At 38.1% G+C, this 72,089-nt stretch overlaps 5 protein-coding genes across 5 annotated transcripts; 3 read left to right on the top strand and 2 right to left on the bottom strand.

Annotated features, from left to right (window-relative positions):
* Nucleotides 1–12,163: 12,163 nt before the first annotated feature.
* On the top strand, nt 12,164–12,796 carry LOC104242128 (uncharacterized). Its single transcript, XM_070157816.1, has 2 exons — nt 12,164–12,254; nt 12,351–12,796. The coding sequence occupies exons 1-2, from the start codon at nt 12,164–12,166 to the stop codon at nt 12,794–12,796; spliced, it is 537 nt and encodes a 178-aa protein (XP_070013917.1).
* A 7,620-nt stretch (nt 12,797–20,416) lies between these two features.
* Nucleotides 20,417–21,645, bottom strand: LOC138878151 (uncharacterized). Its single transcript, XM_070157815.1, has 2 exons — nt 21,535–21,645; nt 20,417–21,097 (listed from the first exon to the last, which is right to left on the bottom strand). Exons 1-2 carry the CDS (start codon nt 21,643–21,645, stop codon nt 20,417–20,419), a joined length of 792 nt encoding a protein of 263 aa, XP_070013916.1.
* Nucleotides 21,646–24,639: 2,994 nt separating this feature from the next.
* Nucleotides 24,640–47,468, top strand: LOC104242124 (DNA-directed RNA polymerase I subunit 2). Its single transcript, XM_009797127.2, has 27 exons — nt 24,640–24,956; nt 25,604–25,686; nt 25,777–25,896; nt 26,229–26,308; nt 26,474–26,537; nt 26,673–26,743; nt 27,622–27,699; nt 27,778–27,823; nt 34,134–34,314; nt 34,396–34,448; nt 34,568–34,641; nt 34,749–34,866; nt 36,383–36,470; nt 37,204–37,319; nt 38,784–38,911; nt 39,013–39,092; nt 39,692–39,930; nt 40,005–40,169; nt 40,304–40,468; nt 40,601–40,675; nt 40,889–40,992; nt 41,065–41,140; nt 41,290–41,418; nt 41,505–41,645; nt 45,346–45,558; nt 45,722–45,964; nt 46,567–47,468. The coding sequence occupies exons 1-27, from the start codon at nt 24,755–24,757 to the stop codon at nt 46,990–46,992; spliced, it is 3,558 nt and encodes a 1,185-aa protein (XP_009795429.1). The 5' UTR covers nt 24,640–24,754; the 3' UTR covers nt 46,993–47,468.
* Nucleotides 47,469–47,634: 166 nt separating this feature from the next.
* On the bottom strand, nt 47,635–51,305 carry LOC104242125 (FT-interacting protein 1-like). The gene has a single exon (XM_009797128.2). The coding sequence runs from the start codon at nt 51,057–51,059 to the stop codon at nt 47,769–47,771; it is 3,291 nt and encodes a 1,096-aa protein (XP_009795430.1). The 5' UTR covers nt 51,060–51,305; the 3' UTR covers nt 47,635–47,768.
* A 4,877-nt stretch (nt 51,306–56,182) lies between these two features.
* Nucleotides 56,183–57,712, top strand: LOC104242126 (probable magnesium transporter NIPA8). The gene has a single exon (XM_009797129.2). It carries the CDS (start codon nt 56,255–56,257, stop codon nt 57,266–57,268), a length of 1,014 nt encoding a protein of 337 aa, XP_009795431.1. The 5' UTR covers nt 56,183–56,254; the 3' UTR covers nt 57,269–57,712.
* The last annotated feature ends 14,377 nt before the right edge of the window (nt 57,713–72,089 follow it).

Here is a 72,089-nt window from a genome sequence, read left to right as displayed (position 1 = left end):
GTAAGGTGCTTGTTTACGGGTCGAGGCAGTGAATGACTCGAAAGGAGGATTTCTCAGTGCATGGTTTAGAGGTAAAGCATTTAATTCCAATGAAGGAAAGGCAATCAGACTACGGATATTTAGGATTTGGTTGATGGAGTAACTAGACTCGATATTCTTTAGCGTGGTAGAATTCTCATTTGTGATGTGGTGTCGTCGTCCTTGTTTGAACGCATTAAGGTTTTCCGATGTTATGGTCTTCTTTGATTTTCCTTTGGGGCAGTGTGTTGTGAAATGGTGTCTGTGAAGCAGTTGTTAGAGATGGCAGTGTGTAGCGGTTTCAAAATTGAATCGGTGTTTCTAATGCTAATGGCTCGAGAAAGATGATCTTTAAGGAGGTTTAGAGTTGGTAGCAATTTATCAGTTCAGGTGCTACAGAGATGAATTTTTATTTGAGGCAACAATTGGGTAGTGAAGGATGAGGAAGGACATAGTGGGATATGTCTCGCGATGATTGAATTGCTAGCAGGTCAAGTATGAAAAGCAGAAGTCGAGAAGTTGCTTAAAGGAGATGGTTTAATTGAAGTGGGAGTGGCAGAGTAGAATATGGATTCTGTGGTAGGGTAGCCACATGCCTTGAGAAAGGTTTAAACCGATTTGGGAATCATGGTGGAAAGTGATTAGGTCTACGGATTTTATTTGGGATGATGGCTACTGTACTGAGGAAGAATGAATATGGCAGAGACGAGTTTTCTTGAAATGAAGAGGGGTGTGAAAACTTGATTATCGACTTTAGATTCAATGTGACTTTAAGTTGGAATGTATTGTCAGACTTTCAGTTGATGTCAATAGGGAATGAATAGGCTTGTACAGCCGGTGGATGAGCACAGGCTCAAGAGGGTTTACTGATTTCGTGGTGGTTGTACCCAATGTTGCATTGTTGGAAGATGTCAGTATGGAATTCCATATGTGGGTTATCTTCTGTGAGTAGGTTAGCGGTTGCGTGATTTTGATTAAGTTTCTACGAAGAGTTCTACTTACTACCTGACAGAAAGTCGAATGTGCAATTATGGCTGATAATTCAGAATGTTCATGAAAAGTTTAACAAGAGACTACAAGAAATTTGGCGGGTTGACGGTGCGATATCATGGTAATTGAGAAGGAGGAATCTTTGTGGGTTCTACATTATGTGATGGTAGCTTAAAGCTATGGGGGGCCACCGTCTACGATTGGATCGCATGGTTGCCTACTGGTGCGATTTCTGATTATCGGTGCATTAGTGGATCAATTATGACTAAGAAAAAAAAACATCAGGGGTAATTCGAGCAAAGAACTTGATGAACATGTGTTATATTTGGCTTAACGATTTAAGTGAAGTATTTGGGAAAACTCGGAGTTATGATTCTTGTGGATGTGATGTACGAGGAAAAGAATTCATCCAGTTGCTTCTTTGAGAGGGTGTTCATGTGCTAGCAGAGCGTTGGAGTTTGGTTATATTTAGGACCAGGCCAGAGTCGGTGACTCTCAACAATGGTTCTAGTGGGTTCAAGAATTTAAGTGCAGTGCCTAAGGATTTTGGGTCCGTTGTGTGGTTAAGGATCAAGTTTTTGCAGTGGATTATGAAAGGGACTTGGAGTGTTGTATGTTATTGTGAGAAAGCACGGGAGAAAATATTATGATATTATTAACACATGTTAAACACGATACAATGAGCCCTATATATATATATATATATATATATATATATATATATATATATATATACATAACATGTCCTACTCCTAATACATATGGGATTAGGATTATTTTTCCTATTTACATAACTATATTCTAACACTACCCCTCAAGTTGGTGCATATAAATCATATGTACCGAGCTTATTACATATGTAGTTAATACGAGGACCAGTGAGGGACTTGGTGAAAATATCTGTAAGCTGATCATTCAACTTCACAAACTTTGTAGCAATATCTCCCGAGAATACTCTGACAAAGTGACAGTCAATCTCAATGTGTTTAGTTCTCTCATGGAACACTGGATTTGACGCAATATAAAGAGCAGCTTGATTATCACACACAAGTCCCATCTGACTAATCTCGCCAAATTTCAACTCCTTGAGCAACTATTTGATCCAAATTAGCTCACATGTCGCCATAGACATCGCTCAATATTCTACTTCTGCACTAGACCGAGCAACCACATTATGTTTCTTGCTCTTCCAGGACACCAAATTTTCTCCTACTAAGACACAATATCCAAACATAGAACGTCTATCAGAAGGTGATCCTGCCCAATCAGCATCTGAGTATCCAACGATCTACTCATGGACTCGATCCTCAAACAATAAACCTTTGCCTGAAGCTGATTTTATATACCGAAGAATGTGAACAACTGCATCCCAATGACAATCACATAGAGAATCCATAAACTGACTCATAACACTCACAGAAAAGGAAATGTCAGGTCTTGTCACTGTAAGGTAATTTAATTTACCAACCAACTGTCTATATCTTGCAGGATCGCTAAAAGGTTCCCCCTGTCCTGGCAGAAGTTTAGAATTCGAATTCATCGGAATATCAACAGGTCTACAACCTGTCATTCCAATCTCCTCAAGAATATCTAAGGCATACTTTCGTTGTGAGATCACAATATCTGAGCGAGACTGAGCGACCTCAATACCTAGAAAATACTTTAGTTTGCCCAGATCCTTAGTCTGAAAGTGTTGAAAGAGATGTTGCTTCAATTTAGTAATATCATCCTGGTCATTGCCGGTAATAACAATGTCGTCAACATAGACCACCAGATAAATACAGAGACTCGAAAGTAGAATGCCGATAGAATACATAGTGATTAGTTTCACTCCGAATCATGCCAAATTCCTAGATAACTGTGTTGAACTTACCAAACTAGGCTCGAGGAGACTGCTTTAGACCATAAAGTGACCGGCGCAAGCGACATACAAGGCCACGAGACTCACCCTGAGCAACAAACCTAGGTGGTTGCTACATATAAACTTCATCCTTAAGGTCACCGTGTAAAAAAGCATTCTTAATGTCCAGTTGGTAGAGGGGCCAATGGCGAACAACAGCCATGGATAGAAAAAGGCGGACTGATGCTATCTTAGCCACGAGAGAGAAGGTATCACTGTAATCGAGCCCAAATATCTGAGTATATCCCTTGGCAATAAGACGAGCCTTAAGACGATCAACCTTACCATCCGGACCAACCTTGACTGCATACACCCAACGACAACCAAAAGTAGATTTACCTGAAGGAAGAGGGACGAGCTCCCAAGTACCACTCGTATGTAAAGCAGACATCTCATCAATCATAGCATGTCGCCATCCCGGATGAGACAATGCTTCACCTGTAGACTTAGGGATGGAAACAGAGGACAAAGAAGATAGAAAAACATATTATGGTGATGACAAACGATGATAACTCAAACCGACATAATAGGGATTAGGATTAAGGGTGGTCCGTATACCTTTCCGAAGTGCAATCGGTGTACTAGGAAGAGACAAGTCGGCAGTAGGAGCAGGGTCATGTGCAGGACGTGAATCAGCTGGGCCTGATGCTGGGTGCGGACGACGATGATATGTCAAGAGTGGTGTTCTTATGGCAGAGAGTCTAAGAGGGGCCACACTAGACTCCTCAACGGTTGGAATGGGTAAAACTTCTGTAGCGAAAGGTGAAGGAGGAGCTATAGTAGACTCGGGTAAGATTTCTGTGGCGGAAGGTGAAGGAGGAGCTATCGTAGACTCCTTAAAGGTCGGTATAGGTAAGACCTCAGATATATCAAGGTGGTCAGAATGGTCATAAGAGGTAAAGAAAGGTTTAGACTCAAAAAATGTGACGTCAGAGGACATAAGTACCTACAACGATCAGGTGAGTAACAACGATATCCCTTCTGAACATGAGAATAACCAAGGAAGACACACTTGAGAGCACGAGGAGCTAACTTATCTTTCCCAGGGGCTAAGTTATGAATGAAACAAGTGCTCTCAAAAATATGAGGGGGAACAGAGTATAAGGGTGATTGGGGAAATAATACTGCATATGGTATCTAATTCTGGATGGGAGAAGAAGGCATCCGATTAACTAAATAACAAGATGCCAGAACTGCATTGCCCCAAAAATGCAACGGAACATGAGATTCAATGAGAAGTGTGCGAGCAGTCTCAATGATGTGCCTATTCTTTATCTCTGCAACCCCATTTTGTTGAGGGGTATAAGGATAAGAGGTCTAATGAATAATTCCTTGAGAAGTCATAAACTGCTGAAATTGAGAGGATAAATATTCTAAGGCATTATCTCTGCGAAAAGTGCGAATAGAAATACCAAATTGATTTTTAATTTCAGCACAAAAATTCTGGAATATAGAAAACAATTCAGAACATTATTTCATTAAGAAAATCCAAGTACATCTTGAATGATCTTCAATGAAAATAACAAAATAATGAAATCCCAAGGTTGAACTGACTCTACTAGGACCCCATATATTAGAATGAACTAAAGAAAAAACAGACTCTGTATGACTCTCAATACTACGAGGAAAGGAGACTCGGGTATGTTTCCCGAGTTGACATAACTCACACGCTAATGTAGATAAACTAGACAAACTAGGCACCATCTTCTGAAACTTGGATAAGCTTGGATGTCCTAAATGTCTGAATTAGGTCCGGAGGATCTGTAACTAGACATGCCTTGGAGGAATTGAGTGAGTTAAGGTTGTAAAGGCTTTCTAATTCAAGTCCTATTCCAATCGTTTGCCCTGTACTGCGGTCCTGCATAATAAAGGAATAATCAATAAAATATATACCACAATAGAGGGCACGAGTCAAATGACTAACAGATGCAAGATTAAAAGGACAGTCAGGGACATAGAGAACGGAATCTAGAGTGATAGAGGGTAGGGGATTCGCTTGTCCAACTCCTTTTGGTTTGGTTTGAGACCCATTGGCTAAAGTAACAGTGGGAAGAGACTGTGAATACACAATATTTGACAAAAGTGATTTATTACCAGAGATATAATCAGAAGCGGCGGAGTCCACAACCCATTGTCCAAGAGTACTAGACTGGGAAACACAAGCAAAAGAATTACCAGCAACAGAAGTATCAATCTGAGCAACAGAGGCTACTTATGGAGATGTCTGCTTACTTGCTCGATACTGAAGGAACTCATTATACTCCCCTTCAGATAAAGAAAATCCCTGGTTACTTGTAGTCTCAGTCTGAGCAACATAAGCATTTTTGGTTGGGCGACCATGTAAAGAATAGCACACATCATGAGTGTGTCTAATTTTATGACAATAAGAGCACTTGGGTCTAGATCTTCCAAAACGACCTCCTCCCCGTCTATTCTCCATAGTATGAGATGCCCGATTGTCCACTAACTGGGATACGAGGACAGATGAGTCAAGTGTTTGTGATAAGCTCACTCGGTGACTTGGTGCTGCAGCAAGGAGAAGTAATCGATAGAATAATTCATCAACTGTGGGAACAGTCAGACTAGCCAAAATCTGGTCACGTACTGAATCAAGGTCATTAGGGAGTCCAACGAGTGTAAGAACTAGAAACATCTTCTGTCGTTGCTCTTGTTGCTTTTCAAAACTAGCAGAAACTGGCATCAATGTCTCAAATTCTTCCATGACTGCCTGTACTTGTCCCAAGTAAGTAGACATATCCAATTCCTATTTCTTCAAGCTTGTCATTCGCGATATTACATCATAAAAACGAGATATGTCATTAGTGTATAAATTACGAGCCTTTTCCCAAACTAAATAACATGTCTGGAATGGACGGAACAAGGGTATCAACTTGGAATCAATAGATCGCCACTGGATACTACATAACTGAGCATCGACCTTCTCCCACAGTGTTTTGGCCTTTTCATCACCTTCGCTAGCTTTTTTTTGTTAAATGATCTTGAACTCCTTGACCTTTATACCACAACTCGACAGACGAAGCCCAAGCTAAGTAGTTTGAACCTCCCATTAAAGGTTATAAGGTAATCATAACACCGGAACTGCAAGAACCCGAGTTTTTAGACCCGAAAGCATTGACTCCCAAAGACATCATTGGATTATCACCAAATAACAGAAAGAATCAACTGACAACTCGCTGAAATAGATGAAGGAAACACTGTTTTTGCCTGAAAATTACTGTAGCTGCCGAAAAGAATCAATGTAGTCGCAGGAAAAACTCAAAGTGGTCGGAATTAAAAAATAAAAATATGGATAGGGTCAAAATTTGAGGGCAATCCAACTTCTCTGAAGGAACGAAGTCAAAAACTGCTCGGAAAGTGCTCCACGTGCCGGCGCGTGGAATAGATCTCACCGGGAAAAAAAACCTTTTGATCGGTGCGTGGAGGCACGTGAGACGGCTGCCGGTGGAGGTATTTGTTAGGGTTTGGTCGCCAGGGGTTGGGGGACCTTGTGGTGGTGTTGGTCTTTGCACAACACCGATGTAAATTGGTTTGACGAAAAACAGCCCTAAAAAGGTTGCCGGAATTGAAGCACAGCGACTTTCCCGGATATTTTCTCACTGCTGCTTTGATACCATATGAGAAATCACGGGAGAAAATATTATGATATTATTGACACGTGTTAAACATGATACAATGAGCCCTATATATATATATATATATACATAACATGTCCTACTCCTAATACATATGGGATTAGGGTTATTTTTTCTATTTACATAACTATATTCTAACAGTTATCATCGGGTCTACGGTGTAGTATTGGAGGAAAGGGAGAAATAGCTTTGAATTCGCGGAAGGTCTTATAGAATGGGTGTACCAGTTGAAGATGCTATTGTGCGCTTGAGGAGGGTATGAGATGGTTCATGGGTATTGAGACGATGTGGTCTCGTGATTCGGGTCACTTAGGATGAGTACGGATTGAGTTCTTGATGTTTTTGAATGGAGCTATTATTATTTCTAAGGCAGGTCAAGAGGAAATTGGAAGAATTTGGTTCGGTTAGTAATGGTTGAATCAGCATGATTGTGGAAATGATCATTTCCTTCGGCGTGTAAAGTTATACATGAGGTTTGTGGTTGTACGTGCGGGCCTGACAGCCAGCATGATTGATTTGGGAGGTATTTGATTCAAATGGTTTTTTATTTAAATGGATTCCGGAAGAGTTATGGCGGTCTAGATCACGACTTAAGGTTTGTATTTTCTATGGTTTGGTAATTAAGTTACATGTTGCGATGGTTTTTCCAAAATGAGTTAAGTGAAAGGTTTCTAGCCAATGAAGTGTTTATTCAACTAATAGTTCAGGGGTCATGATGAATTCTTGTACTCTTGCATAGCGGCATGATAGGTGTAGTGAGCGGCATGGGATTTGGGAGTTGAGGATCAAGGTTGTGACTCGGTGGTGATAAGAATGTCACGAGCTCGAATGAGCGGGAAGAATTTAGATGTTTAGAGTAAGCTGGCATTATCTTAATGTCACCTAAGTATGGTGTTCTATGGAAGAGACATTGTATATTGATTTGCGGATCGTGATTTGCTTTATATAATTAGTTCGGTTGGTGGTATGGGGGTGCAGACTTTGCTACATGGTGCGGAAGGTCGTGGAAGTGTATCCCACGAGGAAATTCGTATAAGTGTGACATGTTAGTCACTTGAGTGTTAAGGATTGAAACCAAGCATGGAGATTCGGGTACTATCAGTAACGTGAGAGTTTATGCCTGAAAGGCGCTTTAGTCATTTGGTTGTAGATCGTGGGAGTTTGGTCTGAATGGACGTCTGCTCGTATGTGCATGAATAGGGCTATTGTGGATCCTTGAAAGGTCGTTGGCCAAGTATGGGATGATCGAAATCGACTTGAGGTCTGTTGATGGGTCTAATGTGAATGTGCGCTCTACATCATGTCGGATGAGTTTATTCGGTATAGCGTTATTTATGGGAGTTTTCGAGCGTTGGATGTTATTCATGTTGTCAGTTATTCCATGTAATACTATATTGTGCCATTTGGGTTGTGAGACGGCTTGATTATTCGCACGTGTGTTGTGATCCCATATGGCTTATGGTGTTAAATGAGCAAGATGGCTCTCAAGATGCAGGTCATTTATTGCACCTTAGTCGTGCTTGGGTTTTGTAGCATATGGCGCTATCTATCTCCCCAGGGTTGCATTTTTGCAATTGGCATACTTATGGTCGATATTCTGGTATCTCGTAGGTATAAGCATTATGGCTTGATGGATACTTCGTTATTTATTATTATGTGTAGAATGGGTGGCACGCTGCCACGGGTATATTGCTTGGATCGGGTTGCATGGCACAATGGTATTATATGTGGATAGGGTTGCACGTCGTAATAATGAGATGTTGAGTATGGTTCCCTATATCTATTATTGTGTATTTTGTTTCTCATCTTTGAGAAGGGTTCATAGCGTATGTTCGACCTTTTTGTTCGTTACGCGGGTTGGGTAGTTCTTTTTCAGAGTTCGTTCTTCCTTATGTGTCATATTTAAGTTGTAGCATATTTGCGCATTGATGGTGTCATATGAGATCTTGGTTAGTGTTTGAAGTGGCTTATTACCTGAGAAGCTTGTACTGGGTGAGACAAGGTTATTGGACCTAAAATCAGTACGATCGAATTTGTGTAAGGTATATTAAAAGTAAAATGTCACTATTCAGTTCAGAATGAGGTAATGGTTCTTATCGAGCAGAGGAACTCCATGAGTTATTGATTTAACGGGTGGTTATGAGTTCCTACGCATCTCTTTCATCATTGCGGTATTGCGAGGGTTGAGATTGGGCTTATATGAGTTATGAGGTATACTATGGGCATCTGGTTTGTGAAGTTGCAGCTATTGTAATCGGAGGATGTTATTATTGACATACGAATTGTGCGATGCATTGTGTGATCTCAGCACGGGTGCATGATCATATTTGGTACAGTGGGTTGAGATTATTACGGTGTTCGTATGTTGGAATCAAGTCTCGTGGTGAATTTCTAATGTTGGAATTTGGCACTAAGGCTTGTTGGCTAAGGCAAAAAAGAGACTTTAGTCTGGCTTAAGCTAATGTGCTCACGTGGGTTGTGGTGGCATGGGTAGGTGCACGAGGTGTTAAATAGTGATTTTGGACAACTCAGAAACAATTCTTGCCACATACAAGGACGAACGTATATTTATGTATGGGAGAATGTAACGACTCAACCGGTCGTTTTAAGCTCTAGCGCATCGTTCGGCGGTTTGAGGCCTCGGGTAGCTTCACTTCATGTTTTATGACTTGTACGTGTGGTCAGAACTAAATTTCGGGAAGTTCAAAGTTGATTCGGATGGAAAATTCTAAATACGGAAGCTTTAAGTTGGAAGAGTTGACTAAGGTTTGACTTTTGAGTAAAGGACCTTGGAATCGGGATTTGAAGGTTCCAATAGGTTCGTATGATAATTTCGGACTTGGTTGTATGTTCGGGTGGTCGGCAAGCATTTCGGCACTTATTATGGAAAGTTGGCATTTTGAAAGTTTTAGAATTTCATAAGTATTGTTTGAAGTGGATTTTGATGTTATCGATGTCCGTTTGAGTTTCCGAGCCTTGGAATAGGTTTGTATCGTGATTTATGACTTGTACGTAAAGTTTGGAGTCATTCCGGAATGTTTAAGTATGAATCGAATGCGTTCGTCGAAGTTTGAAAGTTTAAAAAAAAGTTTTCGATCGTCGATTCGTAGTTTTGATGTTGTTTGGTGTGATTTGAGGCCTCGAGCAGGTTCGTGTGATATTTTGGGACTTGTTGGTATGTTTGGACGGGGGCCTCGAGATGGCTTCAGACCATTTTTCTTTGTTTTGCGATTGCTGGATCCTGGTGTTTCTTGTAAGAAACGCGATCACAGTTGAAGGGACGCGATCGCGAAGAGAAGCTGGAGCTGGGGAGGATTTTGTGCACTGCGAATGCGACAAAGGAAACGCGAACGTGCAGGTAAGGTTGAGGTGCTCTACGCGAACGCGATGAAGGAGGGGGAAACTGGGGCCTGGAGGCGCTAAGCAATCGCGAACGCAACTCGAGGATCGCGAATGCGAAGCAATGAGACGTGGAGGCAATGGGAATGCGGCGAGGAAACCCCGAACGCAAACTAGGATTTTTGGGTAGCTAGCTCTTGGCCTTCACGATCGCGAGTGTGTTTCGGCGATGGCAAAGAAGGGAATTCTGGGCATTGTTGTTTTAAACCGTGGGTTGGCTCATTTTCACCTCATTTCTTCCATGGGAACCAACGTTGGGGCTACTTGGGGCGCTGCCTATCATCATCAAACTTGAGGTGAGTGACTTCTACACTTTTTGAGTTAAATACATGGTTTATATGTGGATTAAAACATGAATATTTATGAAAATTTTGGGATTTTAAGAGAACCTAGAAATTGGTATTTTTGAAATTTGACATGGAATTAGGGATAAATCATACATTTGAGTTCGTAATGTTATGGGCAAAGTTTATCGTCGAAAATTTTTGGAATCCGAGCATGTGAGCCCGGGGTTGACTTTATTGACTTTTCGAGCGGAGTTGGGAATTGTTATAAATTGATTAATTATGAGTATTAGAGTATATTTTTATTGGTTTTCACATTGTTACTAGTTTTGGAGCGACGTACATCAGTTTGAGGTATTAGAGTGGCGTTGGAGCCGGTTATGAAACTTCAGAGCGAGGTAAGTCTCTTGTCTAATCCTATGAGGGGGAATTTACCCCATAGGTGTTATGTTCTTATGTGCTACATGTTGTGGGAGCTACGCACGTATGAGGTGACAGGTGCCTGTGTGTATGCTAGAATTCCTGGTTATGTCCAGGTAGAAACGCCATTTTATAATTGTACTATTTGAGTTATCTTTGCTCGTTTAATTCCTTTATTTCGCATTATGACTTGAGACTAGACTTGCATAGAGTGATAGACTCGCTATTGTAGAGTTGTGACGAACGACCTGATAATTCACAGAATAATTTGTGCTTTACTTGTGAATTTCTCCCGCATTGTGCGTATTCATTGCAAACTTTTCCTTAAAATTTCATAACTCATAAAATTTCATAACTCATACATATATTCGTGAGTGGGGTCAAGGACCCGTTAAAAGCCTCTTACTCTAATGGGAGTGGTTCATTTGCCTCGGCAGTATAATAGATGCATCTATGGTCTGTGTCGCTCAACCCACAACAATGTACATATTATTATGGGATTGGGCCGAACGCCTCGACAGTATCATATTCTTATGGGATCGGGCCGTTCACCTCGGCAGCTTCGTGTGTAATATTTGACAAGAAACCAGTGTATCTGTTTGTTTTCCTGGTTTGAGTTGTGATGACCTATCTGGTGAGGTCCATTTCATATATACTCTGGTTGAGGAAGTAACTAACATTGAGAGTTTGAGCTTACTGTTTAGAGGAGGATTGTGACACGTAACTAAATTTGTTTATAATGTTTATTACCATGTCGTATATTTGTTTACTTCCTACTGTATTTGATTTATTAGACCACTAGTAAGTGTCGATGTCAACCCCTCGTCACTACTTCTCTGGGGTTAGGCTAGATACTTATTGGGTACGCATTGATTTACGTACTTATGCTGCACTTCTACACTAAATGTGCAGGATCCAATAGGTTCATCGGGTGGTCATCTTGGCGCGTAGGCGCAGCTGCTGAGGAGACTTTATGGTGAGCTGCATTCCAGGCTACGCATCGTAGCCTATAGAGTCTTCATCATGCTATTTACTTTATTCTGTCTTATTTACATTCCGGACTGATGGGTATTATTATTGTACTCACTAGTAAATGCTCATGCACTTGTGACACCAGATTTTGGGATTTGTTAGTTGATGCTTACATATTTATATATATTGAAGCTTGGTATCCTGCATATGGAGAAGCTTTTCATAGGAGGAGATTTCAACTGCCACATTAGAGCGACGTCTAGCATTATGATGATGTGTATGGTGGCTTCGGTTTTGGAGATTGAAACGGAGGAGGAACGTCTCTATTGGACTTTGCTAGAGCATTTAATTTGGTGATAGCAAACTCGAGTTTCCTGAAGAACAGGGAGCACTTGGTCACCTTCCAGAGTTCGGTAGTCGAGACTCAGATTGATTATTTACTCTGCAGGAAGCCCGATACAAGTATTTTCATGGATTGAAAGGTCATCCCGAGTGAGAATCTCATGACCTTTCATAGGCTCCTGGTCATGGACCTTGAGATCACGAGGAAGAGAAGGAAGAGGGTGATGTATAACCATCATAAGATCAAGTGGAGAGCCTTGATGGAAGCTAAAGCGCGTGAATTGGGGGTCAAGTTGGTGACTATGGCAGTTTGGAGGAGAAATGGGGACGCAAACGCTATGTAAACCACAACTGCATAGTGAATTAATGAAGCCGCGAGAGAGGTATTAGGGGTCTCAAAGGGTTACTTTGGTGGTCACAAGGGAGACTGGTGGAGGAATAGAGAGGTGCAAGGAAAAGTGGAAACCAAGAAAGTAGCATATCTGAAACTAGTGGAAAGTGTAGACAATGAGGAGAAGAAAGCGAATAGGGGGCATTATAAGTTGTCTAAGAAAGAGGCAAAACTATCAGTTGCGGTGGCCGAGACTGCAACTTTTTGTCGTTTGTATAAGAAACTCGAGGGCCGAGGTGGGGATAAGAGGTTGCTCATGTTAGCCAAGGCGCGAGAAAGGAAGGCGCGTGACGTGGACCAAGTGAAGTGCATCAAGGACGAAAAAGGTAGAGTTTTGTTGGATGAGGGGCTTATCCGTCGGAGACGGCATATCTACTTCCATAGTTTCTTGAACGAGGAGGGGGGACATGAGCATTGTATTGGGTGATTTGGAACTCTCCGGGAGTCGTTGTGACTTTAGGTATTATAGGCGGATTAGAGTTTATGAAGTTGAGCGGGCTATGCGTAAGATGAGCAGGGGCAAAGCGACGGCTGGATGAAATCCCGATGGAGTTTTGGAAGAGTGCGGGTAAGGCAGGCTTGGAGTGGCTCACTAGGATATTTAACGTCATTTTAGAACGAAAAAGATGCCCGAAGAGTGGAGGTAGAGCACGATAGTTCCTGTATACAAGAACAAGGGTGATATCCAAAATTGCAATAACTATCAAGGTATCAAGATGCTTAGTCATACTATGAAAGTCTGGAAGAGAGTGATAGAGCTAAGGATAAGGAGGAGTGTGTCCATTTTCGAGAACCAGTTTGGGTTTATGCGGGAGCGTTCGGCTACAGAAGCCATCCACCTTGTTAGGAGATTGATGGAGAAGTATAAGGAGAGAAATAAGGACTTGCATATGGTGTTCATCGACTTATAAAAGGCGTACGATAAAGTTCTGAGAGAGGTCTTGTGGAGATGTTTGGAGGCTAGAGGTGTACCTGTTGCCTACATTAGGTTGATTAAGGACATATATGATGGAGTAAAGACCTGAGTGAGGACGGCGGGTAGGGACTCAAACCATTTTCCGGTTATGATGGGGTTGCATCAGGGGTCAGCACTCAACCCTTTTTGTTTGCTCTGGTGATGGACGTACTGACGCGCCATATCCAAGGGGAGGCGCCGTGGTGTATGCTATTTGCAGATGATATTGTATTGATTGACGAGACGCGAGACGGTGTGAAGGCGTAATTAGAGGTATGGAGGCAGACCCTGGAATCTAAAGGTTTCAAGTTGAGCAGGACCAAGACAGAATACTTGGAGTGTAAGTTCAATGGTGAGACTCAAAGAGGGGAAGGGGAGGTGAGGTTGGACTCGCAGGTCATCCCTAGGAGATATGGTTTTAAGTACTTTGGGTCTATTATTCAGGGGTATGGGGAGATTAATGAAGATGTCACACATCGTATTGGGGCGGGGTGGATGAAATAGAGACTCACTTTCGGTGTTTTGTGTGACAAGAAGGTGCCACCAAAACTTAAGGGTAAGTTTTACAAAGTGGTGGTCAGACCAACAATGTTGTAACGGGCTGAGTATTGGCCAATCAAGATCACTCATGTCCAGAAAATGAAGGTAGCAGAGATGAGGATGTTGAGATGGATATGTCGTCACACCAATTTAGATATGATCGGAAATGAGGTTATTCGCGACAAGATGGGTGTGGCTCTATTGAGGACAAGATGCAAGAAGCGCGGATTATGTGGTTTGGTCATGTGAGGAGGAGGATGAGGAGCACAGACGCCCCGATGAGGAGGTGTGAAAGGTTGACATTGGAGGGCTTACGGAGAGGTAGAGGTAGGCCAAAGAAGAGGTGGAGAGAGGTGATTAGGCAAGATATGGCGCAACTTCAGCTGACCGAGGACATGACCCATGATAGGAAGGTATGGAGGTCGAAGATTAGGATAGTAGAGTAGGTAGTCTAGAGTGTTCATGACAGCAGTATTGACACGCAACCTCGTTTTCTGTTGGTAGTAGGTTTTTGTTGTTTTCTTTCATTGTTGATCACATTACTATCTTGTTGTTTTTATTCTGCTTTAAAATGGCTTTTGGTATTGTCCCTTCTTGTCTATATTTTCATTAATGTGGTGCTTATACTTTCCTGAGCCGGAGGTCTATTGGAAACAACCTCTCTATTCTCACAAGATAGGGTAAGGGCTGCATACATTACCCTCCCCAGACCCCACAGTGTGGGATAATACTAAGTATGTTGTTGTTGTTGTTGTTGTTGTTGCTGTTTCATTTCTTTTACAAACTACTAATTATGTACGTTCCAAGTAGATTTAAGAGTGTAAATTCCCTTACTTGATAAAATGTATGATATCAAAAGTAATAAAATGAACAATTAAATTGATCAATCATCGTTGGATTGCCTGACGGCGGCGTTAGACGCCATCACGATTTATAGTTGATTTTGGGTTGTTACAGTTATAACCTATATTCACACCTTACACTTTTAGGTTGAATTTTAGTATTTCAGTTATTTGTTTAATTCTTAACATTTTGAAATTACATAACGTGAGTTGTATTATATAATTGTAAATTATTCATATAAGACCAAAAATTAATTTTCTGATTTACTAGATTTATCTGTAAGTTGATTATACTGCCCCCACCTCTCCCCCCACAACCAAATGCAATAATGGTAAGAGTAGTCTTTCAATAAGCAAGATTTAAAAATTGCATTCGAAAATGTTTCTTTATTTTTTACTTCTCGCGATCCACGCATGAAATTTTATTTTATGATGATTTATTTATCTTAGGACGTCATAGTTGATTTGTATGGCATGGTAATTTAAAATCGTTTACAATTTCCATAATTATACCATAATTTAGGATTATGTAGAAAGTCTCAATACTTTATTTGACTTATAAATGTTACTATGATTTTGTACTTTTTATAATTTTTTTAATATTACTTTTACACTATTTTTTGCAAATATGTAAACTGACAAAATCTAATGATCATGGGAGCCTTGCCCTCCGTAAGGTAAAATATCTTGTCATACACCCTAGTCGTTTAAGGCATGTTTTCAAGTAAATTCATAGCATATTTTAAAAGAAAAAATGATATGATTTTCAAAAATAATAAGTTACGAATTATTAATTGTTAAAAGTGTAGAAAAGAGGCATTCAAAATATGAGATCGAAAATGATTCTTTAGTTCAACGTTGGAGGGAGAAAATTGTATAGGGTAAAATTGATTAACAATAGGTGGATGTTTGACAAATTGATCATCAATGAGGGGCGGCTCAACAGAATTGGTGGCGTAAAACCAAAATATATTTTAAAGATCTGAAACTTTTTTTATAAAATCCATACAATATTGAGACACAAAAAAAATCTACACGACTTTGATCTAGCGGTGAGAGCATAACTCATGATGTATGGGTTAGAGGTACGTTACATGGTATTAAATTCTTCCCTTAATTGAAAATGGTAAATGGGTGAGCCCATTATTCCGTGTTTTGAACCTTGTGACATTTGTCTCACGGGTTTCTTAGTTAAAAAAATGAGACATAAAAGTGCTTACTTTCTGGTGTGTGAATTAATCACATGTGACAAAAAGAAATAGTTAATTTAAAGAATTTGAGTTGAAATAAGAAAGTAAAATCGCGAGAAACATGGAAAAAGACTGCATATAAAGGAAGAAAAATAGAATTGATGAGAAAGTAAATATATTATTTAATTTAGTGAAAGAAAAATTTATCCTTTCAACACACTCAATTCTACCTCGACCAAGTTATAAAAATTATTAAAATTTGAAATCTTTTATTGAATATTATATAAATATAAATTATGGAGTATATATCTTTGGGGGCTAAGGCAGGGGCTTCTCACTTGAAATAGCACTGGTGCCTTATTTGGTCTGTCACGATCCTAACCCCGAACCCGGTCGTGATGACGCTTCTCGTGAAGACAAGACCAGCCAACTAAACCCAATTCACTTGTTAAAGCAGTTAAACAACATAAAAGCAGTCTGAAACATGATTTAATGATAATAAGTAGCGGAAATACAACCCGACACAGCCCTAACCGGAGTGTCACAAGTCACGAGCATCTAACAACACTAAGTCCTCAAATGTAACTACAGATTTAAATACTGAACTAAGGACATAAAGGGAAGAGATGGGGAGGAGCTCCGGGCTGCGAAAGCCAACAACTACCTAAAGACTCCTCGAGATCCGCCTGAAGCTGGAATGAATCAGCACTCGGGGGCGGGACCAGCTACGCCTGAATCTGCATATAGGGTGCAGAGAGTAAAGTGAGTACTCCAACTCAGTGAGTAACAAATATAAATAACGACTGAAAGTAAGAAAACACGTAAGGCATACGACATTCTATAATGAAGCAGTAAAAATTATTTAAAAGAAGTAAACCAGTGAAAAATCAAGTAAAACTTCTTTCAACAAGTAAACAAGTAATTGACGGGTAATTAAGGTAAAGTAAACAAATAGAAGTTCACCCCTCGGGCACAATATCAGCAAATCCGCCCCTCGGGCAACATCTCAGAACAATACCAGCCCTTCGGGCTCAATCTCACATCACAATGGGTACCCGCGCTCACTGGGAGTGTGCAGACTCCTGGAGGGGCCCCTTACGGCCCAAGCGCAATAACAAGTCATCTCGTGGCATCAAACTAGGCCCTCGGCCTCATATCAATCAAGTCACCTCGTAGCGTATCTCAGGCCCTTGACCTCAAATCAGTATTAGCGTTTCCTCACAACATAGGCCTTCGGCCTTACTCAGTCAAAAATCCTCACAAGCCCCTCGGGCAATAGTAAAATAGTGTTTCTCAGCCTAAATATCATTTAAAATGTCATTTAAGTATTAAAACTGAGTAAACATGGTTGAGTAGTAAAACAGTGAAAAATAACATGCCTGAGTTCAAGTATAAAGTCAAAACAGTGAGGGAATATCAATAAAAATTTCCGAAGGGTTCAAATAGTTGGCACTAGGCCCAAATATGGCATTCAGCCCAAATAATGATGATAGTAAATAGTTTTCAATCAAATATGCAGTAAAATCATCAATCGGGACGGACCAAGTCATAATCCCCAATAGTGCACGACCCCACGCTCGTCATCAAGTGTGTGCCTCACCTCAATATAGCACTACGATGTGCAATCCGGGGTTTCAAACCCTCAAAACATCATTTACAATCATTACTCACCTCGAACCGGTCAAATCTCTAACTCGCGACGCCTTTGCCAATCGAATCGGCCTCCACACATGTCGAATCTATCCAAAATCAGAACGAGAACGTCAAAATATGTTAAGGGAACGAAGCCCAAGCGAAAACAATCAATAAATGGCACAAATTCCGAAATTACCAAAACCCGACCCTGGGGCCCACGTCTCGAAATTCAGAAATTCTCGCACTAATAGATTCCTTATCTCCCCACGAGTTCATACATATCTAGAGTTCTCAAATGAGACCCCAAATGGTCCTTCAAATCCTCAATTAAAGGCCTAAGTTCCCAAGCCCTAGTTTTCCCAAATTTAACCCTTGATTTTTCTTAATTTCTAGCTCTAATCCATGAAATAATAGCACACGAATGAGTTTTAAGTCCAAATCCCTTACCTCAACGAAGTCTCCTTGAATTCCCTCTTTCAAATCGCCCAAAAAGCTCCCAAGCTTAAGTTAAAATGGTGAAATAGCTCAATTTCGCGAAATGAAATAACTTTTATGTTATGCCCAGGCATTTCCGCATCTGCGGTACCGCATTTGCAGTCATTATTCCGCTTCTACGGAAATCACTTAACCATCCACATTCGCATTTGCGATCATCCTTCCACATCTGCGACTCCGCAGATGCGGTCCTCTTAGCCGCTTCTGCGGTCCCTGACAAATCCTCATAATCTGCTTTTGCGGACACTCTCTCGCACATGAGGCGCCGCACCTGCGGTCCCCAATCCGCAGGTGCGAAAATACCAGAAGCAGCAAATTCAGCTGCTGCAACAAAATTTCAACTTCTCCGTTAACCATCCGAAATCACCCCGAGGCCCCCGAGACCTCAACCAAAAGCACAAACGTATTCCAATACCTTATTCAAACTTGTTCCAATCATCAAAACACCTCAAAAAACATTAAATCACCCAAAACACATCGGATTCAAGCCAAACTTTCTAAAATCTTCCAATACACTTTCGATCAAAAACCCAACCAAACACGCCCGAATGACCTGAAATTTTACACACACATCCCAAATGACACAGCGGAACTACTGCAACTCTCAGAATTTCATTCCGACCCCTATATCAAAATCTCGCTTATCAACCGGAAATTGCCAAAATATCAAATTCGCCAATTCAAGCCTAAATTTACTACGAACTTCCAAAACTCATTCCGATCACACTCCTAAGTCATAAATCACCTCCCAAAACTAACCGAACCATCAGAACTCACATCCGAGCCCTCTAACACATAAGTCAACATTCGATTGACTTTTTCCAACTTAAACTTCCTTAAAAGAGACTAAGTGTCTCAAACCTTACCAAAATCATTCCGGATTCGATCCGACCAACCCGACACCACAAAACATGGATAACGAAGCATAAAGAAGCAGAAATGTGGGAAACGAAGCGGTAACTCATGAGACGACTGGCCGGGTCGTCACATGGTCGCACCCATTTAATATGTACCCACCTTTTAATTTTTTTTAACTTGTACCTACTTTTTAAATAACTTTAGCCTTTCCTCTTCTTCTTCTTCTTCTTCTTCTTCTTCTTAACAATGATTATATATAGTGTTTCTAAACATATTTTAAGGTAGTTTATGATATTTTATTGGTGAGCTATTATGGCGATTTATTTTTTACTATTGCTTAGGATTTCTTCTTCTTCTTCTTCTTTTTCTTAGTTGCAAAATGGGTTTGTTAGATTTATTATTGTTTTGATAAATTGATGATTGGGGTTTATTATTGATGATATTTGGAGGTTATGTTTCAAATTTGAGCTCATTTGGAGTATATTTAGGTATTAAATCATATATTAGAGTGTTAAAATTCGAAGAACAAATTTATGTTATTGGAAAATTTGCACTTCAGGCTTATTTGGCCTTAAGTGCATGAAAACATTGGTTGCACTTCAGACCTTTTGGCCTTAAGTGCATGCGAAGTGCAATTTTTCACTTCAGGCTTATTGGCCTTGAGTGCAGGGAAAACGTTTGTTGCACTTAAGACCTTTTGGTCTTAAGTGCATCTGAAGTGCAATTTTTCACTTCAGACTTATTGGTCTTAAGTATAGGAAAATGCTTGTTGTACTTCAGACCTTTTGGCCTTAAGTGCATGTGAAGTGCAATTTTTCACTTCAGACCTTTTGGCCTTAGGTGCATATGAAGTGCAATTTTTTACTTCTGATTTGTTGGCATTAAGTGTATGAAATCATTGGTTGCACTTCAGACCTATTTGGCTTTAAGTGCATCTGAAGTGCAATTTTTTTCACTTCAGACTTTTTTTTTTAACTTCAGACCCGATAAGTCTGAAGTTGATAGTAATGTAGATACGCTTGCAAATATTTTTGTAAAGTGGGTGTAGGTTCAATTGTGACCCTAAAAACGAGTATAGATGCAAAAGCCCCTCTTACCCTAGAGCTGCCCTTGGAAGAAGAAAAAGCAAAATTTGAAGGAAACAACAAGGCGATGTCACGACCGCATTTGTTTTGAGAGAAATATTATCCAGCCACCATATTGAGTACAACAACAACAACAACAACATACCTAATTTTATTTTACACTGTGGAGTTTGGGAAAGGTAGTATGTACACAGACTTTACACCTACCTTGTGAGGATAGAGAAGTTGTTTCCAATAGACCCTTGGCTCAGAAAAGCATAAGCACCGCATTAATAAAAATATAGACACGAAGGGACAATACTAAAAATCCATATAAAAGCATAATAAAAACAAATAGATAGTAACGTGATCAACAATGAAAGAAAATAATGGTTAGTCACAAAAACCTACTACCAACATAAAGCGAGGTTATGTGCCAATACTACTGTTATGAGCACTCTAGACTACCTACTCAATTACCCTAATCATCGACCTCCATAACTTCCTATCAAGGGTCATGTCCTCGGTCAGTTGAAGCTGCTTCGTGTCTTGCCTAATCACCTCTCCCCACCTCTTTTTTGGCCTACTTTTACCTCTTCGTAGATCCTCCAATGTCAACCTCTCACACCTCATCACCGGGGCGTCTGTGCTCCTCCTTCTCACATGACCAAACCACCTAAGCCACGCTTCCCGCATCTTGTCCTCAATAGGGGTCATACCCATATCTAACTTGGTGTACCCACGCATCCATCTTAACATCCTCACCTTTATTGCCTTCATCTTCTGGACATGAGCGATCTTGACTGGCCAACACTCAGCCCCATACAACATCGTTGGTATGACTACCATTCTGTAGAACTTAGCCTTAAGTTTCAGCGGCACCTTCTTGTCACACAAAACACCAGAAGCGAGTCTCCATTTCATCCATTCCGTCCCAATACGATGTGTGATATCTTCATCAATCTCCCCATCTCCATGAATAATAGACACAAGGTACTTAAAACTACCTCTCCAAGGGATGACCTGCGAGTCTAGCCTCACCTCCCCTTCCCCTCCTCGAGTCTCGCCACTGAACTTACACTCCAAGTATTCTGTCTTGGTCTTGCTCAACTTGAAACCTTCAGGGGTTGTTTGGTAGGGTGTATAAGACTAATGCTGAATAAAGTGTATTAGTAATGCATGAGTTAGTAATGCAAATATTAGTTATGCAGAGATTATTTCTTATCCACTATTTGGTGTGGTGCATTAAAAATTAAAATGCATTGCATAAAATTTAAGAAATTAGTTGTTTACAAAAATGTCCTCCATATTCTTTAGCTTTAAGGGGCTTTAAGGATAATATTGTCTTTAACAATGCTAATGCATGCATTAATAGCCTTGGTATTGCTAATACTATGGTTTGTTATGTACTAGTTATACATAGAATAATACTAAATAGGTTGTATAACTAATACTTGCATTAGTGATACATATGTTGAAAAGTGCATCAAACAAGGGGTTAGTAATACCAAAAGATAATGCATGCATTATTTTCTCTAATGCATCATACCAAATGGCCCCTTAGATTCCAGGGTCTACCTCCATACCTCTAATTGTGCGTTCACACCGTCTAACGTCTCGTCAATCAATACAATATCATCTGCAAATAGCATGCACCGCGACACCTTCCCTTGGATGTGGCGCATCAATACATCCATCGTCAGAGCAAACAAAAAGGGTTGAGTGCCGACCCCTGATGCAGCCCCATCATAACCGAAAAATAGTTCGAGTCCCTACCCGTCATCCTCACTCGGATCTTTACTCCATCATACATGTCCCTAATCAACCATATTGAGTCCTTTAATCATTTTTATCCGAACTAAAGTAACAAAACCAACTGAAATTGATGAATAGATTGTAAGCTTATTTTGTTTTCTATTAGCAAAATTCAAATTTAATATTATTACTAGTATTTTAATAATTTATTATGCTCGTTCTTTCATTATTATATTTGATTAATATTTTAAATAATTTTTTACTTTAAAAATAAGATTTGTTTTGTTTTCAAAGTAGGTCAAAAGTAAGAGCCCGTTTGGTCAAGCTGCCAAAATCTGCTTATTTTGAAAAGTGCTTTTTTTCAGAAGCACTTTTTCCAAAAGTACTTTTGGAAAAAACAGTTTGTATTTGGCCAATTCATTTAAGAAGTACTTTTTGCAACATTTGGTAAACAAATTGTGTTTGGTCAATCTTTCTAAAAGGTACATTTGAGTGTCAAATTACCAAAAAGGATAGTACCAAGGTCTTATAATTCTTTTAAAGAGAAAAATGAACTCAAATATTTATTGTAAAAGACTTTTATTATTTTTTATTTTATTTAATTAAAATATAAAACATAAATTAAACAAACATATTAAATATTTCAAACAATTTTACATATATAGTTATACCAAAACATATATTATTATCTAGTATAATTACTTATTGTTACATGATGATTTGACTCATCAAAATACATTATTCGGTATAAATTAGAAGTCTATTCCACAAATTACTATATATTGATAATCTACCATGAAATAATAAGTAAAGTCTCACACATGATAATATTTCTCAACAATTTCATCTCTACGTCTATCACACAACGCCTTCATATCAGTAGAAGACTTGCATTTGTATTTCTAAAGGAATATCAAAAGGCCCATCTCCTTTCTCAATCTCTGTAGTAATGTCTTCACTAGCATAATAATTGAATTTCTTATCGGTAGAAGAACGACATCGGATGAAATTAGGCATAGCCATGGTAATTGTAACAAGATGGTTATGAGTGTCAAACTTGAAAGATGACATTGAACGTAAAATAAAAATAATTTTAAATATATAAAAATAATTTTTTTGTAAAAAAATAGTTAAGTATGTTTAAATTTAAATTCAAAAAGAGTAACTAATTATTAACAACACATGATATATAATTTATTTATTTTTAAATTTAAATTAAAAAAGAAACTAATTAGTATTACCTAATCTTACTAACTTTATCCTAAATTGCCAAATGACCTATTTTCAGGCTGCCACTTGGCTTCATGTGTGATGCATTTTATTCTTCTCTTAATAATATATAGATAGATTATGCGATGGAATTATAAATTTATTATATATTTGTAGGTAATTTTCACAAATTATTTTGATAATTGTTTTAAAGATTCGGGAACTAATAGCATATAACAGAAGAAATTATAAATGATTATTTGTAGAAAGAGATTTGATAATCCAAAGAACGATGTAGATAATTTGCTTTAGTATGAAAAAAGAAGAAGATAATTTGGAAAGTTACAAGACATTACACAAAGAGCAAATCGAAAACAAAAAAAGTCAATAAAGAAGTTGGAAAGTTACAATATGATTCATGTATATGATATCTTTAATTTTAAAAGAATGATAAAACTAGAAAAAAAATATAATAAAAAACATACATTAGTAAGTGATAATTTGAAAAATATAAATTTATATTGAGGATAGTTTTGTCTTGAATATATTAATTTTCCACTTCTGCTTCTTGGAAGAAGCTAGAATTTTCTGCTTCTTCCCAAAAGCAAAAAAACTACTTCTGATGCTGGCCAAAAGTATTTTTTTGTATTGACCAAACAACTTAATTTTTTTTAAAATTACTTTTTAAAGGAAAAAAGTACTTTTAACCACTTAGAAGGTTGGCCAAACAGCCTCTAAGTCCATAGCATACGTTTTAGAAGAAAGAGAAAAATATTGCGACTTTCGAAAAATACAAAGAGATAGAAATATTGATAATCTAAAGGGTAAAATATGTATTCTTATAGAAAATGTATATTGTCTAAAGTTGCTCGGAGAATTTGATTTCTGAGACAAAATTGAGAGGAAAAAACAATTTTTAACCAAAGATAAATTACAAAATATAACAATCTATTTAGAAAATTTCCATAATTTTTGATTCATTGCACAATGCTTCTGAAGTTATTACAATTATGGCTAACTACTACAACCTCTTTAGAAAAAAAAGAAAAAGAAAAAAAGACGCCTCTTAAGTAAGGTTAGGGGTGTTCATGGTTCGGTTTGGATCAATTTTTCCCTAAAAAGAAACCAAACCAAGTAAGTAGGTTTTTCAAATATTAGAACCAAACCAAACCAATTAAGTCGGTTTTTTCTCGATTCGATTTATGTCGGTTTTTTGATTTTTTCGGTTATTTGTCAGTTTTTTCTTAAATATAAGACATATACTACCAAACACATATTTGGGCGACCACATTTTCAACGTAACACCATTAAATCAATTGTCTTTTGAGAAATCTATTATTTACCAATATATACTGATGATAATTGAATCAAATAGTGATGAATAATTTAAGAACTCAATTAAAAATATATTATTTTTAACATGAATAGATTCTTACACTTAACAAAAGAAAACTACCAATCAAACTAGAATGTAAAGGTAAAGAACTGTACTAAAAGTGCGAACGATTAACATTTACTATAAAAATTTTAAAACTTTGTATAAAAGTATACATATATATAGGTGTAATAATGAATTTAAAATAGCTACTCTTATATTTGGTTTGGTTCAATTTTTAAATTTCAAAACCAAAACCAAACCAAACCAGAAAGTATTGGTTTTTTTGGTCGGTTTAATTTGGTTTTCGGTTTGGTTTGGATTTTCCGATTTTTATGAACACGCTAACTAAGGTTTCTTCCCAAACGCCGTCCCACCCTTTAACAAATACTTGTTGTTTCTTCTTCAGTTTCTTAAACCCTAAACCCTAGCTGTCAGTCATACCGTCCAAGAAAGACAGCAGGAAGATGGAAGACCAAAACGAAGGAAAGAACAAGGCGATGTCACGGCCGCATTTGTTGCAAGAGAAAGATTACTCAGCACTGAAAGAGCTGTTCAGCCACCATATTGAGTCCTTTGATCATATGGTCGATAATGGTCTTGAAACCATGCTGCTCAGTATCAAGCCCGTTGAAGTCCTTGATTCCTTTTTCAAGCTCAAGCTAAGAAATATCCTTTTTTTCTTTTCAAAATTCCTTTCTTTTGTTGCGAATTCTTCTGATTGGATTTTTAGCTATAATAGAGCTAAAAAGAGACCGAGTCTTACTTATTTAGTCAAACAGGATAGTGAACAGCTTGAAAATATATGCCTTGTGTTAAAGATTGGATTTTTTAACTATCTTATTTTCCTTTTTCTACTGGTTAAATTGAAGACCCAGGGGTTGTGCATTGAATCACGGTGAAGTTAGGATTATAATATTCTGTCCTCAGTTTATTTGAAAAACAAAAGACCTTTTAATTTTAAGATTTATTTCAGAATTGGAGAAGAGGTAAGTGCATTATATAGTACTACTATCAATTTATAGTAGGAAAATAAATTTAGTGCAATTGGTAGTGAATATGAATTTTCACGATAAAATCTGAGGAAAGGTTCACGCTTTGCAGTCATTTACTAGTCAACATGTATTGAAAACAGTTTCACAGTGCTTCCGATATGGGTTAAAGATTCAAATATTTGAGTTTGGCTTAATTGTGTTTTTAATTTGTAAAACAGGGAGGTGAATCTTGTTTTTGCTTCTTTTGTTAGTTTCTTTTTTTCTTATAGTCAATCTTAAGTTCAATCGTTTATTTAATAGTTTTGCTTAACCTAAGACTACTCTGGTTTGGGAAACCTGAAATATTCCCACCTCAAAAGGAGCGAACTTCCAAGACCATGCATGATGCTTTGTATCCTTTTGAGGTAAGATTTTATGTTGATGTGTAGTTTTGTTAGTGGATATCCGTGACCGTGACTGCAGCTAATCTACGGTCTATTGTGTTCGTGAAACAGTGTCGACAAGCTAAACTTTCATATACGGGAAAGTTTTTGGTGGATATTTGCTTCCAGTATGGAGACGGAGCAGTAATCAGAGAGAAATTTAATTTTGGGCAGTTCCCTATCATGTTAAAGGTCGGTTTTTTTAAATCTATAATCCCTAGTTTGATGACTTAAATATTCATTTAATTTCAGCTGAAAATGTTGCAAGTTGAGAAAAAAAAAAAGACATTATGGGATAGTTATAGAAAAGAATCTGGCGGTGGATACCTTAAAAGTGGTTTTGATCATTTGTCCCAGTGTATACATGTGTTTTTACGCCAGCATCTGTCTGTTGCAGAGGTTTAAATTAAGCGCTTAATTGTAGAACCATCAAAAGGAAATGTGTTGCCTCCTTTTTCCTCTTTAATGACATACTATTGTTAACACCTGCATGACCTTTAGTTTGTTCATCTTACCTCTTTTAGTCAAAGCTATGTCATCTGAGAGCTGCTGATGACTCCAAAAAGTTAACTGCTCACAAGGAAGAGCCATCAGAAATGGGCGGGTGAGAGCTCAAATTTTAATTATCAATCACTTTATCCTCAGTCTATCCAGCTCCTTTTCTCCGCAGATTTAGAAGTCCTGCCTTTTCCATTGGGAATTGAAGAATTTTAAATAATCTATCATGTTTTTGTAACATAGACATATAAATTTTTGGGTGTATTCACAGATATTTCATTCTTAAAGGGCTTGAGAGAGTCATTCGCCTTCTAATTTTGCCAAAACGAAACTATGTGAGTCTTCCTATCTAGCTTTTTTGACACTTGCATGACATTTACACAGGTTTCTCTACATTATGCTTTATTCTGCTGGAATTTTCTTTTTCTTTCATGTGATTCATTGGTTTCATTTAACATTTTAACCTCCAGCCAATGAGTATGGTACGGAATTCATTTCGTGATAGGCGTGAAGGGTATTCCGATAAAGCTGTCGTTATAAGGTTCCTTCTCAACACTCTTACTGATGACTTGTTTATGTAGCAATTGTGTTCGGTTATGGCATTGATGCTTGTTTATAAGATGTTATCTTGCTTGTAACAGTTCCTAAAGATCATTGCTTACATGTCTGCAGAAATAAATATGCCTCTGCAAAAAACAAAAAAGATATTCTCTAAAACGTCATGTCTAGAAGTATTTAGTGGAGATTCTTGTGCTCATAAATGGTATAAAAAGAAAGTGACCGTTGTGTTATGCCTAACACCAGTAAGACATCTGAGAACAGATAACCCTTTCTTTTAGTTATTTAAAATCATCAATCAAAATAACCGGGAAGGATGAAGGAAAGGATGCAGGAAGGAAGAGGTTTGTTTGATCCTATTCTTTGATAGGGTTGGTTGTATGGTTAATCTTTGTCCTTCTGATAGAGTTCCAATGATAACTACATTATAAATCCATCTACAGTACTTCTTTTTGGTCTGAGACTGCAGAATTAATACTTGCAAAGGGCAAGTACTAAGCTATTGTTATACATTTATTGTGGAGCCAAGGAAAAGTTCCTCTAGTAGTTGTATAGTTTTGACAAATAACCAATATTTTAAATCAGTGAAAATGACAAAGCTGATTTGAGATGGCCTGATTGACCATATTGGTCTTTTATGGCTCACTGGAGAGAGAGTTTTGTATAACTTTGGTTCTTTCTGCTTTGCAGGAGTTGGACATATTAATAAGCGTCTTTGGCTTATTTACTCAGAGAATAAATTGGGATATAATAATTGTCAAATTTTTTTAGCGTCATTTATATGATACTGTTTTGGTTCTTCTTTATTTGTTGGGCTCACATGTATTTGGCACAATACTGATCCATCTATTTGGATTTCAGATGCGTTAGAGAAGATCAGTCTGCAGTCTCAGTTAAATTGTATTATCTAAATAATGGAAGTGCAAGACTTGGATTCTGGTGAGGAACTAGAGCTTAGTTGATTGGACTGTCGTCATGTATAATTTCAAAAGCATTCTTCTTGCTATCTCCTTGCAGGATACAAGGAAGGGAATACTTGCTTCCTGTTGGTATCATATTAAAGGTAGATTGGTATTCTCTAGTCTTGTTAGATTCCTCTTTGAGACTCTAGAATGTTTTATAATATACCTGGTTAAAATGTAGTATAGATTTAAAATTTCAAAATTAACCAGCTATATCATTCTATCAAAAGCTGTAATGCTGGCAAAGGATACTTACAAAATCAATTACATTATTGTTGGGGTAGCTTTAGGGGGCTCGCTTAAGAACTATTCAAATGTAGAAGTGAATAGTTGATGTTGCTGCATTGATTTGACAAAAGTTTTTCTTTTGAACTCTGGGCCTGGATCACACTTCATAGTAGATTATTGTGTATGTCTGAATAGGTTTGGTCTTGGTTGGATACCATCCTATCGGACTTGTATACCTGTTTTGATGTAAAACACCATTTTGGAGCACCAAGCTAGATGATGATATTAGTAAAAACCTGAAAACTTTGACATCTAGGAAAGTAAATTAAGAAAAAATAGTATTAGCACTTTGAAATAAATCTACCATGGTGTATTTCTTTGTGCTGCTTTAGTTGTGTGAAACAAGAGAGAAAAGAGATCGGGGAAAAAGCGTGTAGCCACTCTACTCATCTGTGTGTGTGTATATATATATATATATATATATATATATATATATATATATATAAGAGTATTTACACAAGGTAACAAAAAAAACATTATGTACATTTAGACCCCAAATATTTTTTTTTTCATATTTACCACTCCCCTTCAAGCTGGAGTATATATATATATATATATATATATTTGTATACCCATCTTGTTACAAATATAACCCATTTGAGGACTTCGAAGAGCCTCGATGAAAATGTCTGCCAGTTGATCGTTTGGGCTAACAATTGCGGTCACAATATCCCGAGTCTGCAACTTCTCTTGAACAAAATGACAGTCTACTTCAATGTGTTTAGTTCTCCCATGAAAAATTAGATTTTATGCAATATGTGGGGCTGCTTGATTATCACAACAAAGCTTCATGGGACGAGACTATGGTACTCCTAACTCCTCAAGTAATTGTTTCGACCTCATTAATCCCCAAGTGGTCAAGGCCATGACTCTGTACTCTGCTTCAACACTTGACCCAGCAACAACATTTTTTTTTGAGAAGGTAAAGTGTCCACTATATTCAAAAAATCTTCAGCACAAACTTTGTGTTGGAAGCCAAAATAGGCAATTATAATATGTAAAAGCAAAAATATAGTCCTTGTTCTTCTTACAAGGAACTCAAAACATCTAGGATTGAATCAGGATCCTCTACATATTCTGATTTACACCAAAAACAAAAAAGAAAAATACACTTCATCTTAATCTTTTGTAGAGAGTTGGTTATATCTTCAAAGCATCTCAGGTTCCTTTCTTTCCAAATTGTCCACCAAATAGTTGTTGGGACAATTTTCCATCTTTTTTTGTCTGTGGTAAAGTCTATCTTTGTGTTCCAGCATAATAAAGGATCAGAGGTTCTCCCTGGCATTACCCATCTAGAACTCGCTGGTCACTCTACAATGAAGAAACAGATGGCTGATTGTCTCAGCATCATTCCCACACAAATAACATCTTGAAACAATTGGTATACCGCTCTTCCTTAGATTATCATTCCCAACAACAACATTTTGTTTCTTACTTTTGCAGGAAATCACATTTCCTCCAAATAACACACAATAACATGTAGTGGATCTTCTATCTGATGTCGATCTAGCCCAATCAACATCAGTATATCCAACTTTTTCTGTATGGACTCTATCTTGATGTAGTAATACCTGCCACGAGCTCCCTTAAGATATTTTACAATCTGAATCATAGCATTTTGATGAGTCTCAGTTGGTAAATCTAGAAATTGATTCACAACACTCACGGGGAAAGATATATCTAGTTTGGTAACTGAAAGATAATTCAGCTTACCAACCAATTGTCGATATCTTCCAACATCTTGGAGGGGTTTCTCGTCTCCTGGTGTCTACTTTATGTTGGGATCCATTGGTGTATCTACTGCCTTAGAGTTGAGCAATTCAGTTTCCTCTAGGATATCTAGTACCTACTTTCTCGGTGATATGTAAATGCCTCATTTAGATTGAGCAACTTCAATTCCAAGAAAGTACTTCAAGGCCCCAAAGTCGTTGGTTTGAAACTGTGAGTGCAAATAGCCCGTTAGTTGATTAATGCCAATCACATCATCTCCGGTAATAACAATATCATCAACATATACACCAGGAGAATCCATTTTCCTTCACAGTGTCAATAAAATACTGAATGATCAAATGACTTCTTACCAGACCAAAATCAAGGACAATCGAGCTAAAGTGACTGAACCATGCTCGAGGGAATTGCTTCAAACCATATAAGAATTTTTGGAGTTTACACACCTTGCCAAAGCACTCCCCGTGAGCAACAAACCCAGTTGCTCCATGTAAACCTCTTCTTCCAAGTCACCAGGGAGAAAAACATTTTTGATATCTAATTGATTAAATGGCCAGTGATGAACAACAACCAAGGGTAACAATAGATGAACAGACGCAATCTAAGCTACATGAGAGAAAGTATCCCCATAGTCCAAACCTAGAACCGGTGTGTAACCCTTAGCGACAATACGAGCCTTCAAACAATCAATTTGACCATCGGGGGACATGTTTACCGTATGCACTACACCCTGCTGTAGTCTTACCTGGTGGTAAGGAAACAAGCTCCCAAGTTTCATTAGCATTCAATGCAGACATCTCATCCTCCATTGTTGCCTGCTAGCCAAGATGTGACAGTGCATCTGTAAGAGATCTAGGAACAAAAACAAAGTCCAAAGAAGAAAGAAATTCAATATATGGTGCAAATAAACGGTTATAATTAAGAAATTTATAGATAGGGCTAGAGGCATGACTATATTGAGGGTTGCCAGTAGAACGAGTACATTTTCTATGTGCAATAGGCAAATCTAGTTCTGTAAAAGACAATGATGGTGGATCCAAAGATGAAGGTGATGTTAGAGCAGCGGAAGAGTCAAGATATTGTTTATTAGAAGGTATCCGTAACGCCTCTGTTGGGCCAACCTCCACCTGAGTTCTTTTGTGCCTGCGCTGATAAGTAATCAATTCCCATGGATTATTTGGTGGAGTGGTAGATGATTCCTTAGAAGAGATAGTCGAAGGAGCACTAATAAACGGGGAAGGGGCTGGAAATGGGTCAGATATCAACTCACAATGGTCTGAAGACTCGGAAAAAAATGGAGTATATTAAAAAAAGGATACATCTGCATGTGTAAAATACTGATGTTGTTTTGGTGAATAACACCGTATCCATTTTATGCTGGAGAGTAACCCAGAAAGACACTTTATCGGGCGAGGAGATAACTTGGACGAACGTGGAAGTAACTGATAAACAAAACAAAGACATCCAAAGGTGTATGGAGGTGGTGAGTAAATTGCAATAGAGGAAAAAGAATTGAAAATTTGACCATGAAGAACACTAGAAGACATTCTATTTACCAGGTAACTTGAAGTGAGAAGTGCATCACCCCAGAAACGAGTTGGCACAATCATATGTATGAGTAAAGTTCGTGCAGTCTCAACAAGGTGCCAGTTCTTCTGTTCCGCAGCCCCATTTTGTTGAGGAGTATATGCACAAGAAGATTGGTGTAACATGCCTTGGGAAGACATAAAAAACTTAAAAGGTGTTGAGAAATATATTCAAGCATTGTCGCTGCAAATAGGGACACCAAATTGTTTTTGAATTCCATTGGCAAATGGGACAAAAGTAAAATATAAAATCAGAACGATTCTTCAATAAATAAACCTATGTCATTCTGGAATAATCCTCAATGAATGTTACAAAGTAAGGATAACCTTGACTAAACAACAGGGCCTGGGTCCCAAATGTCTGAATGAGCTAAAACAAAAGGAGCACTAGCTCGTTTGTTGACTCTACTTGGAAACTGAACCCTAGCGTGTTTACCAAGCTGACAAGACTGACACTCTAGTTGGCTAACATTTGACAAACTCGGAACCATCTGCTTCAAACTAGCCAAGAAAGGATTACCAAAACGACAATGAATTTGTTGCGGGAATGCAATGACGGTGCAGGCAGTAGGTGCTTCAAAAGGTGTTGGAATAGCTAGATGGTAAAGGCCTTGAGACTATGCCCCTTTCCAATCATTCCTCCAGTCTTCAAATCCAAGAAAAACACAGAATCAGAAGTAAAAAGCACAAAACAGTTAAATTCCTTGGTTAGTTTGCTAATGGATATTAAACTATAAGGAAATTTGGGAAGATATAAAGTGTATGTAAGCAGTGGGTTGAGCAGTCCAAAGACCACTCACAGAGGTAGTAGATTAGCTAAAGCAACTGAAGGTAAAGAATAAGGAGTATGAAGATAGATAATAATTTCTAGTTACCCGACATACTGGCAAATGCGCCTGAGTCAAGGACCCAAGGGCCAAGAGAGGAAGATCTAGTAAGACGAGCCACCGGCTTATCCGACTGTGCTAGGTGAGCAATAGGTTGAGATGCCTGCTGTTCTGCCTAGTTTTGTAGCAGATGAGCATATTCCTCAGCTGAAATAACTATAGAAGACTGTCCAGTGGAGGGAACATTGGATAGTTGCATTACCATCTAAATCGGTAGAAAATTGTGTCTGAGCAACATTAACAATTTTAGGAGGAAACCCATGTAAAGAATAACACTTATTTTGGGTGTGACCACGACTTCTGCAATGATTGCAGGTTAAAGGATTCACACGACCTTCTTTGCCTTTACCACTTTTAAATCCTCGACTATCCTTCCAGTCATATGTTGTACCCAATAAATTAGAATCAGTCACAAAGGCAGTTTTCTCCTCCACCATCATCCCTGATAGAACCACCAAATTACTAGTCACTCGAATCAAACGAGCAAATACATCCTTCAATGGAGGTATTGATTCTCCACTAAGGATTTGAGCTCAGACAGATTCATAATCACCCCTAGACTTTGTAAGCATATAACCGTTTTCATTTTGTCACGTTGATCTTGTTGTGCCTTCAAATCAGTGGTATAAGGCGTAATCTCATCAAATTCAGTAAACAACGTCTGCAAGCGCGCCAAGTGTGTTCGCATATCAATTTAAGCTGAAAGAGGTTAGAGAGGACATCATAAACCCTCGTAACATCACGGATATACATCTCATAGACGCGAGACCATACTCCTTTACATGTCTTGTATCGACGGAAAACTTTCATCAGCGAAGGATCAATTGCCTGCCATAGAAGGGAACAAAGATAGGCATCAATTTAGGTCCAGGTTGCCTTCTTAGACTCCTCAATTTCTGACACATCTTTTGGAAGGTGCTGCAAATGCCCTTGACACATAAACCACAATTTAGCGGCGTCCCTCCAGTCAGCAAAATTCTTTCCGTTAAGTTTGACGGTAGAAATCACTGGAGTTCCAAAAATTGGGGAACCACCGTATGCACCAGGAACTAAACTTTGTTTTTCTGACATTTTAGATTGAGATGGTTTCAATGAGGTCTTGAAGATGAATGCAATAACCAACAAAAAATCAGTGAAAGCGGTATGGAAGACTATTCAAAACCCAAGAATTAATCACTGTAGCCAGATTACGGCAATCAAACAATAGCCAACAAAAAATCAATTTTCCAGTGTTACCAGCAGAAAGGAGGCCACTCTGTTGAAGAACCAACTAACGAAGAACAGCGCGAAGAACCAGTCACAAAAGACCAATAGGGAAAAACGATCCAGTTAGAACGAGTGAAAGGGAATCAACGAACCAAACGGGTGACAGAAATACAACGGAAAAAATCAGCCCACCCGTAGCGAGAAAACAAAAATCTGTTAACCGTCCGGATGGAGACAAAGAGGACAGATTCTGTCACAAGCAATAGAGAGGGAAGTGGCATGACTTGGTTTCCCCAACCCTATCTCTGGTACCATGTGAAATAAGAGAGAAAAGAGATAGGTGAAAAAGCGTACAGCCACTCTAAACATCTCTGTGTATATATATAAGAGAGTATTTACACAAGGTTACAAAAAGAAAAACATTATGTACAGTTAGACCCCTAATATATTTCTTTTTCATATTTAACAAGTTACATTCAGGCTTTACCGAAGTTCTCTTTGTCTCATTTGTATATTTGTTGGACCTTCGTTCTGTAAATATTATACAAATTGGTGCATAATTGGGGTACCATAACTTATTGATTACTGGGAAGATAAAAGGATTCTTTTTGTTTTTTTTTGGGTTTTGGGGGGGGGGGTTGCTAGAAACCACTAGGCTTTATCCCGCTTACCTTGTCTACTCTGCTAGACTTCTTACCGTATTTATGTGTCCCCAGGCCCTTGTTGACACTACTGATCACGAAATATACGTCAATTTAACATGTTGCTACAATGAGGAATATGACCGAGTAAAGGGATCTGTTGGCACCCAGCTTGTCGGTGAAAGAGCAAAAATTATTCTGGATGAAGTTCAAGCTTTATCTCTTTTCACCCGAGCACAGTGCCTCCAACATATTGGTACTTGTTCTGTTTCCTATCAAGGTTAACTGCACCTTATCACGACTGTTGACTGCATATGATCAATCTTCTACTTTTCAGGGGAGCATTTCCAACCCGTTATGACAGGAATGCAAAATTGTAGTTACAATACTGTAAGTATTATCTTGGTTGTTTGTACGTGACATGATTTATTTCTAATAGTCAGAACAAACATTTTTTGTCTAGATTTGATACCCGTACGTCACATACTCCTCTCTGTTTCTCTTGGCAGGTTGCTGATGCTGTGCTAAGAGACTACATATTTGTCCATCTGGATAACAATCATGATAAATTCAATCTACTTATGTTAGTATTTTTCTTCTTTGGAAGTTGTCTTGTGATTTTATGGTTACTCTTCCACCTACAGTTGTATGTTTTGGCTATTGATATACTGATACTCCTGCTTTATTTAGCTTTATGTTGCAGAAGCTTTTTTCTCTTATAGACCAGACTTCTGTCCTGGACAATCCAGACTCTCTGCAAAATCAAGAAGTTTTGCTGCCGGGTCACTTAATTACTATTTATCTCAAGGTCCAAACTTTGAAATTATTTCTTTTAAGGAATAATTGTCTTGTGATATTGAATGTAATGCTTAAATAGTGAGTGCCGCGCAGCAATATGTCTTTTCATTCTCCCTTTGTGCTAAAAAATCTTATATCCAGGATGAATTAAGTAGCAATCAACTATACCTCAAACCCATACTAGTTGATGTTTGCTGGAGTGAATCATCTCCATCAATTGTGTTATGTTCATGCCCATTTAAGTCCAATACTAAGTAGGTCTTTTAAGTTGAGAGTTAATCATACTACAAGTGCTAAAGTTATCTGCGACAGCTTGTGGTTGCAGTATTTTATGGATATATATTTTCTTTTGTTTGCACAAGGCACTTAATAGAAATGTGTGATGTTTTGAAGGACAAGTGGCTGCTCTTGTGACTGTATTACGTTTTGTTTAGCTCTATAACATTGTGTGCAGTTACACATCACTTCCTTAGTTCTCTTTAACGATTAAAAGAACACTTTAAGGGAATGTAGATATCTTCTATTACATTGTGAACTAGCAGGAGAGCTCTAGCAAATGTTCTATTCCCATTTGGCACATAATGAGTCAATGCCTCTGTTTACGGGATAGCGTTACATCATGGGCTGGTTTGAAGATCAAAAAGATAGATACAGAATTCTGAATATATATTTCCACACTGCCTCATGTGCTGATGTTGTCGAAGTAGAGGGATAGCATGCAATATGGGTGCTCCATGCTTCCTGTTCATAGGTCTAAATTTTAGTGTTTAGACTTCTCGTATCTTAGGTATGAAGGGGATAAAAGAATTAGCGCGGTTCATGGATTCCTTCAGTTTCCACTTGAAAGTTTCTATCCTTTCACACTCTAGTACTTTGATTTTTTACTTTTCTTTCTTCTATCCTTCCACCTTCTTGGTGCTTCTATTCCATTATTAATTTCTCTTTTACTCATTACAAAACATGAGGATGTGGCAAATATTACATCTTGGGAGCTGTGTGGTAAAACTAAATTTTTTAGATAAAAGTCAACTTTAATTTACTGCATAATTGAAGTCACTAACCTTTAAGCAATTAACCAGTTTATGTTCTTTTAACTTCCATATGCACTAAAAATAATGTTATTTAATCATAAATATGTTAATCTGACAATATATGTTGAAATATATTCGTTTTGGTACCGACATGTAATGGTTGACAAGTTTGAGATGAAGTCTAATTGATTTTGTGTTATGATTCGTGAAGCATTTAAAAAGTGGCACTTAATATATTAAGTGATCTTCTAATTATATTATCAAACTTGTTTAATGTCTTCCTCACATGAGATATTCAATTTTATGTGTTGACTTGTGTTAAGCTTTTACAGATCCACACCATTTCTGAATCAGAATGTTCTTTTGTTTTCCCTGACATGACTGTTATCTACTTGGATTTTGCAGTTTTGCATTGGTTGTATTAGTTGATGGTAAATTCTTTTTGCTGTATTTGCAATCTTAACTTTGTCTTGACATTCTCTAGCACATTTACAGGAAAAGCTACAAGACTGGCTGCTTAGATTACAAAGGTTACTTCAAGAAGAAACTGATGGTGAAAAAAAGAAGTTTGAGCTAAGTAGCTGTATGTTCCATCTACCTATTTTATCCATCTTAGTTTATATCACTTTGTAGATATATTTGCATGGCTATGATGAGTGATTTCACAAAAATGTTGCAGAAATTTGTAAGTTATGTACAAAGTTTATTTTTTTAAAAAGCTTCACATCTTCTCTTCTTTTCTGTATACTACTTGTATACAGGTGCTTTTGTGGCCGAAATATTAATGAAATTTATTTATCTTATAAAAAAAAATGTCAAAGTTTCACATCAGTTTTCACCCGTGAATCTGTTCCTGATCTTAGCATGCAACTTGCATGGACCGATGAATAATTTGGGACATCCCTGTAAACGTTCTGGAATTGGTCCGGTCCAGACTTCGTCTGAATATTTATGCCTTTTTTGCCCGTCCTACATTGGTCATTATCATGGTTATTTTAATGTTGCAACACAGGTACTAATGTCCAGAAAGTCCAAACTTCCCTCTTTTTTTCCCATTCAGTTATATCAATTTCAATAAATTAAATCCGGGCCAAAGTTATATTTCTTCTCTCCATTTTTCAGTCTCTTTTCCGTTTTTTTCATCATTAAGTGATCACCAATATATGCAGGCCTATGATTCACCTACAAATAAGATAACCTTAAACATCCATGTCAGAGAATGCTCATGTACCTTGCATAAGATAATTAAATCAGCTTCCTCCTAGAACTCAGGTAGAATATTGGATTGACTTCATCTGCTTTTATGTATATTGCAGTGGCAGATGTCAAGAAGACTATTGAAAAAAATGCTCCCAAACAGATGAGCTTGGCTATTGAGAACATGTTAAAGACTGGGAGATTGGTTACACAATCAGGTCTTGACTTGCAGCAGGTATTTATTTATGCTGCTTTTATACGAAGCACCAACAACTAAGAAATTTGCATTTGCAACTGATGGTCTTCCTAACTGTCTTTCTTATTCTTCATATGGCAGAACTCAAAATTTTTGTCTTCTGAAAGGAAAACGAGTTTAAGCTTTCTTTTCTCTGTTTTATCTGATAACTACCATAAGATTCATATAGGAAGGCAGACCAATCAAAAAAGAAAAAAGAGAACACATGGGGATACTAAAAGAAATTGAACAGTTAATAATCGGTAAAAAGTTCTCACAGGAAGGAAAACCTAACAAAACTAACAGAAAATGGAGAAAGAATTCAATTGAATTACATCTGAAGATTCTGTTCTGTTATGCCACAAAGCTAACATACATGCAGTGTTGGATTGAAATACTTGACAAAAGGAATACACAGAGTGCCTTGTTGGAGAAACTACACCAAGTAGATTGGGTACCATAGTGAGCAAAAAGAACATGGGCTTTAAAGATAGTCTATTTTTAGTGGTTTTCGTTGGGGATCTTTACAATTAGTCGGTCGAATTCATTGTTTACTTTTTCTAGCCAGTATACATAGATTATATAATGATTATACACGGTTCTACACACATTATATATGAATTATTAAACAAAGGGCAGTGCGGTGCACTAAGCTCCCGCTATGCGGTCCGGGGAAGGGTTGGACCCCAAGAGTCAATTGTACCCAACCTTACTCTGCATTTCTGCAAGAGGCTATTTCCACGGCTCGAACCGTGACCTCCTAGTCACATGGCAACAACTTTACCGGTTACGCCAATGCTCCCCTTCTGTATATGGATTATACATATATTATCTGCTGGCTATTTTAAGTTTAAGCGCTTGGATAGGCCGCTATTTAAGTTTCTTTGACAGCGGAGTCTCAGATAGAATTCTCTTCTTCCCCGAGGGTTGGTGGATAGAATAGAAAGGGATAACTTGCAAGTTACGGGTGCTTGTGAAACATCAAGTAGGTTTCTCTTTGTTCAATTTTTTTTTTTGGGGGGGGGGGGGTGGTGGTGGTTAAAAGTGGGTGATTGCATTAAATAAGTAGATTCTACAGCAGCTTTGTGTGGGGTAATCTGATTAACTATACCTATCCAAAAAAAAAAGAACGTATAAGAGAAATTTAAACTCCTTTTCATTCGCTTCTACTAGTCCTCCTAGTTAAGCAAGTTCTTCCCATTTATCAAAAAAGCAAGTTCTTCCCATTTAGAGTTAAGTGTATTTTGTGACAAACAATAGTGGTGCTTTTCATGCTTTTTCATGTTATTAAAAAAAATTGTATGAATGGGATAATTCTTGTTGAAGGTGATGGCACAGTTAGGCAATGGAAGCCAATTTTGGCTTCTCAAATATTAAACTTTGGTTAGATCATTTTATAGAAAGTGCACCTTTGGCATCATGTTCTCATGAGCATCTTCACTTGGCTGTTCTTTTTTTGGTTAGAGAGCTGGTATGACAGTTCAGGCAGAGAGGTTAAATTTCCTCCGTTTCCTTTCACATTTCCGAGCAGTTCATCGAGGTGCCTCATTTGCTGGCCTTCGTACGACAAGTGTGCGGAAGTTGTTACCTGAGTATGTTGTTTTTTTGTCTGCGGCCCAATTGCTTTATTTTCATGGGAAATCACTATTAAGTTTTCATTCATACTTTTGTGGCACTTCCCACCATTTTTCAGATCTTGGGGTTTCCTTTGTCCTGTTCACACACCTGATGGGGAGCCATGTGGGTTGCTTAATCATATGACTGCATCTTGCCGTAAGTTCCCTTTCCTTGTGCTGTCGATTGTGTTCACCAACCTAACTTTGGGATATAGTCTTGTTTTTGCTCTTTTTTTTTACTTAACCTTTTTCTTTTATGAAATCTTGCTCCTGCTCCCATTGTTTCACCACTTGCTGAATCAATATGGCAAGGAGAAAACTAATTGTTAACCCAGAATAGGAGGGGCATTGCCACTTCCCAATCACCACTGGTGCTTTCAGGGGTGAAGTTAACCTGTATATCACTAACCTTATTTGGAATTTTGCGTCCCCTAGTGTTACTCTGTTACTGTAACTTCCTCTTCTATGCTACTACATGCATTGCTCCAATTGCCCATCATTTGCTGCACGTACCACGAACTCCTTGCGTCATATTCACATCAGTAATTAAACAGGGAATGTGAAGTCCTGATAGTGTATGACATAACATTGTTTCTTTGCTCTTTTTCAGTCAAATATTCAATTTTAGCACTAAATGCTTACACTTCAAACCAAGTATGATTGTGAGGTCCAATGTCCTTTGATTAATATCTCCATTTTATTTGGAAAACACAATGCAAAATTGCTATCCACTTAATACAATCATTCTGTTACTAGGCATCACGTCATACTATGATTCGAAGGGAAATATTAAAGACTTCTTCAAAATCCGGGAGTCCATATTGCGCGTGTTGACCACAATTGGAATGATACCATCAGCGCCAAAGCTTGTGAAAGGTGGCCCCCCTGAAGAGCTGTCTGTCCTACTGGATGGTCGTATTGTGGGCAGTATGCGATCTGATAAAATTGAAGAAGCTGTTACATACTTGCGAAGATTGAAAGTGTCAGCGATATCGGTTTGTTTCTGATCGACTTCTTTTTGCAAAAGATCTTTTGCTTAGTGACTTATTATGCACCTAATGGACAGTAGATCCCAGTTGATTTGGAGGTTGGATACATCCCGTTGAGCATGAGTGGAGCATATCCTGGTCTATATCTTTTCACATCTCCTTCTAGGTTTGTTCGTCCTGTAAGAAATATCTCTGCGCCTGCTGAAGAGGGCAATGATCTTGAACTCATTGGACCCTTTGAACAGGTGGGTACTATATTTCTGGCTTTTCCTCTCCCAAGTTCTACACTTTTGCTGGAACAGACATGAATGTAATGAACTTTACTGTTAATGAGAACCTCCAATATATCATTGCAAGGTCATGTACTTGTTATGTGCAGGTGTATATGGAGATAAGCTGCCCGGATGGTGGAGATGGAGGAAGGAAAAATGTATTCCCTGCCACACATCGAGAAATTCATCCAACTAATATTTTGAGTGTTGTTGGCAATCTTACACCTTGGTCTGATCATAATCAAAGTCCACGTAATATGTATCAGTGTCAGGTATTGAGTTAATTTTAAAGGATTTCTGGATGTGTTATGTAGACTGCTGAGGCTCAATACATCAGTATATCTCATGCTTCATTTATTTTTGTTTTGATTGTTAAAGGATCTCATGCTTCATCTACTGTACAGATGGGTAAACAAACAATGGGTTTCTCCTCACAAGCATTAAACTGTCGTGCTGATCAAAAGCTATATCACCTTCAGGTTTGTCCTGGTTATTATTTGCAATTCGATATTTTTTTTGGGAGGGTGACTTCTTTGTAGTAGTATCTAAGTAATTATGTGCCTTGAACTGGATGTCATTTCCTTGAAACAGCTGTAACTCTTAAGAACTTATGTTGATAATGTTCTAGCCTCTGAGATATTATCTTTTCCCTTTCCTCTGATTTTCTTTTGGGGAAAAATGGATCTTTTCAGACTCCTCAAACTCCAATTGTACGCACAAAAGCTTATGAGAAGTACTGTGTTGATGACTATCCATTGGGAACAAATGCAATTGTGGCCGTTTTGGCTTATTCAGGGTAAGAGTTCTGTACTGGGCCTTGTCTTTTCTATCAGTGGAAACATAAAATGCATATATTCATGTTATGCAGATATGACATGGAGGATGCCATGGTCTTAAATAAATCATCTGTAGATCGTGGTTTGTGTCATGGGCATATATACCAGGTATCATCTGCCACTAAGGGGGTTCCCCATACAAATTCATCTACTGAACTATGACTTTCCTTTCGGCACTGCATTGATGGAGTGGCAAGTTTTCTGATCTTTTATGTGGACGTCTTTTATTGACCAATGTGTGATCTGCTGATTTGCAGACAGAAACAATTGACTTGACTGAGCAAAGCGCCAAATCTGATCGTGCTCAGAGGGTGTTTAGAAGAAGCTATTTGGATAAGTCATCTCATCAGCTGATTGATTCTGATGGTCTTCCATATGTGGGGCAGGTAAGAGGATGTCTGTTCTTTTTTATTTTTTATTTTCTTTTTGTGGGTCAAGTTGCGTCTGAACCAACATACTAATTTGATTACAGAGGATTAATCCACATGAGCCATATTGTACCATTTACAACGAAATAACCAGTCAGACAACTAACATGAAGTTGAAGGGTTCAGAGCCTGTTGTTGTTGATTATGTTGCTGTCGATGTGAAAAATAAAACGCATCTGCAGAAGGTGAGTAGTTCCAGGATATGTTCGACTTTGAGAAGATATATGTGTGCTGTTACTTTTCCGGGTTTCTGATCCGCTCTGCTATTGTTTCTGTGCTCTTAATTTTCTACTTTTTCCATCTTCATAAAATGAAAGGTTTGTTAGAATATATTAGCTGGTATAATTCTTTTATCTTTTGCTTTCTAGTTCCGATATATACATCGGCCACTGAACGTTTTCTATCTGATGCTTTATTATCATAGTCGTGTGATTGCAGCTTTAAGCTATCCATTTTGGTAAGGCTATTTTATTGCTAGAAGCCCCTATTACACTAGAGGTATACTCAAACTGAAAGGTGCCCCTGTTACACTAGAGGTATACTCAAACTGAAAGGTGCCCCTATTAAAAGGTATACTCAAACTGTAAAGGGAAGAGCTTCCTTTTGCAGAACTCCATTCCATCATCTATACAAGCAGCAAAACATGTGTGCTAGACAAAGTCCTTTAGATTATACTTTATTGCAAAAAAAAAAATCCTTTAGAACTTTCTGATGGACTTTTCTTTACCTTCAAAAGCTTTCGAGTTCCTTTCTCTCCTTGTAGTTCACCTAATAGCTTGTGGAGTAATATCCCAGAGTTCTAGGCACGGCCGGGCTTAAACCAAAGAGATTCAGCATCAACTGTCATAGTTTATAGGTTACTTTAGTGGTTGAAGTGTTGAATTACATCCTTTCAGTCTCTTTATGGAAGAAACTAATATGTATCCATTTCCCTAGTATTAAATTTTCAGCAATCAAAATATCTCCCCAAGCTGCTTTTCAGACAAGAAAAGTTCTGTTTCTTGGGTGCTTTGTTGGCCGTACAGTTCTAGGAAAGTTGTGCTTGTCATTTATATGTTTCTCTAAGCCCAGTGTTTCTACGGATATGTCCCTCTCTTCCGGAATCCTGTTTAGTGGGAGCAAGTTTGATTCGAAGGAGCTTTAAACTAGAGATGGAGTAAAATGCACTCCAAATTTAGTTTGCTCCTAATGGATGTACTCCATCATATTCATACATACACGATATTTTATTACTTAATGTGCATATAACCATATGTTACATTACTTTAGCACCTTTGATGTTTATGAAATATTTGGCATGCAAATTAATTTAAAGATATGATCAGATCCATAAGTTTGGCAATGAAAGAAATCCTGAATAATAGCCACTTTTACCAATCAGGGAACGAAGATGAACTGGATTCAACTAGGTCAATTTAAACTTCAAACTAGGTTGCAAAGTAAGATCTGCTTAGATCTCGTAATTATCTTAGAGTTACGAAGCAAACCCTTATGCTGTTGGCTTAAATACATCTTTCGTTCACAGTGGAGTTTCTTAAAACATGCGTTTCTGCCTGGGATTCAGTCAACGTTCCCTGGTCCCATCAAATGGAATATCATAAAGCTTGCGTTTATGAGTAATCCCCTTATTGTTTTAAAGTTCTTTAAATTGCTGTGTTTCCTGTAATCCAGTGTCTAATGGTTGATCTAATAAACTTTGAAGAGGCAAAACAAGGATTTTTTGATATTGGGTAAAGATTTTGGCAGGTAGAACAACTATGCCTTAGCCCCATATATTTGGGTTTGGCAGGTAGAACATTTACCTAAAATCTTTTGAAAAAAGGAGTGGAGAGATGAAATCTGTAAGTGAATAATTTAGTTGATGGAGCCTCCAAGGTGGATGCTACCCAAATTTAGTGAAGTATACTGAGAACCTGATCCTGAAGTAGTCCTATCATAGTCTTATAATGCTTCTGATATGCTTAAAAAGTGAAGAACGTTTGTATTTCTTTTTTTGATGGGTAAGTGAAGAACTTTTGTATGTTTTCCTTATGTTTTTGTTCGCTATCATAGCTTACCTGGCCTGGGACCTCTTTAGATCCTATGTTGATCTGAATTGCTTCTTCCGGTCCATATGATTTTCTCCTTCAACTATTTGGTTAGGCAAACATCACAAGTTCGAACCCTGCCACAGAAAAAAGCCTGGTGTTTAAATGGAGAAGGGCAAAGGGAAGGGCCCGTTATCAACTGAGTTTCAAGTCGTGCCTTACTGGCCCTCAGAGATTTCTTGGTTATCAAAAAAGAATCTCCAACGATTTAAATTGCTGTCTTATCTTTGTTCCAAGAGTTATTCTGGAACCCAAGAGGTATATATAGCATCCTCTGCCACCTCTGCAACATATCATCAGCAGCCAGCAAGTGCTATAGTCCCATAATGTTAGCATTTATAGGGCACTCAGATTCTGAATCAAATTGCTTCCTCTTGTCTGATTCAGACTCTTCCTCAGATGGTTAGTTATCCATCTTCTCAAGACCCTTCCCTGCATCCTATTGGGTTCTGCTCTTCTAGTTTATCAACACCTCTTTCCCTCACGCCCCTTGCTTTCCTTAGGTGGAAATGATGAAATTATGGTTTTCATTAACTTAATGGGTTTAATCTTTGGGGTTAAATTCCGTATCTTCAAATTATGTATTATATAGACTTGTATCTGGTTAGGGGAGGGGAAGAAGAAAAGTTAGGGGGATCATGGGAACGGTACTTAAATTATTTTTCATAGTCCCTTTGCTGTAAGGTGGTGGTGTTGATTCAACATGCAAGTTGTTACTCCCTATGCTTGAGAATTGATTTGGTAGTTGTTAACCGGGAACAAATGGATGGCCGAACAACATCCTGTTGGTTGTTGGCAAACAACTTAGCTGAGGAGAATGACCTCAGGGTTTAAGCTGTTCTCCCAACTACTATCTGTGATAACCTCAGGGTTTAAATTCCCCCAGATTAATTGCGAACCTAACTTTTGACTTTGAGGTGTCCCATTGGCTTCAAGCTTTTCCCTGCTTCTGAGATTATTGAACTAACAATGGTTCATAACTTAATATTGTTCCCCCACCCCTCAAATTTATGCTTTTTCAATCTGTTTATGCAATATTTTACTGGAGATGTCAGCAGCATATCAATTACGAGAACTAGGCGAATCACCTAATCTTGACTAGATTTGCATTTTATGCCAAGTTCTACTGAAGGCAAACGGGAACCTACAGGGAAAACCTGAGTCAATGACACTGTCTCTGTGATTGAACTTGTTGAGCAATGGATAACTTCAAATGTTTCTTGGTTTCTGATGTAACTATGCTGGTCGTAGTGGTCCACCCTCCCTTGACAAGGGAAAAGAAGAAAACCATAATCTCTAGCCACCAACTGTCCATACTCATGAACTCACTACTTTTCCTTAATTTGTATTTAGCATAGATCTAACATAGATAACAAGTTTATGAAGTCCCTGTTGTTTGCTATAACTTCTTCATCTTATTGCCTTGTCAATATCTCTTTTTATTTCATTGTATCAAGGTAAGTTGATATTCTCTTGGTGATTCATGTCTGTCTTGGAAGTTCAAAATTTCATGTTCTTCAGGGGGTTTGTGGTACTATTTACTTTTTGTTGTCTAAAGTGTGGGATGTTCCCTTTGATGCTGTGGTTGAAGGTTTTATTGCGCTTATCAAATTTTGCAACTGTTGTTACTTGGCAGCTTTTTTCTTTTTTCTTTTTATTTATTTATTTGTTATAATAAAAACCTTGTTAGTTCATGATGTACACATTTCTCTCTGTTAGCTAAAATTTTTACTCTGGTGTCATGACTTTAAAAAGCTTCAAATTGATCAACTTACGACAATCGTTTCTTTCTGGGCAGGCAAACATACGTTTTAGGCGCTCCAGGAATCCTGTAATTGGTGATAAATTTAGCAGCCGACATGGGCAAAAGGGTGTTTGCTCTCAATTATGGCCTGATATTGATATGCCATTCTCAGGAGTTACAGGAATGAGGCCAGATCTTATTATTAATCCTCATGCATTCCCTTCAAGGATGACGATTGCTATGCTATTGGAGTCAATTGCTGCTAAGGTACGTCTGTTTTCTCTTCTGTCAGTCTTCAGAGTGAAGTAGCTGGCTACATGATTGCATGTGCTGAAGACATCTCTTGTTTATGGAATAAAATTGTTCCTTTAGCTTGACATGGATGATCGTACATGCTGAAGACTCTATTTTCTATGCTATCTCCAAACAGGGAGGTGCTTTACATGGAAAGTTTGTCGATGCAACGCCATTTTCTAACACGATGAAGGATGCAGAATCAGAATCCAGTTCACTGGTGGATGAACTTGGTTCCATGTTAACAGCTTCTGGCTTCAATTACCATGGTGTAGAGGTACTATATAGTGGAGTATATGGGACAGAGCTGACTTGTGAAATATTTATTGGGCCTGTTTATTATCAGCGGCTACGGCACATGGTTTCTGATAAATTTCAGGTTCGTATCATGCTGATATTAGAATAAAATCCTGATTATTCATCCTGCCCTTGTTGACTCTTTACGTTGATTCATGTTTTCATCAAGGGGAGAATAACTGCTTACATAACCACCTCTTGTGCTCAAGTCTGATGTGAACTGTAAGTTTGGAAGTTGGAAACTGAAAACCAGAAAAGAACCCCTTGTTTTCTGCTCAATATTGACTTACAAATGATACCAAGATCCCCAAATGCTTCCTCTACATGGTTTTCCTTTTCCTGTTTGAGTCTTTCATTACTATATTATTAAATGTATCTTATGCACTGCGGGGTTGACAGATTTGATGCTATATTGGGTCTCTTTTACTGCTGTTCTTTTTTCTTCGACTTAAAGTGGGATATAACTTTGACTAGGTGTAAAATAAAAGTTTAGCCAGCGGAAGGCTTCTCTTTTTTAAACCATTTAACCTCCCCCCCACCCCACCCCACCCCGCTCACACAAAAAAGCACAGGTGCAGTTGAATAAATTAAGACTTTCAAGTATTCTTACTTTATATATCCTTATTCTGAGGTGATCTGTTCAGGTTATAGTTGGATACTGAAATTGGGTCATTCTTTTTACAGGTCCGTTCTACTGGAACAGTAGACCAGGTCACTCGGCAGCCCATCAAGGGGAGAAAGCGTGGTGGAGGTATCCGCTTTGGAGAAATGGAACGAGACTCACTCCTTGCTCATGGAGCAGCATATTTGCTGCATGATAGACTCCATACCAGCTCAGACCATCACATTGCAGACGTGTGTTCTGAATGTGGAAGTATCCTAACAGCGTCACTAATCCAGCCGCCAAAACAAAAAATGCAAGAAGAAGTGCGGAAAATTAGTGGTCTGCCACCTGCTAGAGAGCCCAAAAAGGTAACTTGTCTTGCTTGCCGGACAAGTAAAGGAATGGAGACTGTTGCAATGCCTTATGTGTTCAAATATCTAGCGGCTGAACTGGCAGCCATGAACATCAAGATGACCCTCAAACTAAGCAATGGGGCTGGAGCTTGATACGCGTTTCAGGCTGCTGATAGAAGGAAGCAGGAGCTTGATGCTCATTTTACCTGTAATTGTACTCTCAATGCGCAAATGTCCGAAAGAGGGTTGCAGCATCAGATGACTTGATTGTGGCAATGGTGATATAGTTTAGACATAGAAAGGCCAGCTTCCTAGTAGGCCACCGAGAAAGAAAGAGTGCTGCAAATAACACATGCTTCTTGTCATCTCTATAGTGCTGGAGGGAGCAAAATATGGAGAATCTCATTAGTAAGAATCCCGAGTTGTACAAGTTTTCGGTCTGGCTCAAGAGGTGCAATGACCTTCCTGGCATCATGAAGATGCCCTTGTGAAGTGTAGAGCAAAATATAGAGTTATGTGCTTTATACTTTGTTAGATATAGCTTTTTGTACATTGTAGTGACTCTTATGTATAAGAAGATACCATTATTTAGGCTCTGTTGGAGCCAATAGTTTTTTATATGTTTTTAATCTTAGTGTACTTTTAATTGTCGATTCTTTATTTACATGTATGGTGAAGCATGTTTTAATCTTTTTTCGGGGCGTATATTCTTTTCCATTTAAAAGCAAAATCGACAATGGATCCAAGATAGTGTAGTTTGTCTTCTCACCGATTATAGTGACCGAAAGCTTAATCTAGGATAAAGTCATCTATTTGCTTGGAAGTTTACATAAGACTACAAGTTATACAAAAGAGTACACATGAAATTATTATTTGGAAATACAGACGGAAAAAGAAAAGAAAAGAAATGAAAAGCTGGAATTTTGAGCTTATAGCATGCTATCTGTTCTAGCTGGTAATCTCTTGAAGAAATTGCCAGGAACAGAGGGCATCCTGCTTCTGAACCTGGGATGCCTTAGCATATATAATCCAGCAACTAAAGCCACCACTCTGAAGGGAGTCACATAAAGCATAACTGCTGCAAAAAGACTGAACATGATAAACAGACTGGTTGCTCTTGGATCTCTCCAGCTTAGCACCCCCTGCAGCCTCTCCCCTTGTGTTGCTATGTCCCCGACCACGGTCTGAACCCTCCCGGCCACACTTCTCAGCCTATCATACCTCATTCGAGCAATGTCCTGGGGCCTAGATGTTGGAAACGTGTCGAATTCTTCATCAAGCTCATCAGGGTGCACTGTTTCTGCCCATGAAAGCTTAGTGTCCATGTGAGGAGGGTGCCTTGGCCGGAAGCGATAGTTCCATAGTCCAATGAGGAACATGTAGAGAAACAGAGTTGGAAGAATCAACTCTGGATACCAGATCAGTATAAGGAAGAGGATGTGAACCAAGACTGAGGTGACTGGATTTTTCCAGTGACAAACATCACCAAACCATCGATTAATGGAGATTACGCCCGAAAGGAGTGACATGATCCTAAAGAAATTAGCCTTACTTCTTCTCATACTCCACATGTGAGAATCCACATCTAACATATACTCTACAACTTCTTTCCTGAGTGGTGGTTCAGCTCTAGCAAGCCTAATAGCAACAATGTTCATGGCTTGGTATCTCAAGTTATCTACTTGGTTGACAGTGAAAGGATGAAGGTAATGCATTTTGGGAAGCAAAGGGTGGCCATAGGTATGTATCATGTTGGCTAAAGAAAGGCTTGTGAATCTTACTGCCAGTTGGAGTTCCCCCATTTTCTTAACCCCTGATGGGTGCAGAACAAGAAGGGGATACGAATGAGTGTATATTCGATGAGATTCCAACGTTGATAATCTTATACGTACCTTTCCAATTCGCGAGTCTCGTGTTGCTCCAGTTCCTGGCTTCTCAACTCCCAAGTGGCAGTTATCAAAGACTCCCAATGTGATAACTGTGCAAGGATCATAAACTTCCCAAGTGTATTGCTCATTCCATTTGGGGCTGAAAGTGTCAAGAATGGTTCTTGTCCTTACCCATTTCTGACCATATTTAGCCACACAATAGGCATCTGTGCTTCCTCTGCCATCCTTCATCTTCATCGGAAGAAGCCCTTCTGCACCTAATATTCCAATTTCCAGTATTCCCACAGGTGGCTTCCATAGCTGTCGGGCTGTTGGCCTTTGATCGCTTATATACATGGCTGATTCATCCAGCACATGATATCCACCTTCAAGGCATACTCTGAGGTGAACTCTGCTTGAAAACTTGAGTTCATTCCTCCTGTCAACCTCCAAGGAACCAAAACCAAACTTGTCAAGGTTGAACCAGCGAGAATGGACAGGCCGATGGTCAAGCCTCTTCTCGAATGTGTTGAGTGGGAAACTTATCCTCCCAAGAACCTCATCTTTCATAGGGTGAACACGGTCCTCAATGCTGAGTACTAGCTGCTCCTCAAAAGGCTCAGCGGCTACAAAAACCAAATCTTCATTCCACATTGGATTTGCTGTTCGAGCAGGGCATATATCGGTCTTGAGCACCTGATTTCCCACCTGGGCTTTCACAAAAACTTCAGGGAGGCGGCTCTGGTCATTCGGGATGATGTCCTGAGCTTCAATAACATTTACTCTCAGGTACCAAAGTTTTGGAGAGACATAAACTTTGGACCTTACGCTCATAACCCCCTCTCCATGAACAAAGGCAGCATCTGCATGCCAGGCATCTGAGAATGCTTCATCTGCTTGTGTTCCCATCCAAATAGCAAGCATGATCTCCCCTCTTACTTTCCCTTCTCCTCGGCGATCCTCCAGTCTGTACCATTGAGGAGCCAGGGGACTATCAGGAGGAACTCTTGTTGGGACCTCATTCAAGTCAAAAACCACCCTTCCAAGATAATCATCTCTTCCCATCATATCTTTATCCTTCACAAAAACTTCAACAACTGAAGACTGAATTCGATCTTTAGAGAAAGCAAATACCTGGTTCCACTCAGGATTCATTTTCTTCTCAAAATCCTTTGTCCTTCCTTTGTAATTTCCCAGCTTCACTTCCACATATGGATCACAACTACCCGTGAGGACACTCTGTTGAAGATCTTTCGACTTGACAGCTCGAACATATAGATAAAACATCTGCTCCACAAGGTCATATGTGCTTGCATATCTATCACTATTCATCCATCCTCTTCCTCCTCCATATCCTCCGCCACGTGGCCACTGCTCACCGAGCTGAGGATTTGTGTCCTTCAGCTCATACTCATCCTCAGGGTGGTCTACTTGATGCTGCATTGTCGGTTGGACACTTGGGTGGCTACGAATAGCTGGCGAGTGGTCTACTTGATGCTGCATTGTTGGGTGGACACTTGGGTGGCGATGAATAGCTGGCGGATGGTCTACTTGATGCTGCATTGTTGGTTGGACACTTGGGTGGTTATAAATAGCTCGGGGGTGATGGTCTACTTGATGCTGCGTTGTCGGTTGGACACCTGGTCTCTTCCTTATTTGTATGACTGGCTGCTGCATAGCTTGATGCTTGAAAATAAACTGAGATCTTTCCTCAATATGCTTAAAGGATTCTTTTCCCTGCTCACTTTGAGTAAGATGACCAGGTTTTTCTACTGAAGCAAAGCTAGAAGAAATGTCAGTGTTTTCATTTTCTAGTTTTGGACTACTACTAGCTTTAGGAGTATCAAGACTAGCAACTTCAGAGGGTAGAAGAGAAGCTGGTGGATTATCTAAATGTTCTTGATTTTCTGTGGAAGGAATATTTGAAGGACTAGAAGATTTTTGAGGATGTGAATTTGGATCAGATTCTGATGAAATATATATTTTGAGGCCAATTTCTCCTTTAACAAATGAGGAAAACCATTTCTTTTCAAGTTGGAATCTTTGATAAACCTCTTCTCCTTTCTTGACTATATTTGAGCAAGGAATTCTCACCCTTCCAAGAAAATTTCTCCCTGGTATAGGCCTTCTCTCATGATACACTGAAACTTCAATGTATTTGTATTGGTAATTTCTTATATCATCAAGATTGAAGAGGAGTTTATGGTTCCAAATGGGGTTGAGATTCTTAGGGACTGTTCTGGTTTTGCTAAGTTGGTTTTCAAAATCAACTTCTACAAATGGACTGACTGATCCTTCACCATCTTTGGGCATAAGATCATGAGCATCTATTACTTCTATTATGAGCTTCATTCTACCCTTTTTGTTCTTGTTTTTTTGCAACTAGGAAATAACTCCTTTCAAGATATCTTAAACTCAACTCTCAAGTAACCAGATTCTAATATTTAACAAAGACAGTAGTAAGCTAAAGGAAGGAAGTAAACAACTTTGTTTTTTTTTTAGTGTGTAGTATCAAAGTGCATTGTACAAGAAAAGAATGATTTGATGAAGAAGCTGTTGAATAGTTCTAGAGGAAAGATTCTATGAAACAGAAATGGAGGGAAAGGAATAAATTTTTGGCAAAATAGATAACAAACTAGTAGTTCAATATGATATGCAGAGAAAAGAAGAAGAGAAGGAAAATAAAAGGAGAAAAATATAGAAGAAGAATGAATTTGTTAATGTCTGCTTGAACATGAAGACTACAATCTCAGTGAAAAAAACCCAAAACTAGCTCACTTCCATGTAAATTTAGGTTCAGATATGAGTTTAACTTGTATGTTGTAGAACATTTTTACACCATATATTAATGTCTATATTAGTCCTAATACAGGAAGGGGATCCTTGGAGCAACGGTCAAGTTGTCTCCATGTGATCTATAGGTCACGTGTTCGAGCCATGGAATCAAGCACTCATGCTTGCATCAGGGTAGGCTGCCTACATCACACCCCCACGGAATGCAATCCTTCCTCGGAATTAAGGCAAGGAATGAGAAATATGAAAATAAGAGCTTCCGTTCAAACAATTTGTGAAAAATGTCGACTAATTCGCGGGACAAAATATAGTAATTTGTTCCAACCGAGACATAAACAAAGACAAAGATCATGCGTGAACACGGGATACTTTGTGCACCGGGCTGCCCATTATTCCTAATATAATACCGATAAATTCTTTATACTGATAATGTATTTATGTGAAGTCCTTCAAATATTTTGTAACAATACTCCAACTTACATGTCTAACTGTTCCCTATTGTTCAAACTTCAAACCAACGTAGGGAAACTTGGCTAAAAGTGACTGTTGAGCCTCTCTTAATGGTATCAAACATACACTTTTGGATTAAGATATAGTCTGCTGGTTAATTTGTTCCACACTATTTTTCTCTTTTAGCGTTTATTTGTACTTTAAGCTAGAAACAGAGAACATTCTAGATGTTTATTCCATTCTTCTATTATTTTTTTTCTTTTAAATTTAAAAAGAATATGAGTAGTAAGAAAGTATTTAACGAAAAAAAGGCCTATATTCTTGAGAGCTATGATTACCCCAACTGGAGTTGGCCTCTTAGCTGCTTTTAAGCCCTTGTCACATAAATAATAACTAAAATAGTCTTTAACAAGTAGAATTAGTAACTTGCAAAATAAGACTGATCGATAATGTGGTACAACATACTAAAATATATTGATATTAATTTTTTTTTATACTGATAGTATACATAAGTTAAATCTTACAACAATTGGCAAAACATAGAGAAAAAGAAATAAAATTAGGTATTTTTTCTCATCTGTCCAATCTTTAGTGGATATAGTTATTTGATACCTATACTGGTGGAAGACTGCGATTATATAAAAATCAAAAAGAAAGAAGAGAGGGAAAATCTTTAAATTTGAGCTAAAAGGAAAATGCCTTACTTGGATCTTGTGATCTTTTAAGGCATTCCATTCTTGTTATATGAGGAGAAAAGAAGCATGTGAGGATCCAAAATAGTCACACACTCAACTGAAGCTAAAAGGTTAAAGTAGACAATTTTAGGGGTTTTCTATGTATAAACACTACCCAAAGATGCCTTTTAATTTAGCGCTTTATTCTTTTCTTAATCACTTACATCCCTAGCTTCTTTAGGCTAGAAACAAAGTTGCATTTCCTTTATGATTAAAACACCACAATAAATAATAGTTATATTAAAACTAAATGTAACTTAATTGCAGTATACATTGTCAAATATTCATTAAAAACTCATAGGTAAACTATATGTAAAAGCACCTGAAAGAATGTTAGAAAATATCATACACATATATGTAGGACGTGTATGTTATTACAGTTTCAGATAGCCACCAATGATAATAAGTCCATATAAACAAAGTATATTCATTTTCAAGCAAGTTGTGCTATATTCGACTTGAACTTAGTGTAACTCGCGTCCGTTTCAAGTTTATTTTTATCTTAAGTTTTATTCTAATGTTCGAACTTAAAATAAAATAAAATAAAATGGTAGCTCGGTCCCATTATACGTGGGGTTCGGAGAAGGGCCGGATCGTAAGGATCTATTGTTCGACCTAACTAGCATAAAATTATAATCTCACACTATTTATCCATTGACAGTCATAACTAGGGGTGACAAACGGGCGGATCGGGTCGGATATGGTTCGGGTAAAAAACGGATAATGCAAACAACGGATATGAGGAAAGACATGGATAGTGCAGTTGATCATTTCTTCCTATTTCGTGCACCAGTGCTAGCTCTGTATGATTTCCTAGGACACCATAATAACAACTTTTAGAATCCCTAGCTACAATTTTATACCTCTAATCCCATGTGAAGAGAAGGTTTATTTCTTAGGTTCATGGGCCAGCCCAATCAATTAACATAATCCATTACAATATTTGGACTTAGCTCTGGGTCATAAAGGGAGAAATTCAAAAATAGCCAGATTTATAAGTGGTCGTTCAAAAATAGTTCAATTTTAAAAGTAATCGAAATTTAGCCACTTTTCATGTAAAGATAAATCTGAACGAAAATACTGTTCAAGATCCGGAAAAATACTCCAGCATAATATACTGGAATTAATATACTGGAGTTCTAGTATAATATACCGGTCCAACATAATATACTGGAGTTTGGAACACCGTGCTCCAGTCTCCAGTATATTAACCTGGAGCCAGCAAAGTATACCGGTCCAGCATAATATGCTGCAAGTTCATATACAGGTGCATCGAACTCCAGTATATTATGCTGGACCGGTCTTTGTTGCAGCAAAATAGTGGCTATTTTTCATTGATTTGGTAAATGCTGGCTATTTTTAAATGATCAGTCCAAAAACTGGCTAGACCGTGCTATTTTTACGTCATAAATTGTGGACTAAACATACGTAGTTTTTAGAGGAATTTACATCGAGTACAACTCATTTTGGGGAGAAGCTACAAATTCTAGCTTCTTCTAAAAAGCAGAAGCAGAAAATTAAGTTGTTCAAGACAAAAATATCATTACAATAAATTTATATTTTCCAAATTGTCCCTCATTAATTTAATATTTTTCTTTCCCTTTACCTTTTTCTTTTTATTTCTACTATACATTTCTTCTCTTTTTTATTTTAATTATATTTATTCTCTTTCTCCTATTACTAAGAGTGGATTTAAATTTATATTGAATGATGTATTTTGACATACTTAAATTATCATGTAAGCAATAAACCAACACTCAATGTTATTGCTTTGGAATAACTATATTTTTTATTAATTGGAATTTTTAATTTATATTTATTATCCTATAATTAATATTAAATTTATTTTTCTTTTCTAAATAATACTAATTATAAATTAAATATTTACTGCCCTTTTTTGTAATTTGATACTTAAAAGTACTTTTTTAAAAGATTGGCAAATTGTGTGGGGTAGCCACTTTTTAAAGTGGTATTTACTTTTTATCCAGTATTTTTAATGCAATAGTAGTCACTAGTCTATTAAAATTAATATGAAAAGACTGTGTTACCCTTTCTTCTATCTCTTTTCCTTCCCAAATCCTCGGACAAGCATGACAGTTTCAGATGACACTGGATCCACTTCAGCTACGACAAATACTACTTCAAATGATTCATTGGCAATTAATACTTTCGATGGTTCAAAAGAAACACTGAATGCAGATGATTTTATAACAGTTGTAACGTATTCTCCAAGTCCATACGATGATTTCAGGCAATCAATGCAAGAGATGATGGAGGCGAGACTGAATGATCTAGGCAAAATCAATTGGGAATTTATGGAAGAGCTTTTGTTTTGTTATTTTAATTTGAACTATAAGAAATCGTACAAATATAAAGTATCTATCAATTATTATTCCCAATTTTGTTGTTAATAATGATTTCGATAATTGTAATCTTGATGTTTTTGGCGAGGCAAATAAAGTCAGTGCAATTCGAGGTGTTATCGGGTTACACAAAATGCATAGCAGAAGACATAAAGAGTCATGGTTGTGGTAGGTACTTGGTCCTGAACTTAGACTAACAAACTCAAAAGTTAAGGATAATAGGTCATGAACTTACAGTTACAAGTTCAAAAGTTAAGGACATGTAATCCTGAAGTTCTGAAGTTAAGTTTAAAAGTTAAGGACATGTAATCCTGAAGTTCTGAAGTTAAGTTCAAAAGTTAAGGACATGTAGTCCTGAAGTCCTCAACTTAGAGTTCCAAATTCAAAAGTTAAGGACATGTAGTCCTGATGTCCTGAAGTTAAGGACATGAGCAGAAGGGCACTTTCGTCCGGGCAGTTAAAGTTTATTAAAGCAGTGACTAAAAACTAAAGATATTTATACAGTGGCTTCAAAGTAAATACATGTGTTATTAGTGGCTAACTGTGCCATTAAATGACGAGTCATAAATCCAACCCCCTTAACATGAATTGAGTTTCCTCTTTTTATGTTACTTTGTGGAAAAAATATTATTTTAAAAGAAGTTAAACTAATGTATTTTTCTCAAATTATTAACTTAATTCTTTCTAATTTACAATTTTTTATTTTTTATGTTTATTTGTGTTGCATTTTGTATGTTGATTACGTTATTTGACCTGTTTTGGCATAATAATTTGATGAGTCATTTCAAGTTGAACTCGATCGGTGAAAATCAATAAACTGGTTTTTAAACTTGGATAAGTTGTGAAGGGTTGATTTTGTCGCTCTACCGTGCTTTTTTTATTCAGTGTTTTGTTATTTAGTTGTCTTATTACGTAGGGTATGTTACAAATATTGAGTAACGTATGAAAACGTGGCTCTATGGAAGTCTAAACTTCTAGAAATTATTCCTGAATTCAAACATATGCTGTGCCATGCAAGAAAGGAAAGAAACAAAGCCACCAGCTTTGATTTTTCCCAGTCAAAGTTGTCTTGGCCTTTTGATTTGTCTATATTGACTACCCACAAGAAAGGTTAGGATATCCTTCCCTCTGCTTTTCGGCCACAATTCAAGCGATTCCATCGCATATATACTCAGGCAACTGTGAACAATCTTTACTTGTTTCATCCATGGGGGAGTGGGTAATTGCAGCCATTATCAATTTGTTAGGAAGCATTATCATTAACTTTGGAACCAACCTCCTTAAATTAGGCCACGATGAGAGAAAGAAACACTCAAAAGTTCCAATCAAGAAACCCATTATATACTTCCAAACATGGAGAGCTGGTATTCTATTCTTTGCAATAGGAAATTGTCTCAATTTCATTTCATTTGGGTATGCTGCTCAATCACTTCTAGCAGCTTTAGGATCTATACAATTTGTCTCAAACATCGTTTTCGCCTACTTTCTTTCCAACAAAACAGTGACAATCAAATTAGTGTTAGCCACTGCCTTTATTGTTGTTGGTAACATATTCCTTGTAGCCTTTGGCAATCACCAGTCCCCTGTTTACATGCCAGAGCAATTGGCTGAAAATTACACAAACACTACATTTCTCCTTTACTGTTTCACTTTGGTGGTATTAGTTGTTGTTTTACATCATTCAGTTTACAAGAGAGGAGAAGGGCAAATGCTGGTTCCATTTTCATATGCACTTGTTTCTGGTGCTATTGGATCATGTTCAGTATTGTTTGCTAAGTCTCTTTCAAACATGTTAAGATTGTCAATGTCATCAACCGGTGGTTATGCAATATTGAACAGCAGGTTCACGTATTCGATGCTGCTGATGTTTCTAAGTACTGGTGGATTTTGGATGGCGAGGTTAAACCAAGGACTTTCGCGCTTTGATGCTATACTTATTGTCCCTATGTTTCAAATAGCTTGGACTTTTTTCTCCATTTGTACTGGTTTTGTGTACTTTGAGGAATACAAGGTGTTTGATACTTTGAGAACAACAATGTTCATTCTTGGAATGATTTCTGTGTTTGTTGGCTGCTATTTGCTAGCACCTGAAGATGATGAATCATATTCAAAAGGAGGTGAAGTACTCAAGGATGAGAAGAGGCTGTTCATGCCATCTCAAGACACCCAAATTAAGGATATAGAGATCATTTGGACAAGTTATGGTGATGAAAACTGCTAACATGATTGGAGCAAATTCTCATTTGAAGACGATGGTGTCGTATAGGCGCAACCAGGATTTCAACGTTATGGGTTATGAATTTTAGAACGACAATTTTAAGTGCTAATAATTGGATTCTACATATGTAATGAATTTCTCAATACAAATACATTTTTTGAGCAAAAGCTACAAAGTTCGGTCCAACATGTAGACGGGCTTCTAGCTCTGCCCTTGGACGGTGTGACAATCTTGGAGACAACTGCAATGCTGCACCAGGGTATCAACTTGGACTATGAGGGGGGTGACATTGGTTCGTGGTGACGGACATGACAATGGCACGGGCAGAAAGGCTTTGTTGAATCCCTTTCGTTGTCAAAATTATATCTTGTATATAAGATAAATACAATTTTTTTTGTACATACTGAAATTTTGGAATTCCTTTCACATAAGGAAAGCTTCTATTTTATAATCAAAAAGTAGCTTAAAAATGGTTTTAGGCTGCAAATGCAACTCTTAGGTGTTGCATCTTTGCACATTCTGAATTACCTTACTACAATTCTTGATTCCGTAGACATAGTGATTACTTCTTTCTTCTTTATGGAAATTATTCAAGGGTGCTGGGCCTTTATTTCTCATTCAACTAAAGGTAAAATGACACTAAATAGTTGCTTTCAAAATAATAGCCGGAAAAATATATATTTTTTGCATATATATACATTCTATATGTTATATACAAAAAATATATAAATTTTATACACTTCTTAAGCTACCAAATATAAATAGTTTATAACGAAGGCCAAAAGTAAAAAAATATGCGCTTAGCCCACTCGTAGTCTGTCATAAGGCAGCAAGGTGCTGGAAGGGATGGGAACAGGATATGTTGTAAAGGTAGAGCGGGAAGGGGGAAATAATTAAAGGAAAGTGTCATGACCCGCCACATCATCATGCCACATAGGTGCCACTTGGCATATATTTTTGCCATATGGAATGGTTACATAAGTTAGGGAAAAGATCTTGGTGGAATATTCTAGAACTATGGAGAATTTCCTTAGAAAAGTTCTAGATATTTATGCATATGTAGGAAGGTTCTAGAGAAATATAGAAGTTTCCTTAGGAAGACCCTAGAACCCTATAGAATTGTTAGGAAAGTCCTTAGAAGAATCTAGTTGTGTAGAATATTCTAGAGAAGGACTTAGTTGTAAATATGGAAGGACTTGTAGAACAATTATTATTTACATACTAGCCCCTAGGTGATTAGTATAAATAGGGGCATTCATTTGTAATTCATCAACCAAGCAAAACAATCAAGTTCTCTCTAATAAAAAAGCTTCCTTTGACAATTCTCATGTGTTCTAACATTTCTTAGCGATTATGAGTGTAGTAGGGCTGACTTGGCATAACAAGAACGTGAGCAAGTTATGCAAGATCGTGAGTGAGTTGCCAAGTGTCGCATGTGCGCTTAGTTTAAGACTAAGGATGTGACAACGTGGTATCAGAGCAAAGGTTGAAACTAAGGGAATGACGAACATCGGAGAAGTTAATGCTGCCAACACCAAGCCAACGTCATCTAGGATGATGCTGGCAAGAGCGGCCGTAACAAAAAGAGGAATACCACCAACAAGAGCCAGGAGGTACCACCCGAGGTTGTGCCAAACGAGAGGCTTACATCCCAAGAACCATCTTCCACTGAGGCGAGCGAGGATGAAGCAGAGGTCCTGCCGGAGGATGTCTCGCTCGGTAAAGAGCGGGTGATGAAGATGAATGTGGGGATGGACGCCGTCGAGATCTTTGGCCAACGCTGGGGAAGGTGGAAGGCACCCTTAGAGTTCTTGAGGGACACACTCTTAAAGAAATTGAGAGCATCCGAAATGACTTGCAGGGGCGTACGCATGTCGAGATGGAGCTAAGGAAAACCATCACTACCTTGGAGTGCAGACTTATGGAGGCATTGAGCATTATCGATGCCATGAAGGCAAAGATAGAGTCGCTCGAGGAGCATGTTGACGCTAGCGTGACCGAGGCAAACAGTAATGTTGTTGTGACGATGGAGACCAAGATCGAGGCTCCCAAACCGCCAATGTTCAAAGGTGTTTGTGATGCACAAGAAGTAGAGAACTTCCTTTGGCACTTGGAGAACTACTTCAGGCATGGCAAGGTGAGAGATGACGAGGCCAAGATCAACACTACTGTGTTGTACCTCTCAGAGATTGATGCGCTGTGGTGGCGTCAAAAGTGTGCTGACATGGAAAAGGGGCAATGCAGCATTGAGACGTGGGAGCAGTTCAAGAAGGAGTTGAAGAAGCAATTCTACCTGGTGAATGTGATGTATGAGGCTAGGCGGAATCTAAGGGAGCTCCGACAGACGGCCACAATTCGGGAGTTTGTGCACGAGTTCACTACCTTAATGCTGCAAATCCCGTCATTATCCGAGGAAGATTCACTCTTTCATTTCATGGATGTGTTGCAAAATTGGGCAAAGCAGGAGTTAAGAAGACACCAAGTATCCAATTTGGACGAGGCCATAGCGGTAGCCAAGTCACTTGTGGAGTTCAAGATGGAGTCTACCAAGTCCAAAGAAGACAACGTCGAGAGGGGTGAGGGAGATCATGACGAGGACAATGGGAAAGTCATAGCCGATGTATACAAGGATAATGGCAAGGGGCCATCATATAATGGACAGGGGTCCAAGAGAAACGACAAGGAGCCGGAAAACAATAGTGACTACGTGCCTAAAGGAGGGTGCTACTTTTGTAAAGGATCACATCGGGCAAGTGAATGCCCAGAGTTGGGTAAGCTTGCAACAATGATTGAGAATTTTGCTCAGGGACAAAAGGGTGACACACGAAAGACCGCTTGCATTGGAGGGATGCGCTTGGAATCTAAGCCGAAAGTAGGGGATTCCGAAGCCTATCTTGGCGCCATGCAAATAGAACATGGTGGTAGCAAAAAAAGTTGGGCGGACATAGTTGAAAGGGATGGTAAGTTACAAAATGATGTCACACTATCAGACTTAGATGATGCACCGAGCAGAGGGGTCAAGTTTTCTAGCAAGGATGGGACCACGGAGGGCAGCCAAATAGGGAGTGAAAGCATAGACCCGATTCTTGAGAAACTTCTGGACTTGGTTGAGTCATGGGGAGATTCAGGCCAAGAGAAAGGGGGGCATCAGATGGGCGGAGGTTCGAGGCCATTATTGCTAGTCGTCCAAAGTACAAACGGTATAAGAATAGAGGTGACCAGTACCTTGTGAAATGGGAAGGCGAACCGCTTCATAGAGCATCATGGTAATGGACAAAGATCTCCGGCGATGCCAAGGCGAGGTGCGCGCATACGTATCGATGCTTTGTGCCGAGGGCGACACAAAATTGGGTGGGGGAGGGGGAGTGTCATGACCCGCCACATCATCATGTCACTTAGGTGCCATTTGGCATATAGTTTTGCCATATGGAATGGTTACATAAGTTAGGGAAAAGATTTTGGTGGAACATTCTAGAACTATGGAGAATTTCCTTAGAAAAGTTCTAGATATTTATGCATTTGTAGGAAGGTTCTAGGGAAATATAGAGGTTTCCTTAGGAAAACCCTAGAACCCAATAGAATTGTTAGGAAAGTCGTTAGAAGAATCTAGCTGTGAAGAATATTCTAGAGAAGGGACTTAGTTATAAATATGGAAGGACTTGTAGAACAATTATTATTTACATACTAGCCCCTAGGTGATTAGTATAAATAGGGGCATTCATTTGTAATTCATCAACCAAGCAAAACAATCAAGTTCTCTCTGATACAAAAGCTTCCTTTGGCAATTCTCATGTGTTCTAACATTTCTTAGCAATCATGAGTGTAGTAGAGCTGACTTGGCATAGCAAGAACGTGAGCAAGTTATGCAAAATCATGAGTGAGTTGCCAAGTACCACACGTGCGCTTAGTTTAAGACTAAGGACGTGACAAAAGTCTGAGGTAACAAATGAGAAACCTCAAAGAAGAAATTAAAAAGAGCACACATATAAAAAAGGAAAAAGAAATTATTACGTATATCTCTAAGAGTTTTGAAAGATGAATACCTCAAAAAATGTTTATTTTCTTTTGCATTCAATTTTAGATAAAATTTACTAAACTGGGTGACAAAATGTTTATTCTCATTTTTTAAGATTTCATAAACTTTTAGAGTTCTAAATAGAAATTTTCATTCTAATCCGCTTGTCTTTAAATTATTTCATTTTGGCCAAATGGCCTCCGAGCCCCTTAAACTAGCACCCAATTTTAAAGCCGACATATGAATTTTGTATTTTTTTATTTGAACACTTACATTTGACAGAATAATTATTAATTAACACCTTTGACCATGGACTATGTTTATATGGTGGTAGCTTATCTTACGTGGACATAGTGCGTGCAAGTCACATTTAAATGACGCGTGTGTCTATTACTATTCATTAAAAAGATTGTAAAATCAAAAAAATAAATAGAAACTATAAGGAAAACCAAGAAAGGAGAAGAAAAAAAACTTTCAACCTACTTCTTTCCCATCGTTGTTTTTCCCATTCCCGTCCGTCTAGTTTTTCGTTTACATCTTCTTCCGAATTAGTCCTATTCCCATTTTACTATTCCTTTACCCTTTATCCTCCCCATTGTTCTACTATGTTAATGAAGTCAATAATTTTTTTTTCTTCACCATTTGTTTTCTTGTGTATGCTCCTTCTAATTTCAACAGAGAGAATAAAATTGTCAACAATCTTTAATTGATACTGTAACTGATTTTGGGCGTAACTTTCGTCGGCAAAACAAAATAATTGCGCAAAAGGGAAATCGGGTTTCATTGTATTCATAGGGTCCAATCGTACCCATTAATATTGTTTCTGATTTTACAAAAGGCTAGCAAATGATTTGAAGAAGAGAAGAGTAATTTTTCTTGAAGTTGTAGTGATTTTTCTTTTATTTTGACATTGGATTCAGTGATTATTTTTTCTTTCTTCTTGATGTTTATCCATTTTGATTTTTTCGACATTAGGAAGTCTCACTTTTAATGGATCAGATCATAACTTTCACCATTAAAATGGTAGCTGGGCGGGGAAATTATTCCAGCACAGATATGGTGAAGAAGAAAATAAGAGAAATAGAAGAAAAAGTAGAAATTAATAAACTTATTCTAGCACAGTTATGGGGTTTGTTTTCGCGCCCTTAATGTGTAACAATCCCATTGGTCATTTGCTGACTGGATGGACACGTATGTGAATGTGTAATACACGCGTGTAGGGTCAGGGGTCAAATGTGTTTATTAGTTAAGGGTTTCTTGAGTTTGAGTGTTCAAATGGAAAAGTCCAAAGTTTGTGTATCGGCTTTCAAAAGCCCTACAAATTTAAGTGGCCAGGAAGCCATTACGTCTTTCATTTTCAAGTTATTTAGTTGTTCCTCCATATTATGGAAAACTACAAAATTCAATATGTTTATAGGATTCTCCTAGTGTAAGGAATTAAGTGTTTGATTCTAACCTATAGAGAGGCGTATTCATAATTGAATCATAATATTTGAGTATTCAATAATAATAACAATAATAACAACAATACTAACAACACTTTAAAAAAGAACAATTTTTTTTCTAACAAAATATTCTAAGACCTTCGTGTTATCATATTTATAGTTAAGAAAATGTCAAATAAGCTTCGAAAACTATACTTGTTCGAGTGTTTGGTAAAGATTAAGAAGTACTTTATATTTTAGAGATTTTAACATCAAAATACTTTCAGTGAAATTTAAAATACGAAGTGTGTTATATAAAATTTAGGTTTCATATGTAGGTACCCTTCGTAAAAAGTTTGACCACTATCAAATTATAAGGGCAAAGTTGAAGGTTAAGGTAGTAAATAGTGGTTTAGAATTTATATATTGTAACAAGCAATTACAGATTAGGAATGGTACTCATAAACAAATTTGAATGCAAGTTGTTAAAAAGAAGTACTAGTAAAAAGACTATTTTCAGTAATTCCTTACCCCTAAAGCAGTTTAAAATGTGGTATTTTTTAGTGTTTTGTTTGATTCTGGTGTTTGGAACTAGATGTTCAAAGTCAGGTGGATCAAAAATTCAAAATTCTATGGGTTCAACTTATAAGGTAATTGTCACATCTCCTTTTTCCTATACCCGTAGAAGGGTATAAGAGAGTTTTTTCAATTTAAGTGACAATCAAAACCGGATTATTTATTTTAAAATTCAGAGTCGCCACTTGGGATAATTTTGTGGTGCCCCAAGTCACCGGTTCAAATCCCGACTCGAGGAAAAGATTGACTCTGTATTACATTCCGTGAACACAGAAATCCGGGTAAGGAATTCTGTTAACTCGGAAGAAGGTATTAGGCATTCCCGGATTTCGTGGTTCTAGCACGGTTGTTCAACTGTCATAATTGGCCTACTATCTGATTTTAGTACATGTTTTAACCTATGGTGCAATTTTAAATTATTAACCGCTTTTAATCATTTTTAAGGAAGATTGCAACGTCATTTAAAATACATCTTGAACCACGTCACATAAATGCACCCGCGGTCCCCGACATATTTTTTCTAACATTGTTGAGATTTGGATTTGGGTCGCATAAATGCACACCCTAGTTTAGGAAGGTAAATTATTAAAATAGCACGCCTAAAGCAACTCCGCACTTTCAAGTTTGCGAGGGCCATGAAAATTCAACTAAATGGCACGCCTCGAGTTCTAAGGATTAAAAAATATTAATTAAATGAGGGTCATAGCTATTTGTGTTGTTAATATGGCACACTTCAAATAATTTGGAGAGCACTACTTAGTAAGGGACACATTAAATCCAACCCGAATTGAGGTTCAACTTACTTCGGCTAGTCGTTAATCCAATTACAAGGAAGCCAACTATTAATTCTTATGAGGCCGTTTGGGCCAGACGCAGCAAGCATCCTATTTTTTTAAAAGATTGGGTCCAAAGAGCAGCCCCAAATTCGAGAAACGTGCTGGAAGCCTCATGGGCTTATCCGGGTGGACATGAAGCCCAAGCAAAGAAACACTGAACATTTAAGCACAATTCATTAAAATACCAACTAAATTGGTTTAAAGCCCTTTTTCTAGATTTCAATGATTTATAAAGTGAACTAAATTCCCCAATAAAACTTCCGTTCCCGAATCCAAATCCATTAATTAAAATTGCAACAAGGACACATCAATGATAACTTTTCAATTAAAAAAAATTCAACTATACCCAATCTGTTTACTTGAGTTCATGTCCCTAATACCACCAATCGAAACAAACAATCATGAAATAAATTACAAAACTCATGTATTTCGTGCCTTTGTATAGAGAAACTTTACTGAAAGCAATTGAGAGCAAATGAACTAAAAAAAATGGCTGAAACTTGTCAGCACTCCAAACAGATCCCATGTGAGCATGAATTGACTCATCTAACAATTAGCAAGCGCGTGTGAGAGTCAAAGCCATACTAAGGCCATAAATGATCACCTCTCACACAAAATAACTTCGTCTACTATCCAACAGTGACACATTAAGGCTACAAATGCTACAATATGAAATTCAACTAGTAAACCATTTATCAAACCATACTAACACAAGATCTACTCTATCAAACTACAACTCAAGAACCATATATATGCTAGGCATTGTTCTGTAAACATTTTGGATCCAAGTTTCATACACTCTACAGTAATAACCTTGCAACCCCCTTTCATTTTTCATCAAACATATCTTATGAATAAACTTTATGACTAACAGATTGAGACTTCAAATGGATTTCCAGAAGCAACACAAACACTTCTATAGATCTGGACAGAAAATGTCATTGCAAAACTGGCCTCATACTACAACACGTCTAATAATCCACACATACAATAGATTTCAATCATTATTACAAGCCAACATTCTGAATTTAAACTCCTATTCCAACTTACCAACAAAACCTCAAGCTACTAACATGAATAAACAAGCAAACACATGCAGAAAAACTAAATGACTACAGAACTGAGGGAATTTAATAACATAAGATGGCAAAATCTAGCAGTAATTACAGCAAGAACTAGTGTTTTCCATTTACATTCCAACTCAGGTTCACAGATCTTTACACAAACTTAATCAGACTTCAGTTCCATCATAGTTTCAAAAGAATACCTGGAAATGAGAAAAGAAATAGAGCAAGTGAAGAATCAGTGGACAGCAACAACAGTAGAAAAAGGCCTAGATTAAGGAAATAACCAGCAAAACAACTTAAAACCAGTCGGAAGAACAGTAGAAAATCACTTAATCAATACCCGACTTCAAACCAATCTCAAACCATCTTTCAACCCAGAAATACAACCAAGGAAAGTTCAATAGTTCTAGCTAATCTGAAGGACATAAACAAGCAGAATTGTGGTGATTTTCAGCCTAGAAATGCAGAGAAATCAGTGTGCTTTCCAATATTTTTTAGCCGTCTTAGTTTTTGCAGGATTTTATCTCTAAATTTCTCCCTTGAGATGGAAGGAAAGGATGCCTTTATAGGCAAGGTGTTAGGGCAGCCTAAAGAAATCAGATTTTGCAATTAGACCCTTTTGGAATTTGGTTTTTGCTTAGAAATCCTTAGGTTAAAGAACAGATTTTCAGCCCAGTCCCTAACCCAACTTCCTAGAAGCTTCCTCAGTCTGTTACATAAGATTCCCCTAGCCTAAATTCCTAGACTACCCTTTATGACCCCTGGGCAGACAGAGTATGGGTCAAATTGAACTAATTCAAAGTGTTAATGGGTCTGTTAAAAACCAATTCGACTCCTTTTTGGGCTCTTTGATTTCCCAATTCAAATCAAGATTGAAAGCTCAAAAACTTCTTGAATATTCAATTACAGAGTCTCAAAACTCGAAAAATTCGGGCCCAAACAGAAGCAAAATCTAATACGTCTAAACTTAGCACCAGAACACAAACAATAACAACCTAAAACTAACATGCAGATATAGAGTGAAGAAATGGGAAATAAAAATCAGAAAACTAAAAGAAAGAGTAGAATAAGATGAGAAGAGAACAAATAAATAGAAATTAAATAACAAAAGGTAAAGAACAGAAAAATACCTAAAAACAAACTCGGACCAGTAAGAAACGGAGATCGAATCTTGAAAACCTTCCAATTTTCGGTCTAATTCGATCTTAATCGTGTGTTCTTACCAAGAACATACGAATAAAGTCGGAATAGGCCTAAATCTTCAAGAAAACTCGAATCAGGGACTTTGGGGGTTTTAAGGTTCAGATCTTTGATCCAATATTCGAGAGGTTCAAGTCTGATTCGAAGGAAGATAATTGTGGATTTGGTATGAGGGGGTCAGGGGGATTGTAGGGTGTTAGTTTGGATCGGTTTGGGACCGGCGCCGCCGGCTGGGAGCGGTGGAAAAGGGGGCGGCTTCTAGGGTTTTGTTGCGGTCGTCTCTGAGGATGGTGAGTTTGAGAGATGAGACGAGGGGGGGTTAAGGGTTCGGACATTTAAATACTAATATTGAGTCAGTTTCGAACCGTTTGATCTACTGAGATCAACGGTCCAGATCAAAGTGAATGAAACAGTGTCGTTTCAATAAAAGAAAGGGGGGTTAGACCGGGTAAAGGGCGGGTTTGGGCTCAGTTAAACGGGTATGTGGGATATTTCATTTGGGCTGGGGGGAACTTAAATAGATCTAGCCCAATTCAGACTCCTTTCTCTCTCAATTCAATTTTCTTTTCTTTTTTTTTTATTTTCAAATTATTTTTCAATTTCTTAAAAATAAAAATAAAACCTAAACTAATTCCTAAATCAAATTAATCCTACCACATTGAATTAATTAAATTTAACTAATAATTACCACAATTAATTAAAACCAAATTAAAGGAAAAACTACCAAAATTTAAAACTAAAATTAAAAAGTGTAAAAGTAAGTTATTTTTTGTGATTTTTCCATTTTTATAAAACAACTAACTTGATAATTAATGTAAAAAATGTAAAATTAAATCCTAAATGCAAATGCAACATATTTTTTGTATTTTTCATGAATTAAATAACGTGCACAGATAAATGCAAACAATCGACAAAAATGCCACAAAAATTTACAAAATTGCAAATAATATGAGAAATTTATTTTCTTGAATCTATGGGAGTAATTCATATAGGGCAAAAATTACGTGCTCACAGCTGCCCCTCTTTGCTCGGAAACACGAAAAGTTGTCGTGCAAAGAAAAAGTGAGCGGATACGAGCGATTTGCCCGTTTGAATACTCTGTGGGAAGCATTTTTGAAAGATTTGACCGTGCCCTGCTTTCGAGGTTGCCTACATATCCTTGGCTATAAAGGAATCAGGTCAGTGTAGTTCGGAAAGTTTCGGTAGCTGGGACTACCATGAAGCTGTGATTTCACTGTTGCTGTTATTGCTGCTACTACTTACTGAATTCCTTATTACACCATGACAAAATAAAAGAATCTAGACTAAACTATGATCTATGTATTACAAGAATCCTATCTATATCCTCAAACTTGATCTTGTGGTTCCTGTTGCCCTGTTGACTTGTATTCTCCAGGTGAAATTCCTTTGTTGTCGATTTGAATTGTAATCTGAGATGCTTTCCTTTTTCTTCAGGTGGGCGCCTGATTGCTGAACTTAAACTGTCTTCATTCAAACATTGCTGCTTTCCCTTTGTTATTCAGGTGGGCTCCTGATTACCAACACTTGCTCTGCTTTTCCTCGAAACTTGAACTGTTGCTTTGTTCTTCAGGTCGTGATTACCGACCCTTGAATTGCTTTGTTCTCCAGGTGGGCTCCTGATTACCGACACTTGAATTGCTTTGTTCTCCAGGTGGGCTCCTGATTACCGACACTTGAATTGTTTTGTTCTCCATGTGGGCTCCTGATTACCGACACTTGAATTGCTTTGTTCTCCAGGTGGGATCCTGATTACCGACGCTTGAATTGCTTTGTTCTCCAGGTGGGCTCCTGATTACCGATGCTTGAATTTCTTTGTTCTCCAGGTGGGCTCCTGATTATCGATGCTTGAATTGTTTTGTTCTCCAGGTGGGCTCCTGATTACCGATGCTTAAATTGCTTTGTTCTGCAGGTGGGCTCCTGATTACCGACTCTTGAATTGCTTTGTTCTCCAGGTGGGCTCCTGATTACTGCCGCTTGATTTGCTTTGTTCTCCAGGTGGGCTCCTGATTACCGATGCTTGATTTGCTCTGTTCTCCAGGTGGGCTCCTGATTACCGACGCTTGATTCGCTTTGTTCTCTAGGTGGGCTCCTGACTTCAACAAAATAGACAAAACAAAGAGAATTTTCTGCCTCAATTCGGTAGCTGGGCACATCTGTGAGTGTTAACTGAATCATGTTACCAAATATCACTAAGAATTTGAAAGCTAGATCCCAATGACATTTCTAAAGCTAAATTATATCTTCTAAAGGTGTTATCTAAGAAAATCTTAAAACTATATCCCATTACCCAGGAGAGTCCTGAAAATCAAAAATCAAGTCTTATCTTAAGAGTGACAACTTTTACGGCTGAATTATACCACATTATAGCAGAACTTACGCTAAATCTTGTTAGATAGGTCCCATTATTCAGGAGGGTCCTGACAACTCCTAATTGAATCCTATCTCAAGAATGAAAACTTTGAAACCAACTTATATTCTTTTGGGGTACATTTATGCTAGATTTTGCTACTCGTGATTGTTTTGAATTTTAAACTAGGTCCCATTTTCCGGGAGGGTCCTGAGAATTTACGGTCAAACCTGTCTGGTGCTTGCTTTTTCTTACGGAGGGTTTCTCCGAAACAAACGAAATTTCCTGCCCCTGTTTCAAATCAAAGAAAAATTTTGTTAGTTTAAAATGTGGTGGTTAGTTTGTGGCATTCTTGCTGAAGGCGGCCTCTCTGTTGCCGTGCTTTGCTTTGACTAGCTTCCCCGAACTGGCCAAGAATTGTTTGACTTTCTGACTGATCCTCAACCTCAAGACCATGGATGACCCGAGTGCTCCATACCCAAACCGTTGTTTTACACTTCCGACCCCTCTATCTAAACCTCTACTTCTCCCATGGAATCACTAAACCATTCCAACGTTAGAACTTTCACCGACACTTTGTGTCCCACCTTACATCATACTATCTCTAGCATGCTTTGGCCACACTACGCTTTGTGCAATTTTGGAAGTTGTTAGTGAGCTTTGAAATCCTTTCTTATTTGCTTAAACACAACTGACACTGAAACATCTTAGAGAAATAAACCCAAAAGAAATGAAAATGCAATGACTTTGAGAGTTAAGAATAAGGAAGAAAAATCCAAAACTAGATGATTGTTTGAAGGGGAAAAAGAATAGAGACTTATATGAGTGGAGCAGCTGGTACCAATGATCATGACATGCATTTCGGATTAATCAGCCCAGCCTATCCAACCAATCAACTTTCAATTGTCATACTTTATGCCCCGAGATCTTCAAAACCTAGTTTCTTCAACCAATCACTGACCATGTTTGGCCTGCGGTGCCCTGAAGGGTTTTCACCAACAAGTCTCTCTCATTTGTTCATCTCTCAACTCACTGTCGCCTTACGGTGCCCGTGAGGGTTTTCACCAATAAGACTCTCTCATTTTAATTTCTATCATCTTTTGTCGCCTTACGGTGCCCGCAGGGGTTTTCACCAATAAGACTCTCTCATTTTTTCATTTTTCCTGCTTAGACTGGAGTGTTGCCCTTGATATGAATCACCTCTATTTGCTTGACTTGGCATCTCTCAAAGACTGATCGAAAGGTCTTTCTTTGGACCGTAATGTGGGCTTTTGGATAGAGTTAGAAAGAAAGGGTATCAAAAAGGCTCAAAACAGTTCAAATGGGTTCAAAATTACAACTTTCGGAATCAGATTTCTTACAACAATCACGACTTTCTGCCTCAGTTTCTTTGCCTGGGGACTTTTGGATTTTTATTTTGATGGGACCGAACCGTGAGGCTACCTACTTATCCTTAAGAGGAATCAGGTCGAACGTAGTTCATGACATAAGAATTGCTTTATTTTGTTGTGATTTTCTCTTTTCTTTTCTTTTCTTTTTCATTCTCTTCTTTTCTTCTTTTTTTTTTCTTTTCATTCTTTTCTTTCTCTTTTTCTCTCTTTTCCATTACTTATCTTTTGCGCTCGCGTTTCTGAACTTTGCTACTGATTCCAAAAGAGGGGTATGAAAGGAAATAAATAAGGCCCAAAGGGGTAACAAAGGATAAAGTGTTTAGATAGCAGAATAAAATGCCTTCGTCATCCCAATCTTCAAAATATGCCAAGTACAAACAAACACAATTCAAACCAAAGAAATCATACATAATATCTTTTGACTACATCAGAATTGATAGCCATATCTACACATTAGCCTTCTATATCCGTTAAATACAAAGCACCATTGGACAACACTCTCGTTACGATGAACGACCCCTGCCAATTTGGGGCGAACTTGCCTTTTGCTTTAGCTTGATGTGGAAGAATACGTTTCAATACTTGCTGACCCACTTCAAATTTCCAGGGGCGCACTTTCTTGTTGTATGCTCTTGCCATTCTCTTTTGATACAACTGACCATGATACATTGCTGCCAATCTCTTCTCGTCAATTAAACTTAGTTGCTCTAAACGGACCTTGACCCACTCATCATCATCAATCTCGGATTCTGCGATAATCCGGAGGGATGTGATTTCAACTTCCGCGGGTATCACTACTTCGGTGCCATATACCAACAAATAAGGAGTTGCCCCTACTGAAGTGCGAACAGTAGTGTGATAACCCAACAACGCGAAAGGCAACTTTTTGTTCCATTGCCTGGAACCTTCCACTATTTTCTGAAGTATCTTCTTTATGTTCTTGTTGGCTGCCTCGACTGCTCCATTCACCTTGGGGCGATATGGAGTGGAGTTGCGATGTGTAATCTTAAACTGTTGACATACCTCTTTCATCAAATGACTGTTGAGATTAGCACCATTATCTGTGATGATCACCTTTGGGATCCCGAACCAACAAATGATATTTGAGTGAACAAAATCGACCACTACTTTCTTGGTCACAGACTTGAAAGTTTTAGCTTCAACCCACTTGGTGAAATAATCAATGGCCACCAGAATGAACCTATACCCATTGGATGCTGCTGGCTCGATTGGTTTAATGACATACATGCCCCAAGCAATGAAGGGCCATGGTGCGGACATTGTGTGTAATTCAGATGGCAGAGAATGAATCAAATCTCCGTGTACTTGGCATTGATGTCATTTGCACACAAAACTGATACAATCTCGCTCCATGGTGAGCCAATAATAACCTGCTCGGATAATCTTTTTTGCCAGAACACACCCACTAATATGCGGCTCACAAACCCCGGAATGTACTTCGGTCATGATAGTTGATGCTTGTCTAGCATCCATGCATCTTAACAAACCAAGATCTGGAGTCATTTTGTACAAAACTCCTCCACTAAAGAAAAATCCACTTGCCAACCGTCGAATTGTTCTCTTTTGATCACTTGTGGCTTGTACTAGATACACCCCCATCCTGATATACTCCCTGATATCGTGGAACCACGGCTCACCATCAAGTTCTTCTTCCACCATGTTATAGTAAGCATGCTGATCGCGGACCTGAATATGCAAAGGTTCAACATAAGCCTTATCTGGATGATGTAACATTGACGCCAGAGTAGCCAAAGCGTCAGCAACCTCATTATGGATCTTTGGAATATGCCTGAACTCTACTGATCGGAACCGTTGACAAAGATCATGCAAACATTGTCGTTATGGTATGAGTTTTAAATCCCGCATTTCCCATTCTCCTTGAATCTGGTGCACCAGAAGGTCTGAGTCTCCCAAGACCAAGACTTC

The sequence above is a fragment of the Nicotiana sylvestris genome, chromosome 9 (genome assembly GCF_000393655.2).
Source record: "Nicotiana sylvestris chromosome 9, ASM39365v2, whole genome shotgun sequence".
In the NCBI taxonomy this organism is placed as follows: Eukaryota; Viridiplantae; Streptophyta; class Magnoliopsida; order Solanales; family Solanaceae; genus Nicotiana; species Nicotiana sylvestris.
This window is presented reverse-complemented; position numbering and strand designations above follow the sequence as displayed.

Excerpts from the sequence above, each read along its gene's own strand:
- LOC104242128 (XM_070157816.1), top strand. The coding sequence starts at position 12,164 with ATGGACCTTGAGATCACGAGGAAGAGAAGGAAGAGGGTGATGTATAAC. Across the intron at positions 12,255-12,350 it reads CTTGATGGAAGCTAAAGCGC|CCGCGAGAGAGGTATTAGGG; the intron begins GTGAATTGGGGG and ends GAATTAATGAAG.
- LOC138878151 (XM_070157815.1), bottom strand. The coding sequence starts at position 21,645 with ATGGATGTATTGATGCGCCACATCCAAGGGAAGGTGTCGCGGTGCATG. Across the intron at positions 21,098-21,534 it reads GTGTGAACGCACAATTAGAG|TCTTATACACCCTACCAAAC; the intron begins GTATGGAGGTAG and ends ATTCAGCATTAG.
- LOC104242124 (XM_009797127.2), top strand. The coding sequence starts at position 24,755 with ATGGAAGACCAAAACGAAGGAAAGAACAAGGCGATGTCACGGCCGCAT. Across the intron at positions 24,957-25,603 it reads TTTCAAGCTCAAGCTAAGAA|TCTGGTTTGGGAAACCTGAA; the intron begins ATATCCTTTTTT and ends ACCTAAGACTAC. Across the intron at positions 38,912-39,012 it reads GTGCGGAAGTTGTTACCTGA|ATCTTGGGGTTTCCTTTGTC; the intron begins GTATGTTGTTTT and ends ACCATTTTTCAG.
- LOC104242125 (XM_009797128.2), bottom strand. The coding sequence starts at position 51,059 with ATGAAGCTCATAATAGAAGTAATAGATGCTCATGATCTTATGCCCAAA.
- LOC104242126 (XM_009797129.2), top strand. The coding sequence starts at position 56,255 with ATGGGGGAGTGGGTAATTGCAGCCATTATCAATTTGTTAGGAAGCATT.